The following is a 72,089-nucleotide window of genomic DNA, read 5'->3' on the forward strand; positions in this document are numbered from 1 at the left end:
AAGACTTTTTTATCCACCAGTAAAACAAAGCAGTTTCTCCATGTTCTTTCCATTAAGCATGCTTACACACACAGACACACACACATCCACACACACACACACACACACACAGACAAATATGTTTTCAATGGTTTTAGGATGTGATATTGTGAAAATATCTTCATCTCCTCATCTTGAACAACTTTGCCTCAAGAATCACTAATGTCAATCAAACCGTTCATAATCATAATAAAAAAATAAAATATATACAAATATCATAATAAAAAAAAAAACATCATAATAAAAAAGATTGCTTCTTAAAGCATTTGTTTATTTCCCAATACTGAAAGCGAATTAAAAGATCATGCGTAATCCTGCTGCTCCCTCTAGTGGACAACAGTGGTATTATAGCTTACATTTTACAGTTGAAGTGTTTGAATGAATGAATGGGAATTTGTTTTTTTACTTATATCTCAGGAACCAAAAGGCGAAAAATTCTGAAACTCAGAGCATAGATAGTGCTTGAGGAGCCCTGTTGAATGAGACCATCAAGGTGTTTTTGGGCGATTGGGGCTGGGAGTTATGACTGTTATAAGGCATATCTGTTCGGGCTATTATCTCTGGAATGCCCAGGGCAAATAACACCACATTTGAATCGAAGATAGCCAAGGACGGGCCCTTTCCAACGAGCTCTCACACAATGTTCGGGGTGGTCTGGGTCGGGAGTAATGGCCGTTCAAAATCGGGGGTCCCGCGGGCTGGCGATGCGCGGGGGGCGCGCTCCCGAGGCCCGCGACGACACGTTTCGATCAAGAGCCCGGAGAGGTCCTCACCATCAAAATTTGAGCGCGCAACGACTTTCCGTTTTCGAGTTATGAATGAATTTGTATTCGGGGGCGTGGCTTAAATGCCGTTATACTTTCGTTTCATTTCATTCATTTACTTTCGTCCATTTCCATATCTCAGTGTAACACAATTGTCAATAGTAATACTCAATAGATGAGTTTTGACAAAATGTGATTGTAAATGTTAAAATAATGATTTTATAAAGTCTAAATATGAATTTTATAACAATATTAGGGAGTAGTATGATGAAATGACAGCAGGGGGCAGTAAAATACCACTTATTGGCTTAATATGTCATTATATTCATATAAAATCACCTTTTGAAGAAGTTAAACTTTTTTTCTGATAATTATTGATCTAGAGAGTTCAGAGAATTGTGCTGCACTGGTTTTGAACATTATGATATGAACATTATATGATGATAGAAGACACCATTTACAGTAAATACAGGCAATTTACCATAGGAAATATATGGTTTTAAAGCGTTTTAACAGTTATAGCGCCAACTACGGTCCGATCTCCATAAAATTTTCCATGCTTCTTTAGCAGGTTATGACACATATGCTCATCAATTTTTGTGAAGTTCTGAGTTTTCGTTTAGGATTTATAGACTTTTGAGTGCATTTTGCCACGCCCATTTTCTTTATGACCCCAATATACCCATGCGAAAAATGCAAAAGTTCAACTTTTTTTTGATAATTATTGATCTAGAGAGTCCATAGAATTGTCCTAGACTCGTTTGGTTCTGATCGGGCGAAAAACCTAGGACTAGTTCGCAAAAGTAGGTTTTTAACATAATTACGAATATTTAATGAACGGTTTGATTGACAGCAATGGTTCTTGAGGCAAAGTTGTTCAACAAGAGGAGATCTATGAAATGGTATGCATTTTGTGACAATAAGTGTAACACCACATGATTACAGAGCCATAAAACTCGTTAGCGCCAACTAGTGGCCGATTTCTTTTAAAATTCTTACAGACCTCTAGGGCCATGAGTAGAACATGCCCACCGAGTTTCGTTCCGATCGGCCTCCGTTAACCTTGTCTAATAGGTGCTCAAACTTCATTGGCCGATGGCGGCCATGTTTTTTGAGATACGCCAATGTCCTCATAGACATACATGACACCTTGGACCAAGACACTGCATACCAATTTTCAAGTCAATCGGACTAACGGTCAGGTGGTTAAAGCCTGTTTTATGTTTTTTTCATATTATAGCGCCACCATGTGGCCAATCGCCGCGATTTTTTTACTGTTACCTCATATTGAGCTCATACATATGTGTACCGAGTTTGGTGAAGATACCTCATTTACTTCTGGAGTTATAGCCATTTTAGTAAAATAGGCCCCTCCCACAACGTACGTTTTGGCGCCCCTTAGCGTCCGTGAATCGAAATTTCGACTTTTTTTCGATAATTATTGATCTTCAGTCTCTAGAGAACATTTCTGCACTGGTTTGGTTCCGATCGGGCGAAAAACCAGGGACTAGTTCGCAAAAGTAGGTTTTTGACAAAATTCAAAATGGCGGAAAATCTATCATGGCGGAAATGAAATCGGAGATATACGTTTTGTTCGTCAGGCGTCCAGCTTTCCAATGATATAAGACACTGGAGTCTACGACATACGGTCTAGGAGTTCTGAGCAGTTTTGCGCTTTTGGTCGCTATAGCGCCACCTATGGGCCAATCGAGGTCATACTTTGATACGTTCTCCCCAAATTGAGGACTACCATTTGGCCAACTTTCAAGGTTCCAGCTCTTACGGTTTGGTCTGCACGATGCGTTTTAGGGGAAAATAATAATAATAATAAAAATCCTTACAATAACAATAGGGTTTCAGCACTTCGTGCTTGAACCCCTAAAAATCAGTACAATTACAATAGGGTTTCAGCACTTCGTGCTTGAACCCCTAATTAAAGCTGCAAGCAGCATTTATCGGGGTTCAAGCAGTTAAGGCCTTTAAGGCCTTAAAGCACAAAAGCATCAAAAGTTATTAAGTTTTATTTAGCAAGCATGTAACCACTGACATCATAGATGGAAAAGATCATGTTCTAGCATGATTTATCATGATATACCACATTCTAAAATGATTTGACATAGTTCATCATGATTTATCATGGTTTACCATGATTTACCCTGTTCTAGCATAGTTTACCATGATTTACCATGTTCTAGCATGATATACCACGTTCTAGAATTATTTACCAGGATTCTTACATGATCTACCTTGATACACCACATTCTACTATTATTTACTATGACTTACCATGTTTCTAGCGTGATTTACCATGATTTACCACATTACTAGCAATTATGTGAAGTGTCAGTGCAAATGAAGTGATAAACACTGACAAAATATGATTGTGTTATAATAGTTATTGTTATACAAGTGAATCCAAAAGCACATGTGAAAAGACTTCATTAACTCTTCCGAGTCGCCGATCACACCGGCGTGATCAAATCACATGACAGGTTTAAGACGTTGAATTATAAAAACAAAGTCACGTCGAGCGCTGCCGTCCACTTCTGTCGAAAGTGCTGGCTTGAAACTCTATTCTGCTTTTTGTTTTGTGTTGCTAGACCAAGTAAAAACGGAGATATGATCATTTAAACTTTATATAAAAAAAATATTGAAAATATTGACGCATTCGTAAAAGAACGCACGATGGGATGCGACAGGCGTCGCATTTATTCCAATAACTTCGTCGGTTTTTGTCATAAAACAAAACGGAGAAAAATGTGTGAATCTGCTGACTCTGCTCTTCATGCTGCACATTTTACGGAGTGGAGGAGGAGCCAACTGTGCAAAGAAGCGAAATTGAAAGGCGCCGACGGGATATTGACGGAATAGACAGAAAGACAGAGATGTTATTGCTAGTTTTTGGAAGAGTTTGAGTAGATTTTGAGAGTAGTTTAGGAGTAGTGTAGATAGTTTAGGTATTTTTTGTGGAAGGAAAATTTTTGGTTGAACAAGCCCTCGACTTGTTCTACCAACTGGACGATGTTGTTTACAGTTCATCGACGGAATCAGAAAGTGGCTATGATGAGATTGACGACTCGGCTTTTGTGGTTCACAACGAGGGGTGAGACAAACTTTTAGCTTATTGTATATTATATTATCTGTGTGTGTGTGTGTGTGTGTGTGTGTGTGTGTCTCTGTCTGTCTGTATGTCTGTCTGTGTGTGTGTGTGTGTGTGTGTGTCTGTCTGTCTGTCTGTCTGTCTGTCTGTCTGTCTGTGCGTGTGTGTTTCTGTGTGTGTCTGTCTGTCTGTGTGTGTGTGTGTGTGTGTGTGTGTGTGTGTGTGTGTGTGTGTGTGTGTGTGTGGTTGTGTGAACAAGAATTTCATTGCCAATGATTGCTTCACTGTAATTGTTGTACATATGTGCCAATGAGCATCTTGAACTTTGATGTACAATCTTTAATCTTTTTGCGTGTGTCTTGACATGTACAGAGATGATGAGCAGCCTGGGTCATCTACCACTTCGACAACAAGCAGACAGAGGCCTACAAAGCATCTCTTTCCTATCTGGGTGGAAGGAAGAGTCAAACCAGATCAAGATCTCCAGCAAAGTCAGGACAGCCACACCACAGCTCTGAGCCCTGGAAAACCGAGAGTGATCCTGATATTGATTTTGTATTCATTTTACCTTTTGTATGGTATATTTGCACTTTTTAGGAACACCTCTTACTCAAGCTCATGAAAGCCCTGTAATGTAGCTGTCTGTGTAATTGTACATTGTGTTTTGTAGAGTTTCTAAGCAAAAAAGAAAAGAAAAAAACCCTATTGCCACACCTGCTTTTTGCTGTATATAGTTTGATTTTATCTCAATTTTACCTTTTTTATGTTGTATTTGCACTATTTGGGAACCCTCATACTCTGGGAATGCAAGGCCTTAAATATAGCTCTCTGTATAATTGTGTGCATGAACTGTTTTAAAAAGTGGCAAAGCTAAAAAGAAAAAGAAAAAAGCCCATGGCTACACCTGCTTTTTTTTGTAAATCATATTTTTTTTGTATATAGCTTGATTATATCTGAATTGTACCTGTATATGTTGACATTTACAACTTGTGTTAACATTTTAAACCTTTTAAAATGCTTCATTGAGCATGTTTGTGTTTTTTGTAGTAAAAAACTATAATTTTTCTATTCGGATTTTGTGTTTTTTGTGTGATTTTGGGTCCAGTATGTTGATAAAGTACATCAAAGTGAAAAACTAATTGTCTGTTCATATAGGTGATGTTGTGCTGTGTAAAAAGTACTCAAAAACGGCCAAAATAGCCCAAGACTCCGAAGAGTTAATAAGTAGAATGGCCAGCAGAAGCCAGTAGAAGACCACTTATTGGCTCACTTTCACTTTAAACTTAATGATTTGCACCAGTTTTCTGCACTAAATCAAACCAGTTTTTCCATGTTAACTCAATAATGCATGCTTACACACACACACACACACACACACACACACACACACACACAAATATGTTTTTTGGATATGTTATTGAGAAAATATATTTATTTGTCTATAGGCATTTCTTTGTGATCTAATAATATAAAACTATGTTACCAGTATAGGGCTGTAACGATTCCTCGATTATAGTAAAGTACTCGATTTAAAAAAATCCTTGATTGCAATTTACCCCTCGAGTAATTGGCAAAATACCGAAAGTGGTGCATTCCACAGACGAGAATCCAACAACCGCAGAATTACAGTTTTCTAGGACAACGCGATATTTAAAACCATTTACAGTCATAATATAGCATAGTGCCATTGTGAAATCACAAAGGCTGTGATTCAGTTAAATAAATATATCCTCTGTTTTTTGTTTGTTTGTTTTTTTCACAGAGAAGACGCTTCAATTACATGAGTGCAGATTAGCCTAACGTTACATGTTAAAATTACCTCAGCTCCGTCCACAGTAAACGCTGCTCCAAGCAAACTCAGTCTCTGCAGTGCTGTTTGTTTAGGTTTCCAATAACGTGCAAATATGGGAACGCAAGTCGGACGCAGTTTGTGTTTCATAGTTGCACTGTTATCATTTGTGGAGCACATCTGGGTTTCTCAAACTGCTGTTCATCGCGATTTCAAAATAAAAGTTTAAACATTGCGATTTCAAAATATAAGTTATCTTGCTCTGAGTTTGCATGTTTTGATGTGCACATGTTCTCGTTCAAGAAATTACAGTGACTGTAGCATTTCTATCGTACAGAAGTGGCCAAATATTGAAGGTTAAGTTGACATTTGAATTAATTGTTTGGACAATATTAAACAAGGATTTGATAATGCCAGGCTTAGTGTAACAACAACCAGGCTGCTGGCACCCTCTGCAGGCATTTGTTATTTATGTACATAAGTTATGTTTATATTAGTTTATATAATTCATTTTACATGGGTATATTTTAACAGTGTTCTTCAATAAAACCAATATAATTACTTACTTTGATACTTTACTTGAACCAATTATTGTTGCTTGTTATTATATATTTGTATTTTAAGTCATTTTAAAGGCTGTTGTTAACTTGAATCTATTTTTTACCACAATTTTTTTTTATCCGATTACTTGAATAGAATACTCGATTACTAAAATAATCGAAAGCTACAGCCCTATCATAATAAAAAGATTGCTTTTTAAAGCATTTGTTTGTTTCCCAATACTGAAAGCTAATGAAAAGGTAATGTGCAATTCTGCTGCTCCCTCAAGTGGACAAAAGTGGTATTATAGCAATTGAAGTGTTTGAATGAATGAGTGAATGAATGGGAATTTGGTTTTTCAGTTATATCTCGGTAACCAGAACTCGAAAAATTCTGAAACTCAGAGCATAGATAGTGCTCGAGTAGCCCTCGACGGAGGCCCGCGACGACACGTTTCGATCAAGAGCCTGGAGAGGACCTTACCATCAAAATTTGAACGTGCAACAACTTTCCGTTTTCGAGTTATTAGTGAATTTGTATTCGGGGGCGTGGCTTAAATGCCGTTTTACTTTCGTTTCATTTCATTCATTTACTTTCGTCCATTTCCATATCTCAGTGTGACACAATTGTCAAGTAATACTCCAATAGATGAGTTTTGACAAAATATGATTGAAAATGTTAAAATAATGATTTTATAAAGTCTAAATATGAATTATATGACAATATTAGGGAGCAGTATGATGAAATGGCAGCAGGGGGCAGTAAAATACCACTTATTGGCTTAATGACATGTTATATCATTTTTACCTTTTTGACTGTTATAGAGGCAAATTTTGTCTGATCTGTCTGAAATGTTTCATGCTTATTAAGAGTCATGAACATTATTATATGAAAATTATTTCATTTTGATCAAATTATTTCCTATGGAATTTTTCATAGGAAAAGACCATTCACAGCCAATACAGGCAATTTACCATAGGAAATATATGGTTTTAAAGCGTTTTAACAGTTATAGCGCTACCTTTGGTCCGATCTTTATACAAATTTCCAGGCTCCTTTAGCATGTTATGACAAATATGTGCATCAATTATTGTGAAGTTCTGTGTTTTCGTTTAGGATTTATAGGCTTTTGAGTGCATTTTGCCACGCCCATTTTCTTTATAACCCTATATACCCATGCGAAAAATGCAAAAGTTCAACTTTTTTTTGATAATTATTTATCTAGAGAGTCCATAGAATTGTCTTAGACTCGTTTGGTTCCGATCGGGCGAAAAACCTAGGACTAGTTCGCAAAAGTAGGTTTTTGACATAATTACGAATATTTAATGAACGGTTTGATTGACAGCAATGGTTCTTGAGGCAAAGTTGTTCTCCATGAGAAGGTCTATCAAATGATATGCATATTGTGTGGATATTTGTAACACCACGTGATTACGGAGCTGTAAAACTCGTTAGCGCCAACTAGTGGCCGATTTCTTTCAAAATTCTTACAGACCTCTAGGACCATGAGTCGAACATGCCTACCGAGTTTTGTTCCGATCAGCCTCCGTTAACCTTGTCTAATAGGTGCTCAAATTTCATTGGCCGATGGCGGCCATGTTTTTTGAGATATGCCAATGTCCTCAAAGACATACATGGCACCTTGGACCAAGACACTGCATACCAATTTTCAAGTCAATCGGACTAACGGTCAGGTCGTCATAGCCCTTTTCATGTTTTTTTCATGTTATAGCGCCACCTAGTGTTCAATCGTCGCGATTTTTTTACTGTGACCCAAGATTGAACTCCTACACATGTGGACCGAGATTGGTGAAGATACCTCATTTACATCTTGAGTTATAGCCCTTTAAGTAAAATAGGCTCCTCCCACAACAATATTTTTGCGCCCCCTAGCGACCGTGAATCGAAATTTCAACTTTTTTTGATAATTATTGATAATCAGACTCCAGAGAACATTTCTGCACTGGTTTGGTTCCGATCGGACGAAAAACCTAGGACTAGTTCTCAAAAGTAGGTTTTTGACAAAATTCAAAATGGCGGAAAAATTTGCATACCGGAAATGAAATCGGAGATATACGTTTTGTTCTTCAGGGTTCCAGCTTTCCAATGATATAAGACACTTGAGTCTACGACATATGGTCTAGGAGTTATGAGCAGTTTCGCGCTTTTGGTCGCTATAGCGCCACCTATGGGCCAATCGAGGTCATAATTTGATAACCTCTCCTCGATTTTTATACTACCATTTGGCAAAGTTTCAAGGTTCCAGGTCTTACGGTTTGGGCTGCACGATGCGTTTTACGGCAGAAGAAAAATAATAAAAATCAGCACAATTACAATAGGGTTTCAGCACTTCGTGCTTGAACCCCTAATAATAAAAATCAGCACAATTACAATAGGGTTTCAGCATTTCATGCTTGAACCCCTAATAAGAAGAGACGTTTTGGACAGTTATAGCGCCACCTATTGTCCGATCTTCACGAAACTTGGCATGCTTCTTCACCATGTTCTGACACATCTGCTCATCGATTTTTGTGAAGTTTGGGGTTTTCCCTTAGGTTGTATAGGCTTTTGAGTGTTTTTTTGTCCCACCCCTTTCCTGAATGACCCTGTTACAGCCAGGCCAATGCAAAAGTTCAACTTTTTTTCGATAATTATTGATCTAGAGACTCCAGAGAACTGTGCTAGACTGGTCTGGTTCCGATTGGGCCAAAAACCTAGGACTAGTTTGCAAAAGTAGGTTTTTCACTAAATTGCCCATAGAAATTTTTTTTTGCTCGGATCGGGATTTGGAGATAGCCATTTTGTCCGTCTGGATCCAGGGATCACAGTGATGCTAAAATTGAGACTCTAGGACAAACTGTCTAGGAGTTATGAGCAATTTAGTAAATGTGGTCATTGTAGCGCCACCTATGGGCCAATCTGGGTCATACTTTGATAGGTTCTCCCCAAATTGAGGACTACCATTTGGCCAAGTTTCAAGGTTCCAGCTCTTACGGTTTGGGCTGCACGATGCGTTTTAGGGCGGAATAATAATAATAATAATAATAATAATAAAAATCAGCACAATTACAATAGGGTTTCAGCATTTCATGCTTGAACCCCTAATAATAAAAATCAGCACAATTACAATAGGGTTTCAGCACTTCGTGCTTGAACCCCTAATTAAAGCTGCAAGCAGCATTTATCGGGGTTCAAGCAGTTAAGGCCTTTAAGGCCTTTAAGCACAAAAGCATCAAAAGTTATTACGTTTTATTTATCAAGCATGTAACCACTGACATAATAGATGGAAAAGACCATTTACAGCCAATACAGGCAGTTTACCATGGGAAATATATGGTTTTAAAGCTTTTTAACAGTTATAGCGCCACCTATGGTCCGATCTCAATAAAATTGTTTACTGTGACCTCAAATTGAACCCATACACAAGTGTACTGAGTTTGGTGAAGATATCTCATTTACTTCTTGAGTTATAGCCATTTTAGTCAAATAGGCTCCTCCCACAACAATTTACCACATTCTAGTATTATTTACTATGATTCTAGCATGATTTACCATAGTTTATCATGATTTACCATGATATACTACATTCTAGTATGATTTACCATTGTTTACTGTGATTCTAGCATGGTTTACCATATTTTACCATGATTTATCATAGTTTACCATGATTTATCATGGCTTACCATGATTTACCCTGTTCTAGCATGATGTACCATGATTTACCATGTTCTAGCATGATGTACCTGGATTCTAGTATGATTTACCTTGACACACCACATTCTAGTATAATTTATTATGATTTACCATGTTTTTAGCGTGATTTACCATGATTTACCACATTGTTAGCAATTATGTGAAGTATCAGTACAAATAATGTGAGAAACTCTGACAAAATATGATTGTGCTACAATAGTAATTGTTATATAAGTGATTTTTTTGTGTCTTATTGTTATACAAGTGATTTTTAGTGTCTAATGAATGCAAAAGCATATGTGAGTAGACTTCATTAATAAGTAGAATGGCCAGCAGAGGGCAGTAGAAGACCACATATTGGCTCACTTTCACTTTAAACTTCTTGATTTTCACCATTTTTCTGCCCTAAAGCAAACCAGTTTTTCCATTTTAACTCCATAATGCATGTTTACACACACACACACACACACACACACACACACACACACACACACACACACACACACACACACACACACACTTACCATAGTTTATCATGATTTACCATGGCTGATACCAATACCAATATGACAAAATGACTATTTTAAACAGCAGGGGGCAGTAAAATACCACTTATTGGCTTAACATGCCATTAATTCATATCATTTTCACCTTTTTAACTGTTATAGAGGCAAATTTTGTCAGATCTGTCTGAAAATTTTCATGCATGTTCAGAGAGATATTTCACATGTTCTGACTTGTTTTTAAGAAGGTTTGAACATTCATTAAAGAGATATAGGCTTTTGGGGACACTTGGTAATGGCCACATATTGAAGTGACACTATTATAGCCATCCAAATGAAGAAGTCATACTTTTTCTGATAATTATTGATCTAGAGAGTCCAGAGAATTGCACTGCACTGGTTTTGAACATTATTATATGAACATTATGATTATAGATGGAAAAGACCATTCACAGGCAATACAGGCAATTTACCATAGGAAATATATGGTTTTAAAGCTTTTTAACAGTTATAGCGCCACCTTTGGTCCGATCTCCATAAAAATTTCCATGCTTCTTTAGCATGGTACGACACATATGCTCACCAATTATCGTGATGTTCTGAGTTTTTTTTTAGAATTTATAGGCTTTTGATTGCATTTTGCCACGTCCATTTTCTTTATGACACAATTATACCCATGCGAAAAATGCAAAAGTTCAACTTTTTTTGATAATTATTGATCTAGAGAGTCCAGAGAATTGTCCTAGACTCGTTTGGTTCCGATCGGGCAAAAAACCAGGGACTAGTTCGCAAAAGTAGGTTTTTAACATATTCGTGAATAATTAATAAACTGTTTGATTGACAGCAATGGTTCTAGAGGCAAAGTTGTTCAGCATAAGCAGATCTATCAAATGATATGCATTTTGTGATGATAAGTGTAACACCACGTGATTACAGAGCCATAAAACTCATTAGCGCCAACTAGTGGCCGATTTCTTTCAAAATTCTTACAGACCTCTAGGGCCATGAGCCGAACATGCCCATTGAGTTTCGTTCCGATCGGCCTCCGTTAACCTTGTCTAATAGGTGCTCAAACTTCATTGGCCGATGGCGGCCATGTTTTTTGAGATACGCCAATGTCCTCATACACATACATGGCACCTTGGACCAAGACACTGCATACCAATTTTCAAGTCAATCGGACTAACGGTCAGGTGGTTATAGCCTGTTTTATGTTTTTTTCATTTTATAGCGCCACCATGAGGCCAATCGTCGCGATTTTTTTACTGTGACCCCAGATTGAACTCATACACATGTGTACCAAGTTTGGTGAAGATACCTCATTTACATCGGGAGTTATAGCCATTTTAGTAAAATAGGCCCCTCCCACAACGTACGTTTTGGCGCCCCTTAGCGACCGTGAATCGAAATTTCCACTTTTTTTCGATAATTATTGATATTCAGACTCCAGAGAACATTTCTGCACTGGTTTGGTTCCAATCGGGCAAAAAACCAGGGACTAGTTCGCAAAAGTAGGTTTTTGACAAAATTCAAAATGGCGGAAAATCTATCATGGCGAAAATGAAATCGGAGATATACGTTTTGTTCGTCAGGCATCCAGCTTTCCAATGATATAAGACACTTGAGCCTACGACATACGGTCTAGGAGTTATGAACAGTTTCGCGCTTTTGGTTGCTAGAGCGCCACCTATGGGCCAATCGGGGTCATAATCTCTGAACCTTTCCTCGATTTTTGTACTACCATCTGTCAAAGTTTCAAAGTTCCAGCTCTTACGGTTTGGGCTGCACGATGCGTTTTACGGCGGAATAATAATAATAATTAAAGCTGCAAGCAGCATTTATCGGGGTTCAAGCAGTTAAGGCCTTTAAGCACAAAAGCATCAAAAGTGATTAAGTTTTATTTAGCAAGCATGTAACTACTGACATAATAGATGGAAAAGACCATTTACAGGAAATACCATAGGAAATATATGGTTTTAAAGGTTTTTAGCAGTTATAGCGCCACCTATCGTCCGATCTCCATAAAAATTGGCATGCTTGTTAATGATGTTATGTCACATATGCTCACCAATTTTTGTGAAGTTCTGAGTTTTCATTTAGGATTTATAGGCTTTTTAGTGTTTTTTGCCACGCCCCTTTTCTAAATGACCCTTTTACAGCCATCTACATGCAAAAGTTCAACTTTTTTTTTGATAATTATTGATCTAGAGTGTCCAAAGAATTGTCCTAGACTGGTCTGGTTTCGATTGGGCGAAAAACCTAGGACTAGTTCGCAAAAGTAGGTTTTTAACATAATTACAAATATTTAATAAACAGTTTAATTGACAGCAATAGTTCTTGAGGCAAAGTTGTTCAACTTGAGCAGGTCTATCAGATGATATGCATTTTGTGACGATAAGTGTAACACCACGTGATTACAGAGCCATAAAACTCGTTAGCGCCAACTAGTGGCCGATTTCTTTCAAAACTCTTACAGACCTCTAAGACCATGAGTCGAACATGCCCATCGAGTTTCGTTCCGATCAGCCTCCATTAACTTTGTCTAATAGGTGCTCAAATTTCATTGGTCGATGGCGGCCATGTTTTTCAAGATAAGCCAATGTCCTCATAGACATACATGCCACCTTGGACCAAGACACTGCATACCAATTTTCAAGTCAATCGGACTAACGGTCAGGTGGTCATAGCCCTTTTCATGTTTTTTTCATGTTATAGCGCCACCTAGTGATCAATCGTCACGATTTTTTTACTGTGACCCCAGATTGAACTCATACACATGTGCACCAAGTTTGGTGAAGATATCTCATTTCCTTTTCGAGTTATAGCCATTTTAGTAAAATAGGCTCCTCCCACAACATTAATTTATCACCCCCTAGCGACCAGGAATCGAAATTTCGACTTTTTTTCGATAATTATTGATATTCAAACTCCAGAGAACATTTCTGCACTGGTTTGGATCCGATCGGGCAAAAAACCAGGGACTAGTTCGCAAAAGTAGGTTTTTAACAAAATTCAAAATGGCGGAAAAATTTGCATATCAAAAATGAAATCGGAGATATACGTTTTGACCTTCAGGAGTCCAGCTTTCCAATGATATAAGACACTTGAGTCTACGACATACCGTCTAGGAGTTATGAGCAGTTTCGCGCTTTTGGTTGCTATAGCGCCACCTATGGGCCAATCGGGGTCATACTTTGATAGGTTCTCCCCAAATTGAGTACTACCATTTGGCCAAGTTTCAAGGTTCCAGCATTTACGGTTTGGGCTGCACGATGCGTTTTAGGGGAGAATAATAATAATAATTAAAGCTGCAAGCAGCATTTATCGGGGTTCAAGCAGTTAAAACCTTTTAGGCATTTAAGCACAAAAGCATCAAAAGTTATTAAGATTTATTTAGCAAGCATGTAACCACGGACATAATAGATGGAAAAGACCATTTACAGCCAATACAGGCAATTTGCCATGGGATATATATGGTTTTAAAGCTTTTTAACAGTTATAGCGCCACCTATGGTCCGATCTCCATAAAATGTTTACTGTGACCTCAAATTGAACCCATACACATGTGTACTGAGTTTGGTGAAGATATCTCATTTACTTCTTGAGTTATAGCCATTTGAGTAAAATAGGCTCCTCCCACAACGATTTGCCACATTCTAGAATTATTTAATATGATTCTAGCATGATTTACTATCATATACTATGTTCCAGAATGATTTATTAGGATTCTAGCATGATTTACCTTGATACACCTCATTTCAGTATTATTTACTATGATTTACAATGTTTCTAGCATGATTAACCACATTACTAGCAATTATGTCAAGTGTCAGTGCAAATGAGGTGATGAACACTGACAAAATATTATTGTGTTATAATAGTTAGTTATATGCGTGATTTTTAGTGTGTGTCCAAGTATGAATGCAAAAGCACATGTAAAATATTTCATTATTAAGTAGAATGGCCAGCAGAGGGCACTAGAAGACCACTTATTGGCTCACTTTCACTTTAAACCAGTTTTCTGCACTAAAGCAAACCAGTTTTTCCATGTTAACTCAATGCATGCTTACACACACACACACACACACACACACACACACACACACACACACACAGCATAGTTAACCATGATTTACCATGATATACCACGTTCTAGTATTTACCAGGAGATAAACGACAATCTAGTATTATTTACTTTGATTTACCATGTTTCTAGCCTGATTTATCACATTACTAGCAATTATTTGAAGTGTCAGTGCAAATAAAGTGATTAACACTGACAAAATATGATTGTGTTATAATAGTTATTGCTATATAAGTGATTTTTTTAGTGTGTATTCAAGTATGAATGCAAGCACATGTTGAAATATTTCATTAATAAGTAGAATGGCCAGCAGAGGGCAGTAGAAGACCACTTATTGGCTCGCTTTCACTTTAAACCAGTTTTCTGCACTAAAGCAAACCAGTTTATCCATGTTAACTCAATGCATGCTTACACACACACACACACACACACACACACACACACACACACACACACACACACACACACACACACACACACACAGCATAGTTAACCATGATTTACCATGATTTACCACATTACTAGCAATTATTTGAAGTGTCAGTGCAAATAAAGTGATTAACACTGACAAAATATGATTGTGTTATAATAGTTATTGCTATATAAGTGATTTTTAGTGTGTATTCAAGTATAAATGCAAGCACATGTGGAAAAATTTAATTAATAAGTAGAATGGCCAGCAGAGGGCAGTAGAAGACCACTTATTGGCTCACTTTCACTTTAAACCTCATGATTTTGACCAGTTTTCTGCACTAAAGCAAACCAGTGTTTCCATGTTAACTCAATAATGCATACTTGCTACATATGCTACACACAATAATGCTACACACACACACACACACACACACACACACACACACACACACACAAATGTTTCAGTGATATTGGTGTCACATTCACCTTCATCACATTCACCTTCTGTCTTCATCACATTCACCATCTGTCGTCATCACCTGCACCTGCTCCTCATCACCCTCCTCATCATCACCTGCTCCTCATCATCATAACCGTCACCTGTTGTCCTTGTCTTGATCTGTGTATTTAAGTTCCCCTCTCATCCATTATCATTGTCAGTTATTGTTTGTGCACTAGCACTCTGTTATGTTTGTTTTCATGTTGGAAAATAAAACCTTTGTTATATTTGTACCACACACACACACACACACACACACACACACACCATAATTTATCATGATTTACCATGGCTGATACCAATACCAATATGAGAAAATGACTATTTTAAACAGCAGGGGGCAGTAAAATACCACTTATTGGCTTAACATGCCATTAATTCATATCATTTTCACCTTTTTAACTGTTATAGAGGCAAATTTTGTCCGATCTGTCTGAAAATTTTCATGCTTGTTCAGGGTGATATTTCACACGTTCTGACTTGTTTTTAAGAAGGTCTGAGCATTGATTAAAGAGATATAGGCTTTCGGGGACACTTGGTAAAGGCCAGATTTTGAAGTGAACCTATTATAGCTATCCAAATGAAGTAGTTCAACTTTTTCTGACAATTATTGATCTAGTGAGTCCAGAGAATTGTATTGCACTAGTTTTGAACATTATGATATGAAAATTATATGATCAGAGATGGAAAAGACCATTTACAGCCAATACAGGCAGTTTACCATAGGAAATATATGATTTTAAAGCTTTTTAACAGTTATAGCGCCACCTATCGTCCGATCTCCATAGAATTTTTCATGCTTGTTAATGATGTTATGTCACATATGCTGACCAATTTTTGTGAAGTTCTGAGTTTTTATTTAGGATTTAGGCTTTTTAATGTATTTTGACACGCCCATTTTATAAATTACCCTATTACAGCCATCCAAATGCAAAAGTTCAACTTTTTTTTGATAATTATTGATCTAGAGAGTCCAGAGAATTGTCCTAGACTGGTCTGGTTCCGATCGGGCAAAAAACCTAGGACTAGTTCGCAAAAGTAGGTTTTTAACATATTAATGAATAATTAATGAACAGTTTGATTGACAGCAATGGTTCTTGAGGCAAAGTTGTTCAGGATGAGGAGATCTATCAAATGATATGCATATTGTGTGGATATTTGTAACACCACGTGATTACAGAGCCGTAAAACTCGTTAGCGCCAACTAGTGGCCGATTTCTTTCAAAATTCTTACAGACCTTTAGGGCCATGAGCCGAACATGCCCATTGAGTTTCGTTCCGATCGGCCTCCATTAACCTTGTCTAATAGGTGCTCAAACTTCGTTGGCCGATGGCGGCCATGTTTTTTGAGATACGCCAATGTCCTCATAGACATACATGGCACCTTGGACCAAGACACTGCATACCAATTTTCAAGTCAATCGGACTAACGGTCAGGTGGTTATAGCCTGTTTTATGTTTTTTTCATTTCATAGCGCCACCATGAGGCCAATCGTCGCGATTTTTTTACTGTGACCCCAGAGTAAGCTCATACACATGTGTACCAAGTTTGGTGAAGATACCTCATTTACATCGGGAGTTATAGCCATTTTAGTAAAATAGGCCCCTCCCACAACGTACGTTTTGGCGCCCCTTAGCGACCGTGAATCGAAATTTCCACTTTTTTTCGATAATTATTGATATTCAGTCTCCAGAGAACATTTCTGCACTAGTTTGGTTCCAATCGGGCAAAAAACCAGGGACTAGTTCGCAAAAGTAGATTTTTGACAAAATTCAAAATGGCGGAAAATCTATCATGGCGGAAATGAAATCGGAGATATACGTTTTGTTCGTCAGGCGTCCAGCTTTCCAATGATATAACACACTTGAGTCTACGACATACGGTCTAGGAGTTATGAGCAGTTTCGCGCTTTTGGTTGTTATAGCGCCACCTATGGGCCAATCGGGGTCATAATCTCTGAACCTTTCCTCGATTTTTGTACTACCATCTGTCAAAGTTTCAAAGTTCCAGCTCTTACGGTTTGGGCTGCACGATGCGTTTTACGGCGGAATAATAATAATAATAATTAAAGCTGCAAGCAGCATTTATCGGGGTTCAAGCAGTTAAGGCGTTTAAGGTTTTTAAGCACAAAAGCATCAAAAGTTATTAAGATTTATTTAGCAAGCATGTAACCACTGACATAATAGATGGAAAAGACCATTTACAGCCAATACAGGCAATTTGCCATGGGATATATATGGTTTTAAAGCTTTTTAACAGTTATAGCGCCACCTATGGTCCGATCTCCATAAAATTGTTTACTGTGACCTCAAATTGAACCCATACACATGTGTACTGAGTTTGGTGAAGATATCTCATTTACTTCTTGAGTTATAGCCATTTGAGTAAAATAGGCTCCTCCCACAACGATTTGCCACATTCTAGAATTATTTAATATGATTCTAGCATGATTTACTATCATATACCATGTTCCAGAATGATTTATTAGGATTCTAGCATGATTTACCTTGATACACCTCATTTCAGTATTATTTACTATGATTTACAATGTTTCTAGCATGATTAACCACATTACTAGCAATTATGTGAAGTGTCAGTGCAAATGAGGTGATGAACACTGACAAAATATTATTGTGTTATAATAGTTAGTTATATACGTGATTTTTAGTGTGTGTCCAAGTATGAATGCAAAAGCACATGTAAAATATTTCATTATTAAGTAGAATGGCCAGCAGAGGGCACTAGAAGACCACTTATTGGCTCACTTTCACTTTAAACCAGTTTTCTGCACTAAAGCAAACCAGTTTTTCCATGTTAACTCAATGCATGCTTACACACACACACACACACACACACACACACACACACACACACACACATACACACACAGCATAGTTAACCATGGTTTACCATGATATACCACGTTCTAGTATTATTTACCAGGAGATAAACGACAATCTAGTATTATTTACTTTGATTTACCATGTTTCTAGCCTGATTTATCACATTACTAGCAATTATTTGAAGTGTCAGTGCAAATAAAGTGATTAACACTGACAAAATATGATTGTGTTATAATAGTTATTGCTATATAAGTGATTTTTTTAGTGTGTATTCAAGTATGAATGCAAGCACATGTTGAAATATTTCATTAATAAGTAGAATGGCCAGCAGAGGGCAGTAGAAGACCACTTATTGGCTCACTTTCACTTTAAACCAGTTTTCTGCACTAAAGCAAACCAGTTTATCCATGTTAACTCAATGCATGCTTACACACACACACACACACACACACACACACACACACACACACACACACACACACACACACACACACACACACACACATAAATGTTTCAGTGATATTGGTGTCACATTCACCTTCATCACATTCACCTTCTGTCTTCATCACATTCACCATCTGTCGTCATCACCTGCACCTGCTCCTCATCACCCTCCTCATCATCACCTGCTCCTCATCATCATAACCGTCACCTGTTGTCCTTGTCTTGATCTGTGTATTTAAGTTCCCCTCTCATCCATTATCATTGTCGGTTATTTTTTGTGCACTAGCACTCTGTTATGTTTGTTTTCATGTTGGAAAATAAAACCTTTGTTATATTTGTACCACACACACACACACACACACACACACACACACACACACACACACACACACACACACACACACACACACACACACACACACACACACACCATCATTTATCATGATTTACCATGGCTGATACCAATACCAATATGAGAAAATGACTATTTTAAACAGCAGGGGGCAGTAAAATACCACTTATTGGCTTAACATGCCATTAATTCATATCATTTTCACCTTTTTAACTGTTATAGAGGCAAATTTTGTCCGATCTGTCTGAAAATTTTCATGCTTGTTCAGGGTGATATTTCACATGTTCTGACTTGTTTTTAAGAAGGTCTGAGCATTGATTAAAGAGATATAGGCTTTCGGGGACACTTGGTAAAGGCCAGATTTTGAAGTGAACCTATTATAGCTATCCAAATGAAGTAGTTCAACTTTTTCTGACAATTATTGATCTAGTGAGTCCAGAGAATTGTATTGCACTAGTTTTGAACATTATGATATGAAAATTATATGATCAGAGATGGAAAAGACCATTTACAGCCAATACAGGCAGTTTACCATAGGAAATATATGATTTTAAAGCTTTTTAACAGTTATAGCGCCACCTATCGTCCGATCTCCATAGAATTTTTCATGCTTGTTAATGATGTTATGTCACATATGCTGACCAATTTTTGTGAAGTTCTGAGTTTTTATTTAGGATTTATAGGCTTTTTAATGTATTTTGACACGCCCATTTTATAAATTACCCTATTACAGCCATCCAAATGCAAAAGTTCAACTTTTTTTTGATAATTATTGATCTAGAGAGTCCAGAGAATTGTCCTAGACTGGTCTGGTTCCGATCGGGCAAAAAACCTAGGACTAGTTCGCAAAAGTAGGTTTTTAACATATTAATGAATAATTAATGAACAGTTTGATTGACAGCAATGGTTCTTGAGGCAAAGTTGTTCAGGATGAGGAGATCTATCAAATGATATGCATATTGTGTGGATATTTGTAACACCACGTGATTACAGAGCCGTAAAACTCGTTAGCGCCAACTAGTGGCCGATTTCTTTCAAAATTCTTACAGACCTTTAGGGCCATGAGCCGAACATGCCCATTGAGTTTCGTTCCGATCGGCCTCCGTTAACCTTGTCTAATAGGTGTTAAAATTTCATTGGCCGATGGCGGCCATGTTTTTTGAGATACGCAAATGTCCTCATACACATACATGGCACCTTGGACCAAGACACTGCATACCAATTTTCAAGTCAATCGGACTAACGGTCAGGTGGTTATAGCCTGTTTTATGTTTTTTTCATTTTATAGCGCCACCATGAGGCCAATCGTCGCGATTTTTTTACTGTGACCCCAGAGTAAGCTCATACACATGTGTACCAAGTTTGGTGAAGATACCTCATTTACATCGGGAGTTACAGCCATTTTAGTAAAATAGGCCCCTCCCACAACGTACGTTTTGGCGCCCCTTAGTGACCGTGAATCGAAATTTCCACTTTTTTTCGATAATTATTGATATTCAGTCTCCAGAGAACATTTCTGCATTAGTTTGGTTCCAATCGGGCAAAAAACCAGGGACTAGTTCGCAAAAATAGATTTTTGACAAAATTCAAAATGGCGGAAAATCTATCATGGCGGAAATGAAATCGGAGATATACGTTTTGTTCGTCAGGCGTCCAGCTTTCCAATGATATAAGACACTTGAGTCTACGACATACGGTCTAGGAGTTATGAGCAGTTTCGCGCTTTTGGTTGTTATAGCGCCACCTATGGGCCAATCGGGGTCATAATCTCTGAACCTTTCCTCGATTTTTGTACTACCATCTGTCAAAGTTTCAAAGTTCCAGCTCTTACGGTTTGGGCTGCACGATGCGTTTTAGCGGAGAAGAATAATAATAATAATAATAAAAATCCTTACAATTACAATAGGGTTTCAGCACTTCGTGCTTGAACCCCTAATTAAAGCTGCAAGCAGCATTTATCGGGGTTCAAGCAGTTAAAACCTTTTAGGCATTTAAGCACAAAAGCATCAAAAGTTATTAAGATTTATTTAGCAAGCATGTAACCACGGACATAATAGATGGAAAAGACCATTTACAGCCAATACAGGCAATTTGCCATGGGATATATATGGTTTTAAAGCTTTTTAACAGTTATAGCGCCACCTATGGTCCGATCTCCATAAAATGTTTACTGTGACCTCAAATTGAACCCATACACATGTGTACTGAGTTTGGTGAAGATATCTCATTTACTTCTTGAGTTATAGCCATTTTAGTAAAATAGGCTCCTCCCACAACGATTTGCCACATTCTGTGATTGTAGCATGGTTTACCATAGTTTATCATGATTTATCATAGTTTACCATGATTTATCATAGTTTACCATGATTTACCCTGTTCTAGCATAGTTTACCATGATTTATCATGTTCTAGCATGATTTACCATAGTTTATCATGATTTATCATGGCTTACCATGATTTACCCTGTTGTAGCATAGTTTACCATGATTTACCATGTTCTAGCATGATGTACCATGATATACCATGTTCTAGAATGATGTACCAGGATTCTAGTATGATTTACCTTGATACACAACATTCTAGTATTATTTATTATGATTTACCATGTTTTTAGCGTGATTTACCATGATTTACCACATTGCTAGCAATTATGTGAAGTATCAGTACAAATGAAGTGATACACTCTGACAAAATATGATTGTGCTAAAATAGTAATTGTGATATAAGTTATTTTTTAGTGTCTTATTGTTATATAAGTGATTTTTAGTGTATAATGAATGCAAAAGCATATGTGAGTAGACTTCATTAATAAGTAGAATGGCCAGCAGAGGGCAGTAGAAAACCACTTATTGGCTCACTTTCACTTTAAACTTCATGATTTTCACCATTTTTCTGTACTAAAGCAAACCAGTTTTTCCATTTTAACTCCATAATGCATGTTTACACACACACACACACACACACACACACACACACACACACACACACACACAAAGACAAATGTTGTTTTTTCAATGCTATTGGGATATGTCATTATGAAAATATATTTCAATGGTCTATAAACATTTCACAAAGTCTTTGTAAGCTATTAATCAGATTATTCAGAATTTATTCAGAAACCTAAGACTACACACACACATTATGTTGTAGATACAGATATTTGAAATATATGATGTGATCAAACTGTCAATACTAATACTGATTTATCATAGTTTACCATGATTTACCCTGTTCTAGCATAGTTTACCATGATTTATCATGTTCTAGCATGATTTACCATGATATAGCACATTCTAACATGATTTACCATAGTTTATCATGATTTATCATGGCTTACCATGATTTACCATGATTTAGAGATGGATTTTGACTAAATGTAATTGTAAATGTTAAAATAGTGATTTTATAAAGTCTAAATATAAATTATAGAACAATATGACAAAATGACTATTTTAAACAGCAGGGGGCAGTAAAATACCACTTATTGGCTTAATATACCATTATATTCATATCATTTTCACCTTTTTAACTGTTATAGAGGCAAATTTTGTCCGATCTGTCTGAAAATTTCCATGCATGTTCAGAGTGATATTTCACATGTTCTGACTTGTTTTTAAGAAGGTTTGAATATTCATTAAAGAGATATAGGCTTTCGGGGACACTTGGTAAAGGCCACATTTTGAAGTGAACCTATTATAGCTATCCAAATGAAGTAGTTCAACTTTTTCTGACAACTATTGTTCTAGTGAGTCCAGAGAATGGTTATGCACTAGTTTTTAACATTATGATATGAAAATTATATGATCAGACATGGAAAAGACCATTTACAGCCAATACAGGCAGTTTACCATAGGAAATATATGGTTTTAAAGCCTTTTAACAGTTATAGCGCCAACTATTGTCCGATCTCCATAAAATTTTGCATGCTTGTTTGGAATGTTATGACACATATGCTCACCAATTTTTGTGAAGTTCTGAGTTTTCATTTAGGATTTATAGGCTTTTTAGTGTATTTTGCCACGCCCATTTTATAAATGACCCTATTACAGCCATACAAATACAAAAGTTCAACTTTTTTTTGATAATTATTGATCTAGAGAGTCCATAGAATTGTCCTAGACTGGTCTGGTTCTGATCGGGCGAAAAACCAGGGACTAGTTCGCAAAAGTAGGTTTTGAACATATTCATGAATATTTAATGAATGGTTTGATTGACAGCAATGGTTCTAGAGGCAAAGTTGTTCAGCATGAGCAGATCTATCAAATGATATGTATTTTGTGACAATATGTGTAACACCACGTGATTACAGAGCCATAAAACTCGTTAGCGCCAACTAGTGGCCGATTTCTTTCAAAATTCTTACAGACCTCTAGGGCCATGAGACGAACATGCCCATCGAGTTTCGTTCCGATCGGCCTCCGTTAACCTTGTCTAATCGGTGCTCAAACTTCATTGGTCGATGGCGGCCATGTTTTTTGAGATACGCCAATGTCCTCATAGACATACATGGCACCTTGGACCAAGACACTGCATACCAATTTTCAAGTAAATCGGACTAACGGTCAGGTGGTTATAGCCTGTTTTATGTTTTTTTCATTTTATAGCGCCACCATGTGGCCAATCGCCGCGATTTTTTTACCGTGACCTCAGATTGACCTCTTACACATGTGTACCAAGTTTGGTTAAAATACCTCTTTTACTTCTGGAGTTATAGCCATTTTAGTAAAATAGGCTCCTCCCACAACGTTAATTTTGCACCCCCTAGCGACCTTGAATCGAAATTTCAACTTTTTTTCGATAATTATTGAACTTCAGACTCCAGAGAACAATTCTGCACTGGTTTGGTTCCGATCGGAGGAAAAACCAGGGACTAGTTCGCAAAAGTAGATTTTCGACAAAATTCAAAATGGCGGAAAATCTATCATGGCGGAAATAAAATCGGAGATATACGTTTTGTTCGTCAGGCGTCCAGCTTTCCAATGATATAAGACACTTGAGTCTACGACAAACGGTCTAGGAGTTATGAGCAGTTTCGCGCTTTTGGTTGCTATAGCGCCACCTATGGGCCAATCGGGGTCATAATTTGATAACCTCTCCTCGATTTTTGTACTACCATATGGCAAAGTTTCAAAGCTCTAGCCCTTACGGTTTGGGCTGCACGATGCGTTTTACGGCGGAATAATAATAATAATAATAATTAAAGCTGCAAGCAGCATTTATCGGGGTTCAAGCAGTTAAGGCCTTTAAGGCATTTAAGCACAAAAGCATCAAAAGTTATTAAGATTTATTTAATAAGCATGTAACCACTGACATAATAGATGGAAAAGACCATTTACAGCCAATACAGGCAATTTACCATGGGATATATATGGTTTTAAAGCTTTTTAACAGTTATAGCGCCACCTATGGTCCGATCTCCATAGAATTGTTTACTGTGACCTCAAATTGAACCCATACACATGTGTACTGAGTTTGGTGAAGATATCTCATTTACTTCTTGATTTATAGCCATTTTAGTAAAATAGGCTCCTCCCACAACAATTTAGCATATTCTAGTATTATTTACTATGATTCTAGCATGATTTGCCATATTCTAGCATAATTTACCATGATATACTACATTCTAGTATGATTTACCATTGTTTACTGTGATTCTAGCATGGATTACCATAGTTTATCATGATTTATCATAGTTTATCATGATTTATCATAGTTTACCATGATTTACCCTGTTCTAGCATAGTTTACCATGATTTACCATGTTCTAGCATGATTTACCATGATATACCACATTCTAACATGATTTACCATAGTTTATTATGATTTATCATGGCTTACCATGATTTACCCTGTTCTAGCATAGTTTACCATGATTTACCATGTTCTAGCATGATGTACCATGATATACCATGTTCTAGATTTATGTACCAGGATTGTAGTATGATTTACCTTGATACACCACATTCTAGTATTATTTATTATGATTTACCATGTTTTTAGTGTGATTTTCCATGATTTACCACATTGCTAGCAATTATGTGAAGTATCAGTAAAAATGAAGTGATAAACTGACAAAATATGATTGTGCTACAATAGTAATTGTTATATAAGTGATTTTTTAGTGTTTTATTGTTATATAAGTGATTTTTAGTGTCTAATGAATGCAAAAGCATATGTGAGTAGACTTCATTAATAAGTAGAATGGCCAGCAGAGGGCAGTAGAAGACCACTTATTGGCTCACTTTCACTTTAAACTTCTTGATTTTCACCATTTTTCTGCACTAAAGCAAACCAGTTTTTCCATTTTAACTCCATAATGCATGTTTACACACACACACACACACACACACACACACACACACACACACACACACACACACACACACACACACACACACACACAAAGACAAATGCTGTTGTTGTTTTTTCAATGCTATTGGGATATGTCATTATGAAAATATATTTGAATGGTCTATAAACATTTCACAAAGTCTTTGTAAGCTATTAATCAGATGATTCAGAATTTATTCAGAAACCTAAGACTACACACACACATTATGTTGTAGATGCAGACATTTGAAATGTATGATGTGATCAAACTGTCAATACTAATACTTTAACAGATGGATTTTGACTAAATGTAATTGTAAATGTTAAAATAGTGATTTTATAAAGTCTAAATATAAATTATAGAACAATATGACAAAATGACTATTTTGAACAGCAGGGGGCAGTAAAATACCACTTATTGGCTTAACATGCCATTATAATCATATCATTTTCACCTTTTTAACTGTTATAGAGGCAAATTTTGTCTGATCTGTCTGAAAATTTTCATGCATGTTCAGAGTGATATTTCACATGTTCTGACTTGTTTTTAAGAAGGTCTGAGTCATTCATTAAAGAGATATAGGCTTTCGGGGACACTTGGTAAAGGCTACATTTTGAAGTGACCCTATTATAGCTATCCAAATGAAGTAGTTCAACTTTTTCTGACAATTATTGATCTAGTGAGTCCAGAGAATTGTATTGCACTAGTTTTGAACATTATGATATGAAAATTATATGATCAGAGATGGAAAAGACCATTTACAGCCAATACAGGCAACATACCATAGGAAATATATGGTTTTAAAGCTTTTTAACAGTTATAGCGCCACCTATCGTCCGATCTCGATAAAATTTTGCATGCTTGTTAATGATGTTATGACACATAGGCTGACCAATTTTTGTGAAGTTCTGAGTTTTCATTTAGGATTTATAGGCTTTTGAGTGTATTTTGCCACACCCATTTTTATAAATGACCCTATTACAGCCATAAAAATGCAAAAGTTCAACTTTTTTTTGATAATTATTGATCTAGAGAGTCCAGAGAATTGTCCTAGACTGGTCTGGTTCCGATCGGGCGAAAAACCTAGGACTAGTTCGCAAAAGTAGGTTTTAGACATATTCGTGAATATTTAATGAACGGTTTGATTGACAGCAATGGTTCTTGAGGCAAAGTTGTTCAGCATGAGCAGATCTATCAAATGATATGCATATTGTGTGGATGAGTGTAACACCACGTGATTAGAGAGCCATAAAACTCGTTAGCGCCAACTAGTGGCCGATTTCTTTCAAAATTCTTACAGACCTCTAGGGCCATGAGTCGAACATGCCCACCGAGTTTCGTTCCGATCGGCCTCCGTTAACCTTGTCTAATAGGTGCTCAACTTCATTGGCCAATGGCGGCCATGTTTTTTGAGATACACCAATGTCCTCATAGACATACATGGCACCTTGGACCAAGACACTGCATACCAATTTTCAAGTCAATCGGACTAACGGTCAGGTGGTTATAGCCTGTTTTATGTTTTTTTCATGTTATAGCGCCACCATGTGGCCAATCGCCGCGATTTTTTTACCGTGACCTCAGATTGACCTCTTACATATGTGTACCAAGTTTGGTGAAAATACCTCATTTACTTCTGGAGTTATAGCCATTTTAGTAAAATAGGCTCCGCCCACAACGTTAATTTAGCGCCCCCTAGCGACCCTGAATCGAAATTTCAACTTTTTTTCGATAATTATTGATCTTCAGTCTCCAGAGAACAATTCTGCACTGGTTTGGTTCCGATCGAGCAAAAAACCAGGGACTAGTTCGCAAAAGTAGGTTTTCGACAAAATTCAAAATGGCGGAAAATCTATCATGACGGAAATGAAATCGGAGATATACGTTTTGTTCGTCAGACGACCAGCTTTCCAATGATATAAGACACTTGTGTCTACGACATACGGTCCAGGAGTTATGACCACTTTCGCGCTTTTGGTTGTTATAGCGCCACCTATGGGCCAATCGAGGTCATAATTTGATAACCTCTCCTCGATTTTTGTACTACCATCTGGCAAAGTTTCAAAGCTCTAGCCCTTACGGTTTGGGCTGCACGATGCGTTTTACGGCGGAATAATAATAATAATAATAATAATAATAATAATTAAAGCTGCAAGCAGCATTTATCGGGGTTCAAGCAGTTAAGGCCTTTAAGGCATTTAAGCACAAAAGCATCAAAAGTTATTAAGATTTATTTAGCAAGCATGTAACCACTGACATAATAGATGGAAAAGACCATTTACAGCCAATACAGGCAATTTGCCATGGGATATATATGGTTTTAAAGCTTTTTAACAGTTATAGCGCCACCTATGGTCCGATCTCCATAAAATTGTTTACTGTGACCTCAAATTGAACCCATACACATGTGTACTGAGTTTGGTGAAGATATCTCATTTACTTCTTGAGTTATAGCCATTTGAGTAAAATAGGCTCCTCCCACAACGATTTGCCACATTCTAGAATTATTTAATATGATTCTAGCATGATTTACTATCATATACCATGTTCCAGAATGATTTATTAGGATTCTAGCATGATTTACCTTGATACACCTCATTTCAGTATTATTTACTATGATTTACAATGTTTCTAGCATGATTAACCACATTACTAGCAATTATGTCAAGTGTCAGTGCAAATGAGGTGATGAACACTGACAAAATATTATTGTGTTATAATAGTTAGTTATATACGTGATTTTTAGTGTGTGTCCAAGTATGAATGCAAAAGCACATGTAAAATATTTCATTATTAAGTAGAATGGCCAGCAGAGGGCACTAGAAGACCACTTATTGGCTCACTTTCACTTTAAACCAGTTTTCTGCACTAAAGCAAACCAGTTTTTCCATGTTAACTCAATGCATGCTTACACACACACACACACACACACACACACACACACACACACACACACACACACATACACACACAGCATAGTTAACCATGATTTACCATGATATACCACGTTCTAGTATTATTTACCAGGAGATAAACGACAATCTAGTATTATTTACTTTGATTTACCATGTTTCTAGCCTGATTTATCACATTACTAGCAATTATTTGAAGTGTCAGTGCAAATAAAGTGATTAACACTGACAAAATATGATTGTGTTATAATAGTTATTGCTATATAAGTGATTTTTTTAGTGTGTATTCAAGTATGAATGCAAGCACATGTTGAAATATTTCATTAATAAGTAGAATGGGCAGCAGAGGGCAGTAGAAGACCACTTATTGGCTCACTTTCACTTTAAACCAGTTTTCTGCACTAAAGCAAACCAGTTTATCCATGTTAACTCAATGCATGCTTACACACACACACACACACACACACACACACACACACACACACACACACACACACACACAGCATAGTTAACCATGATTTACCATGATTTACCACATTACTAGCAATTATTTGAAGTGTCAGTGCAAATAAAGTGATTAACACTGACAAAATATGATTGTGTTATAATAGTTATTGCTATATAAGTGATTTTTAGTGTGTATTCAAGTATAAATGCAAGCACATGTGGAAAAATTTAATTAATAAGTAGAATGGCCAGCAGAGGGCAGTAGAAGACCACTTATTGGCTCACTTTCACTTTAAACCTCATGATTTTGACCAGTTTTCTGCACTAAAGCAAACCAGTGTTTCCATGTTAACTCAATAATGCATACTTGCTACATATGCTACACACAATAATGCTACACACACACACACACACACACACACACACACACACACACACACACACACAATGTTTCAGTGATATTGGTGTCACATTCACCTTCATCACATTCACCTTCTGTCTTCATCACATTCACCATCTGTCGTCATCACCTGCACCTGCTCCTCATCACCCTCCTCATCATCACCTGCTCCTCATCATCATAACCGTCACCTGTTGTCCTTGTCTTGATCTGTGTATTTAAGTTCCCCTCTCATCCATTATCATTGTCGGTTATTGTTTGTGCACTAGCACTCTGTTATGTTTGTTTTCATGTTGGAAAATAAAACCTTTGTTATATTTGTACCACACACACACACACACACACACACACACACACACACACACACACACACACACACACACACACACACACACAACACACACACACCATCATTTATCATGATTTACCATGGCTGATACCAATACCAATATGAGAAAATGACTATTTTAAACAGCAGGGGGCAGTAAAATACCACTTATTGGCTTAACATGCCATTAATTCATATCATTTTCACCTTTTTAACTGTTATAGAGGCAAATTTTGTCCGATCTGTCTGAAAATGTTCATGCTTGTTCAGGGTGATATTTCACACGTTCTGACTTGTTTTTAAGAAGGTCTGAGCATTGATTAAAGAGATATAGGCTTTCGGGGACACTTGGTAAAGGCCAGATTTTGAAGTGAACCTATTATAGCTATCCAAATGAAGTAGTTCAACTTTTTCTGACAATTATTGATCTAGTGAGTCCAGAGAATTGTATTGCACTAGTTTTGAACATTATGATATGAAAATTATATGATCAGAGATGGAAAAGACCATTTACAGCCAATACAGGCAGTTTACCATAGGAAATATATGATTTTAAAGCTTTTTAACAGTTATAGCGCCAACTATCGTCCGATCTCCATAGAATTTTGCATGCTTGTTAATGATGTTATGACACATAGGCTGACCAATTTTTGTGAAGTTCTGAGTTTTTATTTAGGATTTATAGGCTTTTTAATGTATTTTGACACGCCCATTTTATAAATTACCCTATTACAGCCATCCAAATGCAAAAGTTCAACTTTTTTTTGATAATTATTGATCTAGAGAGTCCAGAGAATTGTCCTAGACTGGTCTGGTTCCGATCGGGCAAAAAACCTAGGACTAGTTCGCAAAAGTAGGTTTTTAACATATTAATGAATAATTAATGAACAGTTTGATTGACAGCAATGGTTCTTGAGGCAAAGTTGTTCAGGATGAGGAGATCTATCAAATGATATGCATATTGTGTGGATATTTGTAACACCACGTGATTACAGAGCCGTAAAACTCGTTAGCGCCAACTAGTGGCCGATTTCTTTCAAAATTCTTACAGACCTTTAGGGCCATGAGCCGAACATGCCCATTGAGTTTCGTTCCGATCGGCCTCCGTTAATAGGTGCTCAAACTTCGTTGGCCGATGGCGGCCATGTTTTTTGAGATACGCCAATGTCCTCATACACATACATGGCACCTTGGACCAAGACACTGCATACCAATTTTCAAGTCAATCGGACTAACGGTCAGGTGGTTATAGCCTGTTTTATGTTTTTTTCATTTTATAGCGCCACCATGAGGCCAATCGTCGCGATTTTTTTACTGTGACCCCAGAGTAAGCTCATACACATGTGTACCAAGTTTGGTGAAGATACCTCATTTACATCGGGAGTTATAGCCATTTTAGTAAAATAGGCCCCTCCCACAACGTACGTTTTGGCGCCCCTTAGCGACCGTGAATCGAAATTTCCACTTTTTTTCGATAATTATTGATATTCAGTCTCCAGAGAACATTTCTGCACTAGATTGGTTCCAATCGGGCAAAAAACCAGGGACTAGTTCGCAAAAGTAGATTTTTGACAAAATTCAAAATGGCGGAAAATCTATCATGGCGGAAATGAAATCGGAGATATACGTTTTGTTCGTCAGGCGTCCAGCTTTCCAATGATATAAGACACTTGAGTCTACGACATACGGTCTAGGAGTTATGAGCAGTTTCGCGCTTTTGGTTGTTATAGCGCCACCTATGGGCCAATCGGGGTCATAATCTCTGAACCTTTCCTCGATTTTTGTACTACCATCTGTCAAAGTTTCAAAGTTCCAGCTCTTACGGTTTGGGCTGCACGATGCGTTTTACGGCGGAATAATAATAATAATAATAATAATAATTAAAGCTGCAAGCAGCATTTATCGGGGTTCAAGCAGTTAAGGCCTTTAAGGCATTTAAGCACAAAAGCATCAAAAGTTATTAAGATTTATTTAGCAAGCATGTAACCACTGACATAATAGATGGAAAAGACCATTTACAGCCAATACAGGCAATTTGCCATGGGATATATATGGTTTTAAAGCTTTTTAACAGTTATAGCGCCACCTATGGTCCGATCTCCATAAAATTGTTTACTGTGACCTCAAATTGAACCCATACACATGTGTACTGAGTTTGGTGAAGATATCTCATTTACTTCTTGAGTTATAGCCATTTGAGTAAAATAGGCTCCTCCCACAACGATTTGCCACATTCTAGAATTATTTAATATGATTCTAGCATGATTTACTATCATATACCATGTTCCAGAATGATTTATTAGGATTCTAGCATGATTTACCTTGATACACCTCATTTCAGTATTATTTACTATGATTTACAATGTTTCTAGCATGATTAACCACATTACTAGCAATTATGTGAAGTGTCAATGCAAATGAGGTGATGAACACTGACAAAATATTATTGTGTTATAATAGTTAGTTATATACGTGATTTTTAGTGTGTGTCCAAGTATGAAAGCAAAAGCACATGTAAAATATTTCATTATTAAGTAGAATGGCCAGCAGAGGGCACTAGAAGACCACTTATTGGCTCACTTTCACTTTAAACCAGTTTTCTGCACTAAAGCAAACCAGTTTTTCCATGTTAACTCAATGCATGCTTACACACACACACACACACACACACACACACACACACACACACACACACACACACACACACACACACATACACACACAGCATAGTTAACCATGATTTACCATGATATACCACGTTCTAGTATTATTTACCAGGAGATAAACGACAATCTAGTATTATTTACTTTGATTTACCATGTTTCTAGCCTGATTTATCACATTACTAGCAATTATTTGAAGTGTCAGTGCAAATAAAGTGATTAACACTGACAAAATATGATTGTGTTATAATAGTTATTGCTATATAAGTGATTTTTTTAGTGTGTATTCAAGTATGAATGCAAGCACATGTTGAAATATTTCATTAATAAGTAGAATGGCCAGCAGAGGGCAGTAGAAGACCACTTATTGGCTCACTTTCACTTTAAACCAGTTTTCTGCACTAAAGCAAACCAGTTTATCCATGTTAACTCAATGCATGCTTACACACACACACACACACACACACACACACACACACACACACACACACACACACACACACACACACACACACACAGCATAGTTAACCATGATTTACCATGATTTACCACATTACTAGCAATTATTTGAAGTGTCAGTGCAAATAAAGTGATTAACACTGACAAAATATGATTGTGTTATAATAGTTATTGCTATATAAGTGATTTTTAGTGTGTATTCAAGTATAAATGCAAGCACATGTGGAAAAATTTAATTAATAAGTAGAATGGCCAGCAGAGGGCAGTAGAAGACCACTTATTGGCTCACTTTCACTTTAAACCTCATGATTTTGACCAGTTTTCTGCACTAAAGCAAACCAGTGTTTCCATGTTAACTCAATAATGCATACTTGCTACATATGCTACACACACGAATGCTACACACACACACACACACACACACACACACACACACACACACACAAATGTTTCAGTGATATTGGTGTCACATTCACCTTCATCACATTCACCTTCTGTCTTCATCACATTCACCATCTGTCGTCATCACCTGCACCTGCTCCTCATCACCCTCCTCATCATCACCTGCTCCTCATCATCATAACCGTCACCTGTTGTCCTTGTCTTGATCTGTGTATTTAAGTTCCCCTCTCATCCATTATCATTGTCGGTTATTGTTTGTGCACTAGCACTCTGTTATGTTTGTTTTCATGTTGGAAAATAAAACCTTTGTTATATTTGTACCACACACACACACACACACACACACACACACACACACACACACACACACACACACACACACACACACACACACACACACACCATCATTTATCATGATTTACCATGGCTGATACCAATACCAATATGAGAAAATGACTATTTTAAACAGCAGGGGGCAGTAAAATACCACTTATTGGCTTAACATGCCATTAATTCATATCATTTTCACCTTTTTAACTGTTATAGAGGCAAATTTTGTCCGATCTGTCTGAAAATTTTCATGCTAGTTCAGGGTAATATTTCACACGTTCTGACTTGTTTTTAAGAAGGTCTGAGCATTGATTAAAGAGATATAGGCTTTCGGGGACACTTGGTAAAGGCCAGATTTTGAAGTAAACCTATTATAGCTATCCAAATGAAGTAGTTCAACTTTTTCTGACAATTATTGATCTAGTGAGTCCAGAGAATTGTATTGCACTAGTTTTGAACATTATGATATGAAAATTATATGATCAGAGATGGAAAAGACCATTTACAGCCAATACAGGCAGTTTACCATAAATATATGATTTTAAAGCTTTTTAACAGTTATAGCGCCACCTATCGTCCGATCTCCATAGAATTTTTCATGCTTGTTAATGATGTTATGTCACATATGCTGACCAATTTTTGTGAAGTTCTGAGTTTTTATTTAGGATTTATAGGCTTTTTAATGTATTTTGACACGCCCATTTTATAAATTACCCTATTACAGCCATCCAAATGCAAAAGTTCAACTTTTTTTTGATAATTATTGATCTAGAGAGTCCAGAGAATTGTCCTAGACTGGTCTGGTTCCGATCGGGCAAAAAACCTAGGACTAGTTCGCAAAAGTAGGTTTTTAACATATTAATGAATAATTAATGAACAGTTTGATTGACAGCAATGGTTCTTGAGGCAAAGTTGTTCAGGATGAGGAGATCTATCAAATGATATGCATATTGTGTGGATATTTGTAACACCACGTGATTACAGAGCCGTAAAACTCGTTAGCGCCAACTAGTGGCCAATTTCTTTCAAAATTCTTACAGACCTTTAGGGCCATGAGCCGAACATGCCCATTGAGTTTCGTTCCGATCGGCCTCCGTTAACCTTGTCTAATAGGTGTTAAAATTTCATTGGCCAATGGCGGCCATGTTTTTTGAGATACGCAAATGTCCTCATACACATACATGGCACCTTGGACCAAGACACTGCATACCAATTTTCAAGTCAATCGGACTAACGGTCAGGTGGTTATAGCCTGTTTTATGTTTTTTTCATTTTATAGCGCCACCATGAGGCCAATCGTCGCGATTTTTTTACTGTGACCCCAGAGTAAGCTCATACACATGTGTACCAAGTTTGGTGAAGATACCTCATTTACATCGGGAGTTACAGCCATTTTAGTAAAATAGGCCCCTCCCACAACGTACGTTTTGGCGCCCCTTAGTGACCGTGAATCGAAATTTCCACTTTTTTTCGATAATTATTGATATTCAGTCTCCAGAGAACATTTCTGCATTAGTTTGGTTCCAATCGGGCAAAAAACCAGGGACTAGTTCGCAAAAATAGATTTTTGACAAAATTCAAAATGGCGGAAAATCTATCATGGCGGAAATGAAATCGGAGATATACGTTTTGTTCGTCAGGCGTCCAGCTTTCCAATGATATAAGACACTTGAGTCTACGACATACGGTCTAGGAGTTATGAGCAGTTTCGCGCTTTTGGTTGTTATAGCGCCACCTATGGGCCAATCGGGGTCATAATCTCTGAACCTTTCCTCGATTTTTGTACTACCATCTGTCAAAGTTTCAAAGTTCCAGCTCTTACGGTTTGGGCTGCACGATGCGTTTTAGCGGAGAAGAATAATAATAATAATAATAAAAATCCTTACAATTACAATAGGGTTTCAGCACTTCGTGCTTGAACCCCTAATAATAAAAATCAGCACAATTACAATAGGGTTTCAGCACTTCGTGCTTGAACCCCTAATAATAATAATAATAAAAATCAGCACAAATACAATAGGGTTTCAGCACTTCGTGCTTGAACCCCTAATAATTAAAGCTGCAAGCAGCATTTATCGGGGTTCAAGCAGTTAAGGCGTTTAAGGTTTTTAAGCACAAAAGCATCAAAAGTCATTAAGATTTATTTAGCAAGCATGTAACCACTGACATAATAGATTGGAAAAGACCATTTACAGCCAATACAGGCAATTTACCATGGGATATATATGGTTTTAAAGCTTTTTAACAGTTATAGCGCCACCTATGGTCCGATCTCCATAAAATTGTTTATTGTGACCTCAAATTGAACCCATACACATGTGTACTGAGTTTGGTGAAGATATCTCATTTACTTCTTGAGTTATAGCCATTTTAGTAAAATAGGCTCCTCCCACAAAAATTGACCACATTCTAGTATTATTTACTATGATTCTAGTTTACCATAGTTTATCATGATTTATCATAGCTTTCCATGATTTACCATGTTAATTGTCAATAGTAATTGTTATATAAGTGATTTTTAGTGTCTTATTGTTATATAAGTGATTTTTAGAGTCTAATGAATGCAAAAGCATATGTGAGTAGACTTCATTAATAAGTAGAATGACCAGCAGAGGGCAGTAGAAGACCACATATTGGCTCACTTTTACTTCAGACTTCTTGATTTTCACCATTTTTCTGCACTAAAGCAAAACAGTTTTTCCATTTTAACTCCATAATGCATGTTTACACACACACACACACACACACACACACACACACACACACACACACACACACACACACACACACAAAGACAAAGACAAATGTTGTTATTTTTTCAATGCTATTGGGATATGTCATTATATAAAATATTATTTGAATGGTCTATAAACATTTCACAAAGTCTTTGTAAGCTATTAATCAGATGATTCAGAATTTATTCAGAAACCTAAGACTACACACACACATTATGTTGTAGATACAGACGTTTGAAATATATGATGTGATCAAACTGTCAATACTAATACTTTAACAGATGGATTTTGACTAAATGTAATTGTAAATGTCAAAATAGTGATTTTATAAAGTCTAAATATAAATTATAGAACAATATGACAAAATGACTATTTTAAACAGCAGGGGGCAGTAAAATACCACTTATTGGCTTAATATACCATTATATTCATATCATTTTCACCTTTTTAACTGTTATAGAGGCAAATTTTGTCCGATCTGTCTGAAAATTTCCATGCATGTTCAGAGTGATATTTCACATGTTCTGACTTGTTTTTAAGAAGGTTTGAACATTCATTAAAGAGATATAGGCTTTCGGGGACACTTGGTAAAGGCCACATTTTGAAGTGAACCTATTATAGCTATCCAAATGAAGTAGTTCAACTTTTTCTGACAACTATTGTTCTAGTGAGTCCAGAGAATGGTTATGCACTAGTTTTTAACATTATGATATGAAAATTATATGATCAGACATGGAAAAGACCATTTACAGCCAATACAGGCAGTTTACCATAGGAAATATATGGTTTTAAAGTCTTTTAACAGTTATAGCGCCAACTATTGTCCGATCTCCATAAAATTTTGCAAGCTTGTTTGTGATGTTATGACACATATGCTCACCAATTTTTGTGAAGTTCTGAGTTTTCATTTAGGATTTATAGGCTTTTTAGTGTATTTTGCCACGCCCATTTTATAAATGACCCTATTACAGCCATACAAATACAAAAGTTAAACTTTTTTTTAATAATTATTGATCTAGAGAGTCCATAGAATTGTCCTAGACTGGTCTGGTTCCGATCGGGCGAAAAACCAGGGACTAGTTCGCAAAAGTAGGTTTTTAACATATTCATGAATATTTAATGAACGGTTTGATTGACAGCAATGGTTCTAGAGGCAAAGTTGTTCAGCATGAGCAGGTCTATCAAATGATATGCATTTTGTGACAATATGTGTAACACCACGTGATTACAGAGCCATAAAACTCGTTAGCGCCAACTAGTGGCCGATTTCTTTCAAAATTCTTACAGACCTCTAGGGCCATGAGTCGAACATGCCCACCGAGTTTCGTTCCGATCGGCCTCCGTTAACCTTGTCTAATAGGTGCTCAACTTCATTGGCCAATGGCGGCCATGTTTTTTGAGATACACCAATGTCCTCATAGACATACATGGCACCTTGGACCAAGACACTGCATACCAATTTTCAAGTCAATCGGACTAACGGTCAGGTGGTTATAGCCTGTTTTATGTTTTTTTCATTTTATAGCGCCACCATGTGGCCAATCACCGCGATTTTTTTACCGTGACCTCAGATTGACCTCTTACACATGTGTACCAAGTTTGGTTAAAATACCTCTTTTACTTCTGGAGTTATAGCCATTTTAGTAAAATAGGCTCCTCCCACAACGTTAATTTTGCACCCCCTAGCGACCGTGAATCGAAATTTCAACTTTTTTTCAATAATTATTGAACTTCAGACTCCAGAGAACAATTCTGCACTGGTTTGGTTCCGATCGGGCGAAAAACCAGGGACTAGTTCGCAAAAGTAGATTTTCGACAAAATTCAAAATGGCGGAAAATCTATCATGGCGGAAATAAAATCGGAGATATACGTTTTGTTCGTCAGGCGTCCAGCTTTCCAATGATATAAGACACTTGAGTCTACGACATACGGTCTAGGAGTTATGAGCAGTTTCGCGCTTTTGGTTGCTATAGCGCCACCTATGGGCCAATCGGGGTCATAATTTGATAACCTCTCCTCGATTTTTGTACTACCATATGGCAAAGTTTCAAAGCTCTAGCCCTTACGGTTTGGGCTGCACGATGCGTTTTACGGCGGAATAATAATAATAATAATAATAATTAAAGCTGCAAGCAGCATTTATCGGGGTTCAAGCATTTAAGGCCTTTAAGGCATTTAAGCATTCAAGACATTAAGATTTATTTAGAAAGCTTTTAACCACTGAAATAATAGATTGAAAAGTCCATTTACAGCCAATACAGGCAATTTACCATTGCTTTTTAACAGTTATAGCGCCAACTATCATCCGATCTACATACAATTTTGCATGCTTATTTAGAATGTTATGGCACATATGCTCACCAATTTTCGTGATGTTCTGAGTTTTTGTTTAGGATTTATAGGCTTTTGTTTGCATTTTGCCACGCCCATTTTCTTTATGACCCAATTATACCCATGCGAAAAATGCAAAAGTTCAACTTTTTTTGATAATTATTGATCTAAAGAGTCCAGAGAATTGTCCTAGACTCGTTTGGTTCCGATCGGGCAAAAAACCAGGGACTAGTTCGCAAAAGTAGGTTTTTAACATATTCGTGAATAATTAATAAACTGTTTGATTGACAGCAATGGTTCTAGAGGCAAAGTTGTTCAGCATGAGCAGGTCTATCAAATGATATGCATTTTGTGATGATAAGTGTAACACCACGTGATTACAGAGCCATAAAACTCGTTAGCGCCAACTAGTGGCCGATTTCTTTCAAAATTGTTACAGACCTCTAGGGCCATGAGTCGAACATGCCCACCGAGTTTTGTTCCGATCGGCCTCCGTTAACCTTGTCTAATAGGTGCTCAAACTTCATTGGCCGATGGCGGCCATGTTTTTTGAGATACACCAATGTCCTCATAGATATACATGACAGCTTGGACCAAGACACTGCATACCAATTTTCAAGTCAATCGGACTAACGGTCAGGTGGTTACAGCCTGATTTATGTTTTTTTCATGTTATAGCGCCACCATGTGGCCAATCGCCGCAATCTTTTTACTATGACCTCAGATTGACCTCTTACACAGGTGTACCGAGTTTGGTGAATATACCTCATTTACTTCTGGAGTTATAGCCATTTTAGTAAAATAGGCTCCGCCTTCTTCAAACTTTTTGGCGCCCCTTAGCGACCGTCAATCGAAATTTCAACTTTTTTTCGATAATTATTGATATTCTGACTCCAGAGAACATTTCTGCACTGGTTTGGTTCCGATCGGACACAAAACCAGGGACTAGTTCGCAAAAGTAGGTTTTGGACATAATTCAAAATGGCGGAAAATTTGCATACCGGAAATGAAATCCTTGAGGCCTTTTTTGTTCGGCTTGACCCAAGGATTCCAATGATATAAGACACTTGAGTCTGTGACAAACGGTTAATGAGATTTAAGCAAAAATATGATTTTTTTTTGTTTTTTGCACTGTAGCGCCACCTATGGGCCAATCGGGGTCATATTTTGATAACCTCTCCTCGATTTTTGTACTACCATCTGGCAAAGTTTCAAGTCTCTAGCACTTACGGTTTGGGCTGCACGATGCGTTTTACGGCAGAAGAAAAATAATAATAATAAAAATCAGTACAATTACAATAGGGTTTCAGCACTTCGTGCTTGAACCCCTAATTAAAGCTGCAAGCAGCATTTATCGGGGTTCAAGCAATTAAGGCCTTTAAGGCCTTAACACTAGAAGTCCCAGAGTTTTGTAACCCTCCTTTAGCCAAGTGGATGCTAACTGGTTAGTCTTTTGGCTATCATTAGCATCAATTCATGTGTAAATGTGGTCATTACCTGAGCAATCTGCAGGGGGGTTGGGGGTGTGTGTGTGAATGGTTGCTGGTGGCTTGTTTGTATGTGTGGGGGAGGGAGGGCTGCTAAAAGCAGAGAACTTGATTGACCATGTCTCACATTGGCATGTAGGGTCTTGCCCAGGTGTAAACAGGTATGAATTAGCACATCTAATTGCATGCAGCTTGCTCTCAAATGAGAGGTAATTCCTTTTGTGCTGAGATGGGTAAAATCTCACTGCACATAGCCTACTACTTCAGTGCCCTCAAGAATTCTCTGGTGTACGAACCTTCTCTCCAAGAAAAGAAAATGCAGACAAGACTCACCACTCGGCAGGCCTTGGAAATGATCCTGAGTGAAGTAAACCCTTGTGACTCAGATGGAGAAGACATAGAACTTCAGCCGGATTCGGACTCAGAGCTGTCTGATCTGTCTTCAGGTTAAGTTTCATTTCATATTATTTCCTATTTCATTTCAAACCAGTAAGTGGAAAACACCAAAAAAGCAGAGTGGAGTGACATAAATATTTACTCTGCCTTTTTTGTATTGTCCACTTTTTTGTTTGTACTACTTAGCAGACATTCACTGCCATCTGAAGTGCAAAACATTATTAGTTGTTTCTTTGCTTTAGTTGTATCTTTTTATTTAGGAAGATATTTCAGACATTATTCCGATACAGAGAAGGAGATACTGGAATTATTATTAGTATCTATGCATGCATTTGTGATATCATTTAACTTTTCCATTGCTCACAATTTGAATTTGTTCACACTGCAGATGAGGAGACTGCTCCTCAACCAAAAAAGAGAGCCCGTTTGGGGACTGACCTGACCGAGACAGCGAAAGATGGCACAGTGTGGCGTGAAGAACAGGTGAGGACGCGTCTCCCTTTCACCCCAATAAAAGTGTACGCTGCAGATGGAGAGCCAACGGCTAAGGCCAGGAAAAGTATCTCGAGTCGCCTTCAGAGCTTCCTGCGTTTCATAGCATTCAAGAATGGACTATTCAACATGCACAGGAAATGGAGCATGTTCATTGGTTCATGGCCCTCCCTGAACTAATGGCATTTATTGCAATTGTCATTTTGCGGGGGCTTATCAAGGTTCCATCACTACGTGACTGCTGGTCAGCAAACCTGGGAAACCCACATATCATTGGAACAATGCCGCGAAACCGCTTCCAAGACATCATGCGACACCTACGCTTTGATGACAGGTCCACCTGGAGTGATCGAGCAAAGACTGATAAGTTTGCTGCAATTTCCAGTGTGTGGGGATCATTTGTCACCAATTGCATCACGTCCTACAACCCTGGTCTACATATCACCGTTGATGAACAGCTTTTCCCGTCAAAGACTCGCTGCTGTTTCCTGCAGTATATTGCAACTAAACCTGACAAGTTTGGGATCAAGTTTTGGGTGGCTTGCGACCTAAAATCCAAGTACATTTGTAATGTCCTCCCATATCTTGGCAAGGACCCTAGTCGTCCCAGTGGAGAGAGACTGTCTGAAAATGTAGTGATGAGGCTGATGGAACCATTCCTAGACAAGGGCAGAAATGTTACCACGGACAATTTCTTCACATCGCTGTCAATTGCGCATAAACTTCTTAGCCGGAAAACCACCATCCTCGGCACAGTCAACAAGATTCGCCGGGAAATCCCTCAATCCGCTAGACACACAGATCGCAATGAATTCACCACTCAGGTATGTTGCAGGTCTTTTGTGGTTCTATGTTTATGTGTTTCTAATTTTTTGAATCAACACCGCCAAATGTGTCATTGCGTGTAAAAGTGCTATGAAAATAACAATTTATCTTATTTATTAGGTGTTTTCAACCACTGCTGCTACGCTGACGGCGTATGCGGCCAAACGGAAGAAGACCGTCTACATTCTTAGCAGCGTGCACAGCGTGATTCAGACTGATAATACCACCAAAAGGAAGCCAAACACTGTCACCCTTTACAACACCACGAAGTGCGGCGTGGATGTGATGGACCAGATGGTGCGGGAGTACACTGTCCGCACAGGGACACGGCGCTGGCCAGTTGCCGTGTTCTATAACATGATTGACATGGCAGCACTGAATGCACATGTGCTGTATCAAGCATGCCCCGGAAGGCAGGAAAGACGGGTGGACTTCCTGGTGGAGCTTGCAAGAGAGTTGGCTAACTCTCATATGTGTGCGAAGAAGGCAAGAAAAGAACAATTGCTTCGGACACAACCCTCCACACCTAGCCCTGGAAAAAGAGCCATGTGTCAGGTCAAACACCAATGCAAGAACAATCATGCCACTGTGCGATGTGTTCACTGCTACAGATACACATGTGGTAAATGCAGACGGGAGATACCATGGCAGTGCCAGGATTGTGAGTGATTGCTGGAATGTACTCACCCACTTTTTAATATTATTTGTAAATGTGTACAAATGGTTGGTTTCTTTTTTATTTTATTTTGTACTGTTTTTATCAATAAATCTCAGCAACAAAGGAAAAAATAAAACGTGTGTTGATTTCTCCCTAAGATGGCATAGTGAAACACAAGTTTCCTTGAAGTGGCTCAGCATGGCCCCACATCGTTTACATAACAAAAGCAACTGTTAACAGCTGATTAAGGATATTAGCCTAAAGCCTTCCAGTCCATCGGCTGTCCTGCGGGTTTTATAGGTAGAAAAGCCAAATGGCTGCTCTCTGGGACTTCTAGTGTTAAAGCACAAAAGCATCAAAAGCTATTAAGTTTTATTTAGCAAGCATCTAACCACTGACATAATAGATGGAAAAGACCATTTTCAGCCAATACAGGCAATGTACCATAGGAAATACAGGGTTTTCAAAGCTTTTTAACAGTTATAGCGCCACCTATCTTCCGATCTACATGAAATTTTGCATGCTTCTTTAGAATGTTATGGTACATATGCTCACCAATTTTCGTGAAGTTCTGAGTTTTCGTTTAGGATTTATAGGCTTTTGAGTGCATTTTGCCACGCCCATTTTCTTTATGACCCAATATACCCATGCGAAAAATGCAAAAGTTCAACTTTTTTTTGATAATTATTGATTTTGAGATTCCATAGAATTGTCCTAGACTCGTTTGGTTCCGATCGGGCGAAAAACCTAGGACTAGTTCGCAAAAGTAGGTTTTTAACATAATTACGAATATTTAATGAACGGTTTGATTGACAGCAATGGTTCTTGAGGCAAAGTTGTTCAGCATGAGCAGATCTATCAAATGATATGCATTTTGTGACAATAAGTGTAAAACCACGTGATTACAGAGTCATAAAACTCGTTAGCGCCAACTAGTGGCCGTTTTCTTTCAAAATTCTTACAGACCTCTAGGGCCATGAGTCGAACATGCCCACCGAGTTTCGTTCCGATCAGCTTCCGTTAACCTTGTCTAATAGGTGCTCAAACTTCATTGGCCGATGGCGGCCATGTTTTTTGAGATACACCAATGTCCTCATACACATACATGACACCTTGGACCAAGACACTGCATACCAATTTTCAAGTCAATTGGACTAATGGTCAGGTGGTTATAGCCAGTTTTATGTTTTTTTCATGTTATAGCGCCACCATGTGGCCAATCGCCGCAATTTTTTTACTCTGACCTCAGATTGACCTCATAAATAATTGTACCGAGTTTGGTGAAGATACCTCATTCACTTCTGGAGTTATGGCCGTTTTAGTGAAATAGGCTCCTCCCACAACATACAATTTGGCGCCCCTTAGCGACCGTGAATCGAAATTTCAACTTTTTTTCGATAATTATTGATATTCAGACTCCAGAGAACATTTCTGCACTGGTTTGGTTCCGATCGGTCGAAAAACCTAGGACTAGTTCGCAAAAGTAGGTTTTTGACAAAATTCAAAATGGCGGAAAAATTTGCATACCGGAAATAAAATCGGAGATATACGTTTTGTTTGCCATGAGGTCTTGATTACATTGATATAAGACACTTGAGTCTACAACATACAGTCTAGGAGTTATGAGCAGTTTCGCGCTTTTGGTCGCTGTAGCGCCACCTATGGGCCGATTTGGCTAAGTCCGTGTATCTGAGTAGCGAGCAATACTACTACCATTTGACCAAGTATCACATCTCTAGGCCTTACGGTTTTGGCTGCACGATGCGTTTTAGGGAAGAATAATAATAATAATAAAAATCAGGGCAATTACAATAGGGTTTCAGCACTTCGTGCTTGAACCCCTAATAATAATTAAAGCTGCAAGCAGCATTTATCGGGGTTCAAGCTATTAAGGCCTTTAAGGGTTTTTAAGCACAAAAGCATCAAAAGTTATCAGGTTTTATTTAGCAAGCATGTAACCACTGACATAATAGATGGAAAAGACCATTTACAGCCAATACAGGCAATGTACCATAGGAAATATATGGTTTTAAAGCTTTTTAACAGTTATAGCGCCACCTATAGTCCGATCTCCATAAAATTTGGCATGCTTGTTAATGATGTTATGTCACATATGCTCACCAATTTTTGTGAGGTTCTGAGTTTTCATTTAGGATTTATAGGCTTTTTAGTGTATTTTGCTACGCCCATTTTATAAATGACCCTATTACAGCCATCCAAATGCAAAAGTTCAACTTTTTTTTGATAGTTTTTGATCTAGAGAGTCCAGAGAATTGTCCTAGACTGGTCTGGTTCCAATCGTGCGAAAAACCTAGGACTAGTTCGCAAAAGTAGGTTTTTAACATGTTTGCGAATATTTAATGAACGGTTTGATTGACAGCAATGGTCCTTGAGGCAAAGTTGTTCAGGATGAGGAGATCTATCAAATGATATGCATATTGTGTGGATATTTGTAACACCACGTGATTACAGAGCTGTAAAACTCGTTAGCGCCAACTAGTGGCCGATTTCTTTCAAAATTGTTACAGACCTCTATGGCCTTGAGTCGAACATGCCCATCGAGTTTCGTTCCGATCGGCCTCCGTTAACCTTGTCTAATAGGTGCTCAAACTTCATTGGCCGATGGCGGCCATGTTTTTCGAGATACGCCAATGTCCTCATACACATACATGGCACCTTGGACCAAGACACTGCATGCCAATTTTCAAGTCAATCGGACTAATGGTCAGGTGGTTATAGCCTGTTTTATGTTTTTTTCATGTTATAGCGCCACCATGTGGCCAATTGCCGCGGTTTTTTTACTGTGACCTCAGATTGACCTCTTACACATGTGTACCAAGTTTGGTGAAGATACCTCATTTATTTCTGGAGTTATAGCCATTTTAGTAAAATAGCCCCCTCCCACAACGTACGTTTTGGCGCCCCTTACCGTCCGTGAGTCGAAATTTCAACTTTTTTTCGATAGTTTTTGATAAACAGACTCTAGAGAACATTTCTGCACTGGTTTGGTTCCGATCGGGCGAAAAACCTAGGACTAGTTTGCAAAAGTATGTTTTTGACAAAATTCAAAATGGCGGAAAATCTATCATGGCGGAAATGAAATCGGAGATATACGTTTTGTTCGTCAGGCGTCCAGCTTTCCAATGATATAACACACTTGAGTCTACGTCATACGGTCTAGTAGTTATGAGCAGTTTCGCGCTTTTGGTTGCTATAGCGCCACCTATGGGCCAATCGGGGTCATACTTTGATAGGTTCTCCCCAAATTGAGGACTACCATTTGGCCAAGTTTCAAGGTTCCAGCTCTTACGGTTTGGTCTGCACGATGCGTTTTAGGGGAAAATAATAATAATAATTAAAGCTGCAAGCAGCATTTATCGGGGTTCAAGCAGTTAAGGCCGTTAAGGACTTTAAGCACAAAAGCATCAAAAGTTATAAAGTTTTATTTAGCAAGCATGTAACCATTGACATCATAGATGGAAAAGACCATGTTCTAGCATCATTTACCATGATATACCACACTCTAGCATGATTTACCATAGTTTATCATGATTTACCATGGTTTACCATGATTTACCTTGTTCTAACATAGTTTACCATGAATTTATTTGTTTACCTTGATTTACCATGTTCTAGCATGATTTACCATGATATATCACGTTCTAGAATGATTTACCAGGATTCTAGCATGATTAACCTTGATACACCACATTCTAGTATGATTTACTATGATTTACAATGTTTCTAGCGTGATTTACCATGATTTACCACATTACTAGCAATTATGTGAAGTGTCAGTGCAAATGAAGTGATAAACACTGTCAAAATATGATTTTGTTATAATAGTTACTGTTATATTAGTGATTTGCACAAAGCACATGTGAAAAGACTTCATAAGTAGAATGGCCAGCAGAGGGCACTAGAAGACCACTTATTGGCTCAGTTTCACTTTAAATTTCATTATTTTTACCAGTTTTCTGCACTAAATCAAACCAGTTTTTCCATGTTAACTCAATAATGCATGCTTACACACACACACACACACACACACACACACACACACAAAGACAAATGTTGTTGTTTTTTCAATGCTATTGGGATATGTCATTATGAAAATATATGTCAATGGTCTATAAACATTTCACAAAGTCTTTGTAAGCTATTAATCAGATTATTCAGAATTTATTCAGAAACCTAAGACTACACACACACATTATGTTGCAGATACAGATATTTGAAATATATGATGTGATCAAACTGTCAATACTAATACTTTAACAGATGGATTTTGAGTAAATGTAATTGTAAATGTTAAAATAGGGAATGACTATTTTAAACAGCAGGGGGCAGTAAAATACACTTATTGGCTTAATATGCCATTATATCCATATCATTTTCACCTTTTTAACTGTTATAGAGGCAAATTTAGTCCGATCTGTCTGAAAATTTTCATGCATGTTCAGAGTGATATTTCACATGTTCTGACTTGTTTTTAAGAAGGTTTGAACATTCATTAAAGAGATATAGGTTTTCGGGGACACTTGGTAAAGGCCACATTTTGAAGTGAACCTATTATAGCTATCCAAATGAAGTAGTTCAACTTTTTCTGACAATTATTGTTCTAGTGAGTCCAGAGAATTGTATTGCACTAGTTTTTAACATTATGATATGAAAATTATATGATCAGAGATGGAAAAGACCATTTATAGCCAATACAGGCAGTTTACCATAGGAAATATATGGTTTTAAAGCCTTTTAACAGTTATAGCGCCAACTATTGTCCGATCTCCATAAAATTTTGCATGCTTATTAATGATGGTATGTCACATATGCTCACCAATTTTTGTGAAGTTCTGAGTTTTTGTTTTGGATTTATAGGCTTTTGATTGCATTTTGCCACGCCCATTTTATAAATGACCCTATTACAGCCATCCAAATGCAAAAGTTCAACTTTTTTTTGATAATTATTGATCTAGAGTGTCCAGAGAATTGTCCTAGACTGGTCTGGTTCCGATCGGGCGAAAAACCTAGGACTAGTTCGCAAAAGTAGGTTTTTAACATATTCATGAATATTTAATGAACTGTTTGATTGACAGCAATGGTTCTAGAGGCAAAGTTGTTCAGCATGAGCAGATCTATCATATGATATGCATTTTGTGACAATAAGTGTAACACCACGTGATTACAGAGCCATAAAACTCGTTAGCGCCAACTAGTGGCCGATTTCTTTCAAAATTCTTACAGACCTCTAGGGGCTTGAGCCGAACATGCCCACTGAGTTTCGTTCCGATCGGCCTCCGTTAACCTTGTCTAATAGGTGCTCAAACTTCATTGGCCGATAGCGGCCATGTTTTTTGAGATACACCAATGTCCTCATAGACATACATGGCACCTTGGACCAAGACACTGCATACCAATTTTCAAGTCAATCGGACTAAAGGTCAGGTGGTTATAGCCTGTTTTATGTTTTTTTCATATTATAGCGCCACCATGAGGCCAATCACCGCGATTTTTTTACTGTGACCTCAACTTGAGCTCATACATATGTGTACCGAGTTTGGTGAAAATATCTCATTTCGTTCACGAGTTATAGCCATTTTTGTCTAATTAGCTCCGCCTCCTGCGAGCGTTTTGGCGCCCCTTAGCAACCGTGGATCGAAATTTTTACTTTTTTTCGATAATTATTTATATTCAGACTCCTGTGAATATTTCTGCACTGGTTTGGTTCCGATCGGGCAAAAAACCAGGGACTAGTTCGCAAAAGTAGGTTTTGGACAAAATCCAAAATGGCGGAAAAATTTGCATACCGGAAATGAAATCCTTGAGGCCTTTTTTGTTCGGCTTGAGCCAATGATTCCAAAGATATAAGACACTTGAGTCTGTGACAAAGGGTTGATGAGATTTAAGCAAAAATATGCAATTTTTTTGTTTTTTGCACTGTAGCGCCACCTATTGGCCAATCTAGCTCATATTCTCTGAACCTCTCCTCGATTTTTGTACTACCTTCTGGCCAAGTTTCAAGTCTCTAGCACTTACGGTTTAGGCTGCACGATGCGTTTTACGGCGGAATAATAATAATAATTAAAGCTGCAAGCAGCATTTATCGGGGTTCAAGCAGTTAAGGCCTTTAAGGCATTTAGGCATTTAAGACATTAAGATTTATTTAGAAAGCTTTTAACCACTGAAATAATAGATGGAAAAGTCCATTTAGAGCCAATACAGGCAATTTACCATAGGAAATATGTGTTTTTTAAAGTTTTTAACAGTTATAGCGCCACCTATAGTCCGATCTCCATGACATTTCATGGCATGCTTGTTAATGTTGTTATGGCACACATGCTCGCCATTTTTCGCGAAGTTCTGAGTTTTCGTTTAGGATTTATAGGCTATTGAGTGCATTTTGACACTCCCATTTTGTTTATGACCTAATATACCCATGCGAAAAATGCAAAAGTTCAACTTTTTTTGATAATTATTGATCTAGAGAGTCCATAGAATTGTCGTAGACTCATTTGGTTCTGATCGGGCGAAAAACCTAGGACTAGTTTGCAAAAGTAGGTTTTCAACATAATTACAAATATTTAATGAACGGTTTGATTGACAGCAATCGTTCTTGAGGCAAAGTTGTTCAACAAGAGGAGATCTATCAAATGGTATGCATTTTGTGACAATAAGTGTAACACCACGTGATTACAGAGCCATAAAACTCGTTAGCGCCAACTAGTGGCCGATTTCTTTTAAAATTCTTACAGACCTCTAGAGCCATGAGTCGAACATGCCCACCGAGTTCTATTCCGATTGGCCTCCGTTAACCTTGTCTAATAGGTGCTCAAACTTCATTGGCCGATGGCGGCCATGTTTTTTGAGATACACCAATATCCTCATAGACATACATGACACCTTGGACCAAGACACTGCATAGCAATTTTCAAGTCAATCGGACTAACGGTCAGGTGGTTATAGCCTGTTTTAAGTTTTTTTCATATTATAGCGCCACCATGTGGCCAATCGCTACGATTTTTTTACTGTTACCTCATATTGAACCCATACACATGTGTACTGAGTTTGGTGAAGATATCTCATTTACTTCTTGAGTTATAGCCATTTGAGTAAAATAGGCTCCTCCCACAACAATTTGCCACATTCTAGTATTATTTAATATGATTCTAGCATGATTTACTATCATATACCATGTTCCAGAATGATTTATTAGGATTCTAGCATGATTTACCTTGATACACCTCATTTCAGTATTATTTACTATGATTTACAATGTTTCTAGCATGATTAACCACATTACTAGCAATTATGTGAAGTGTCAGTGCAAATGAGGTGATGAACACTGACAAAATATTATTGTGTTATAATAGTTAGTTATATACGTGATTTTTAGTGTGTGTCCAAGTATGAATGCAAAAGCACATGTAAAATATTTCATTATTAAGTAGAATGGCCAGCAGAGGGCAGTAGAAGACCACTTATTGGCTCACTTTCACTTTAAACCAGTTTTCTGCACTAAAGCAAACCAGTTTTTCCATGTTAACTCAATGCATGCTTACACACACACACACACACACACACACACACACACACACACACACACACAGCATAGTTAACCATGATTTACCTTGATTTACCACATTACTAGCAATTATTTGAAGTGTCAGTGCAAATAAAGTGATTAACACTGACAAAATATGATTGTGTTATAATAGTTATTGCTATATAAGTGATTTTTTAGTGTGTATTCAAGTATAAATGCAAGCACATGTGGAAATATTTAATTAATAAGTAGAATGGCCAGCAGAGGGCAGTAGAAGACCACTGATTGGCTCACTTTCACTTTAAACCTCATGATTTTGACCAGTTTTCTGCACTAAAGCAAACCAGTGTTTCCATGTTAACTCAATAATGCATACTTGCTACATATGCTACACACAATAATGCTACACACACACACACACACAAATGTTTCATTGATATTGGTGTCACATTCACCTTCATCACATTCACCTTCTGTCTTCATCACATTCACCATCTGTCGTCATCACCTGCACCTGCTCCTCATCACCCTCATCATCATCACCTGCTCCTCATCATCATAACCGTCACCTGTTGTCCTTGTCTTGATCTGTGTATTTAAGTTCCCCTCTCACCCATTATCATTGTCGGTTATTGTTTGTGCACTAGCACTCTGTTATGTTTGTTTTCATGTTGGAAAATAAAACCTTTGTTATATTTGTAACACACACACACACACACACACACACACACACACACACACACACACACACACACACACACACACACACACACACACATTTACCATAGTTTATCATGATTTACCATGGCTGATACCAATACCAATATGACAAAATGACTATTTTAAACAGCAGGGGGCAGTAAAATACCACTTATTGGCTTAACATGCCATTAATTCATATCATTTTCACCCTTTTAACTGTTATAGAGGCAAATTTTGTCAGATCTGTCTGAAAATTTTCATGCATGTTCAGAGAGATATTTCACATGTTCTGACTTGTTTTTAAGAAGGTTTGAACATTCAATAAAGAGATATAGGCTATTGGGGACACTTGGTAAAGGCCACATATTGAAGTGACACTATTATAGCCATCCAAATGAAGAAGTCATACTTTTTCTGATAATTATTGATCTAGAGAGTCCTGAGAATTGCACTGCACTGGTTTTGAACATTATTATATGAACATTATGATTATATATGGAAAAGACCATTCACAGGCAATACAGGCAATTTACCATAGGAAATATATGAAGCGTTTTAACAGTTATAGCGCCACCTTTGGTCCGATCTCCATAAAAATTTCCATGCTTCTTTAGCATGGTACGACACATATGCTCACCAATTATCGTGACGTTCTGAGTTTTTGTTTAGAATTTATAGGCTTTTGATTGCATTTTGCCACGTCCATTTTCTTTATGACCCAATTATACCCATGCGAAAAATGCAAAAGTTCAACTTTTTTTGATAATTATTGATCTAGAGAGTCCAGAGAATTGTCCTAGACTCGTTTGGTTCCGATCGGGCAAAAAACCAGGGACTAGTTCGCAAAAGTAGGTTTTTAACATATTCGTGAATAATTAATAAACTGTTTGATTGACAGCAATGGTTCTAGAGGCAAAGTTGTTCAGCATGAGCAGATCTATCAAATGATATGCATTTTGTGATGATAAGTGTAACACAACGTGATTACAGAGCCATAAAACTCGTTAGCGCCAACTAGTGGCCGATTTCTTTCAAAATTCTTACAGACCTCTAGGGCCATGAGCCGAACATGCCCATTGAGTTTCGTTCCGATCGGCCTCCGTTAACCTTGTCTAATAGGTGCTCAAACTTCGTTGGCCGATGGCGGCCATGTTTTTTGAGATACGCCAATGTCCTCATACACATACATGGCACCTTGGACCAAGACACTGCATACCAATTTTCAAGTCAATCGGACTAACGGTCAGGTAGTTATAGCCTGTTTTATGTTTTTTTCATTTTATAGCGCCACCATGAGGCCAATCGTCGCGATTTTTTTACTGTGACCCCAAAGTAAGCTCATACACATGTGTACCAAGTTTGGTGAAGATACCTCATTTACATCGGGAGTTATAGCCATTTTAGTAAAATAGGCCCCTCCCAAAACGTACGTTTTGGCGCCTCTTAGCGACCGTGAATCGAAATTTCCACTTTTTTTCGATAATTATTGATATTCAGACTCCAGAGAACATTTCTGCACTGGTTTGGTTCCAATCGGGCAAAAAACCAGGGACTAGTTCGCAAAAGTAGGTTTTTGACAAAATTCAAAATGGCGGAAAATCTATCATGGCGGAAATGAAATTGGAGATATACGTTTTGTTCGTCAGGCGTCCAGCTTTCCAATGATATAAGACACTTGAGTCTACGACATACGGTCTAGGAGTTATGAGCAGTTTCGCGCTTTTGGTTGTTATAGCGCCACCTATGGGCCAATCGGGGTCATAATCTCTGAACCTTTCCTCGATTTTTGTACTACCATCTGTCAAAGTTTCAAAGTTCCAGCTCTTACGGTTTGGGCTGCACGATGCGTTTTACGGCGGAATAATAATAATAATAATAATAATTAAAGCTGCAAGCAGCATTTATCGGGGTTCAAGCATTTAAGGCCTTTAAGGCATTTAAGCATTCAAGACATTAAGATTTATTTAGAAAGCTTTTAACCACTGAAATAATAGATTGAAAAGTCCATTTACAGCCAATACAGGCAATTTACCATTGCTTTTTAACAGTTATAGCGCCAACTATCATCCGATCTACATACAATTTTGCATGCTTATTTAGAATGTTATGGCACATATGCTCACCAATTTTCGTGATGTTCTGAGTTTTTGTTTAGGATTTATAGGCTTTTGTTTGCATTTTGCCACGCCCATTTTCTTTATGACCCAATTATACCCATGCGAAAAATGCAAAAGTTCAACTTTTTTTGATAATTATTGATCTAAAGAGTCCAGAGAATTGTCCTAGACTCGTTTGGTTCCGATCGGGCAAAAAACCAGGGACTAGTTCGCAAAAGTATGTTTTTAACATATTCGTGAATAATTAATAAACTGTTTGATTGACAGCAATGGTTCTAGAGGCAAAGTTGTTCAGCATGAGCAGGTCTATCAAATGATATGCATTTTGTGATGATAAGTGTAACACCACGTGATTACAGAGCCATAAAACTCGTTAGCGCCAACTAGTGGCCGATTTCTTTCAAAATTCTTACAGACCTCTAGGGCCATGAGTCGAACATGCCCACCGAGTTTTGTTCCGATCGGCCTCCGTTAACCTTGTCTAATAGGTGCTCAAACTTCATTGGCCGATGGCGGCCATGTTTTTTGAGATACACCAATGTCCTCATAGATATACATGACAGCTTGGACCAAGACACTGCATACCAATTTTCAAGTCAATCGGACTAACGGTCAGGTGGTTACAGCCTGATTTATGTTTTTTTCATGTTATAGCGCCACCATGTGGCCAATCGCCGCAATCTTTTTACTTTGACCTCAGATTGACCTCTTACACAGGTGTACCGAGTTTGGTGAATATACCTCATTTACTTCTGGAGTTATAGCCATTTTAGTAAAATAGGCTCCGCCTTCTTCAAACATTTTGGCGCCCCTTAGCGACCGTCAATCGAAATTTCAACTTTTTTTCGATAATTATTGATATTCTGACTCCAGAGAACATTTCTGCACTGGTTTGGTTCCGATCGGACACAAAACCAGGGACTAGTTCGCAAAAGTAGGTTTTGGACATAATTCAAAATGGCGGAAAATTTGCATACCGGAAATGAATTCCTTGAGGCCTTTTTTGTTCGGCTTGACCCAAGGATTCCAATGATATAAGACACTTGAGTCTGTGACAAACGGTTAATGAGATTTAAGCAAAAATATGATTTTTTTTTGTTTTTTGCACTGTAGCGCCACCTATGGGCCAATCGGGGTCATATTTTGATAACCTCTCCTCGATTTTTGTACTACCATCTGGCAAAGTTTCAAGTCTCTAGCACTTACGGTTTGGGCTGCACGATGCGTTTTACGGCAGAAGAAAAATAATAATAATTAAAGCTGCAAGCAGCATTTATCGGGGTTCAAGCAGTTAAGGCCTTTAAGGCCTTTAAGCACAAAAGCATCAAAAGTTATTAAGATTTATTTAGCAAGCATGTAACCACTGACATAATAGATGGAAAAGACCATTTACAGCCAATACAGGCAATTTACCATGTGATATGGTTTTAAAGCTTTTTAACAGTTATAGCGCCACCTATGGTCCGATCTCCATAGAATTGTTTACTGTGACCTCAAATTGAACCCATACACATGTGTACTGAGTTTGGTGAAGATATCTCATTTACTTCTTGAGTTATAGCCATTTTAGTAAAATAGGCTCCTCCCACAACAATTTAGCATATTCTAGTATTATTTACTATGATTCTAGCATGATTTGCCATATTCTAGCATAATTTACCATGATATACTACATTCTAGTATGATTTACCATTGTTTACTGTGATTCTAGCATGGATTACCATAGTTTATCATGATTTATCATAGTTTACCATGATTCATCATAGTTTACCATGATTTACCCTGTTCTAGCATAGTTTACCATGATTTACCATGTTCTAGCATGATTTACCATGATATACCACATTCTAACATGATTTACCATAGTTTATTATGATTTATCATGGCTTACCATGATTTACCCTGTTCTAGCATAGTTTACCATGATTTACCATGTTCTAGCATGATGTACCATGATATACCATGTTCTAGAATGATGTACCAGGATTGTAGTATGATTTACCTTGATACACCACATTCTAGAATTATTTATTATGATTTACCATGTTTTTAGTGTGATTTACCATGATTTACCACATTGCTAGCAATTATGTGAAGTATCAGTAAAAATGAAGTGATAAACTCTGACAAAATATGATTGTGCTACAATAGTAATTGTTATATAAGTGATTTTTTAGTGTTTTATTGTTATATAAGTGATTTTTAGTGTCTAATGAATGCAAAAGCATAAGTGAGTAGACTTCATTAATAAGTAGAATGGCCAGCAGAGGGCAGGAGAAGACCACATATTGGCTCACTTTCACTTTAAACTTCTTGATTTTCACCATTTTTCTGCACTAAAGCAAACCAGTTTTTCCATTTTAACTCCATAATGCATGTTTACACACACACACACACACACACGCACACACGCACACACACACACACACACACACACACACACACAAAGACAAATGTTGTTGTTGTTTTTTCAATGCTATTGGGATATGTCATTATGAAAATATATTTGAATGGTCTATAAACATTTCACAAAGTCTTTGCAAGCTATTAATCAGATGATTAACCTAAGACTACACACACACATTATGTTGTAGATGCAGACATTTGAAATGTATGATGTGATCAAACTGTCAATACTAATACTTTAACAGATGTATTTTGACTAAATGTAATTGTAAATGTTAAAATAGTGATTTTATAAAGTCTAAATATAAATTATAGAACAATATGACAAAATGACTATTTTGAACAGCAGGGGGCAGTAAAATACCACTTATTGGCTTAATATGCCATTATAATCATATCATTTTCACCTTTTTAACTGTTACAGAGGCAAATTTTGTCTGATCTGTCTGAAAATTTTCATGCATGTTCAGAGTGATATTTCACATGTTCTGACTTGTTTTTAAGAAGGTCTGAGTCATTCATTAAAGAGATATAGGCTTTCGGGGACACTTGGTAAAGGCTACATTTTGAAGTGAACCTATTATAGCTATCCAAATGAAGTAGTTCAACTTTTTCTGACAATTATTGATCTAGTGAGTCCAGAGAATTGTATTGCACTAGTTTTGAACATTATGATATGAAAATTATATGATCAGAGATGGAAAAGACCATTTACAGCCAATACAAGCAACATACCATAGGAAATATATGGTTTTAAAGCTTTTTAAAGGTTATAGCGCCACCTATCGTCCGATCTCCATAAAATTTTGCATGCTTGTTAATGATGTTATGACACATAGGCTGACCAATTTTTGTGAAGTTCTGAGTTTTCATTTAGGATTTATAGGCTTTTGAGTGTATTTTGCCACACCCATTTTATAAATGACCCTATTACAGCCATACAAATGCAAAAGTTCAACTTTTTTTTGATAATTATTGATCTAGAGAGTCCAGAGAATTGTCCTAGACTGGTCTGGTTCCGATCGGGCGAAAAACCTAGGACTAGTTCGCAAAAGTAGGTTTTAGACATATTCGTGAATATTTAATGAACGGTTTGATTGACAGCAATGGTTCTTGAGGCAAAGTTGTTCAGCATGAGCAGATCTATCAAATGATATGCATATTGTGTGGATGAGTGTAACACCACGTGATTACAGAGCCATAAAACTCGTTAGCGCCAACTAGTGGCCGATTTCTTTCAAAATTCTTACAGACCTCTAGGGCCATGAGACGAACATGCCCATCGAGTTTCGTTCCGATCGGCCTCCGTTAACCTTGTCTAATCGGTGCTCAAACTTCATTGGCCGATGGCGGCCATGTTTTTTGAGATACGCCAATGTCCTCATAGACATACATGGCACCTTGGACCAAGACACTGCATACCAATTTTCAAGTCAATCGGACTAACGGTCAGGTGGTTATAGCCTGTTTTATGTTTTTTTCATGTTATAGCGCCACCATGTGGCCAATCGCCGCGATTTTTTTACCGTGACCTCAGATTGACCTCTTACACATGTGTACCAAGTTTGGTTAAAATACCTCTTTTACTTCTGGAGTTATAGCCATTTTAGTAAAATAGGCTCCTCCCACAACGTTAATTTTGCACACCCTAGCGACCGTGAATCGAAATTTCAACTTTTTTTCGATAATTATTGATCATCAGACTCCAGTGAACAATTCTGCACTGGTTTGGTTCCGATCGGGCAAAAAACCAGGGACTAGTTCGCAAAAGTAGATTTTCGACAAAATTCAAAATGGCGGAAAATCTATCATGGCGGAAATAAAATCGGAGATATACGTTTTGTTCGTCAGGCGTCCAGCTTTCCAATGATATAAGACACTTGAGTCTAGGACTTACGGTCTAGGAGTTATGAGCAGTTTCGCGCTTTTGGTTGCTATAGCGCCACCTATGGGCCAATCGGGGTCATAATTTGATAACCTCTCCTCGATTTTTGTACTACCATATGGCAAAGTTTCAAAGCTCTAGCCCTTACGGTTTGGGCTGCACGATGCGTTTTACGGCGGAATAATAATAATAATAATAATAAAAATCAGCACAATTACAATAGGGTTTCAGCACTTCGTGCTTGAACCCCTAATAAAAATCAGTACAATTACAATAGGGTTTCAGCACTTCGTGCTTGAACCCCTAATAATAAAAATCAGCACAATTACAATAGGGTTTCAGCACTTCGTGCTTGAACCCCTAATAATAAAAATCAGCACAATTACAATAGGGTTTCAGCATTTCATGCTTGAACCCCTAATAAGAGGAGACGTTTTGGACAGTTATAGCGCCACCTATGGTCCGATCTTCACGAAACTTGGCATGCTTCTTCACCATGTTCTGACACATCTGCTCATCGATTTTTGTGAAGTTTGGGGTTTTCCCTTAGGTTGTATAGGCTTTTGAGTGTTTTTTGGTCCCACCCCTTTCCTAAATGACCCTGTTACAGCCAGGCCAATGCAAAAGTTCAACTTCTTTTCAATAATTATTGATCTAGAGAGTCCAGAGAACTGTGCTAGACTGGTCTGGTTCCGATTGGGCCAAAAACCTAGGACTAGTTTGCAAAAGTAGGTTTTGGACATAATTCAAAATGGCGGAAAATTTGCATACCGGAAATGAATTCCTTGAGGCCTTTTTTGTTCGGCTTGACCCAAGGATTCCAATGATATAAGACACTTGAGTCTGTGACAAACGGTTAATGAGATTTAAGCAAAAATATGATTTTTTTTTGTTTTTTGCACTGTAGCGCCACCTATGGGCCAATCGGGGTCATATTTTGATAACCTCTCCTCGATTTTTGTACTACCATCTGGCAAAGTTTCAAGTCTCTAGCACTTACGGTTTGGGCTGCACGATGCGTTTTACGGCAGAAGAAAAATAATAATAATAAAAATCAGTACAATTACAATAGGGTTTCAGCACTTCGTGCTTGAACCCCTAATAATAAAAATCAGCACAATTACAATAGGGTTTCAGCACTTCGTGCTTGAACCCCTAATAATAAAAATCAGCACAATTACAATAGGGTTTCAGCATTTCATGCTTGAACCCCTAATAAGAGGAGACGTTTTGGACAGTTATAGCGCCACCTATGGTCCGATCTTCACGAAACTTGGCATGCTTCTTCACCATGTTCTGACACATCTGCTCATCGATTTTTGTGAAGTTTGGGGTTTTCCCTTAGGTTGTATAGGCTTTTGAGTGTTTTTTGGTCCCACCCCTTTCCTAAATGACCCTGTTACAGCCAGGCCAATGCAAAAGTTCAACTTCTTTTCAATAATTATTGATCTAGAGAGTCCAGAGAACTGTGCTAGACTGGTCTGGTTCCGATTGGGCCAAAAACCTAGGACTAGTTTGCAAAAGTAGGTTTTGGACATAATTCAAAATGGCGGAAAATTTGCATACCGGAAATGAATTCCTTGAGGCCTTTTTTGTTCGGCTTGACCCAAGGATTCCAATGATATAAGACACTTGAGTCTGTGACAAACGGTTAATGAGATTTAAGCAAAAATATGATTTTTTTTTGTTTTTTGCACTGTAGCGCCACCTATGGGCCAATCGGGGTCATATTTTGATAACCTCTCCTCGATTTTTGTACTACCATCTGGCAAAGTTTCAAGTCTCTAGCACTTACGGTTTGGGCTGCACGATGCGTTTTACGGCAGAAGAAAAATAATAATAATAAAAATCAGTACAATTACAATAGGGTTTCAGCACTTCGTGCTTGAACCCCTAATAATAAAAATCAGCACAATTACAATAGGGTTTCAGCACTTCGTGCTTGAACCCCTAATAATAAAAATCAGCACAATTACAATAGGGTTTCAGCATTTCATGCTTGAACCCCTAATAAGAGGAGACGTTTTGGACAGTTATAGCGCCACCTATGGTCCGATCTTCACGAAACTTGGCATGCTTCTTCACCATGTTCTGACACATCTGCTCATCGATTTTTGTGAAGTTTGGGGTTTTCCCTTAGGTTGTATAGGCTTTTGAGTGTTTTTTGGTCCCACCCCTTTCCTAAATGACCCTGTTACAGCCAGGCCAATGCAAAAGTTCAACTTCTTTTCAATAATTATTGATCTAGAGAGTCCAGAGAACTGTGCTAGACTGGTCTGGTTCCGATTGGGCCAAAAACCTAGGACTAGTTTGCAAAAGTAGGTTTTGGACATAATTCAAAATGGCGGAAAATTTGCATACCGGAAATGAATTCCTTGAGGCCTTTTTTGTTCGGCTTGACCCAAGGATTCCAATGATATAAGACACTTGAGTCTGTGACAAACGGTTAATGAGATTTAAGCAAAAATATGATTTTTTTTTGTTTTTTGCACTGTAGCGCCACCTATGGGCCAATCGGGGTCATATTTTGATAACCTCTCCTCGATTTTTGTACTACCATCTGGCAAAGTTTCAAGTCTCTAGCACTTACGGTTTGGGCTGCACGATGCGTTTTACGGCAGAAGAAAAATAATAATAATAAAAATCAGTACAATTACAATAGGGTTTCAGCACTTCGTGCTTGAACCCCTAATAATAAAAATCAGCACAATTACAATAGGGTTTCAGCACTTCGTGCTTGAACCCCTAATAATAAAAATCAGCACAATTACAATAGGGTTTCAGCATTTCATGCTTGAACCCCTAATAAGAGGAGACGTTTTGGACAGTTATAGCGCCACCTATGGTCCGATCTTCACGAAACTTGGCATGCTTCTTCACCATGTTCTGACACATCTGCTCATCGATTTTTGTGAAGTTTGGGGTTTTCCCTTAGGTTGTATAGGCTTTTGAGTGTTTTTTGGTCCCACCCCTTTCCTAAATGACCCTGTTACAGCCAGGCCAATGCAAAAGTTCAACTTCTTTTCAATAATTATTGATCTAGAGAGTCCAGAGAACTGTGCTAGACTGGTCTGGTTCCGATTGGGCCAAAAACCTAGGACTAGTTTGCAAAAGTAGGTTTTGGACATAATTCAAAATGGCGGAAAATTTGCATACCGGAAATGAATTCCTTGAGGCCTTTTTTGTTCGGCTTGACCCAAGGATTCCAATGATATAAGACACTTGAGTCTGTGACAAACGGTTAATGAGATTTAAGCAAAAATATGATTTTTTTTTGTTTTTTGCACTGTAGCGCCACCTATGGGCCAATCGGGGTCATATTTTGATAACCTCTCCTCGATTTTTGTACTACCATCTGGCAAAGTTTCAAGTCTCTAGCACTTACGGTTTGGGCTGCACGATGCGTTTTACGGCAGAAGAAAAATAATAATAATAAAAATCAGTACAATTACAATAGGGTTTCAGCACTTCGTGCTTGAACCCCTAATAATAAAAATCAGCACAATTACAATAGGGTTTCAGCACTTCGTGCTTGAACCCCTAATAATAAAAATCAGCACAATTACAATAGGGTTTCAGCATTTCATGCTTGAACCCCTAATAAGAGGAGACGTTTTGGACAGTTATAGCGCCACCTATGGTCCGATCTTCACGAAACTTGGCATGCTTCTTCACCATGTTCTGACACATCTGCTCATCGATTTTTGTGAAGTTTGGGGTTTTCCCTTAGGTTGTATAGGCTTTTGAGTGTTTTTTGGTCCCACCCCTTTCCTAAATGACCCTGTTACAGCCAGGCCAATGCAAAAGTTCAACTTCTTTTCAATAATTATTGATCTAGAGAGTCCAGAGAACTGTGCTAGACTGGTCTGGTTCCGATTGGGCCAAAAACCTAGGACTAGTTTGCAAAAGTAAGTTTGGGGTTTTCCCTTAGGTTGTATAGGCTTTTGAGTGTTTTTTGGTCCCACCCCTTTCCTAAATGACCCTGTTACAGCCAGGCCAATGCAAAAGTTCAACTTCTTTTCAATAATTATTGATCTAGAGAGTCCAGAGAACTGTGCTAGACTGGTCTGGTTCCGATTGGGCCAAAAACCTAGGACTAGTTTGCAAAAGTAGGTTTTGGACATAATTCAAAATGGCGGAAAATTTGCATACCGGAAATGAATTCCTTGAGGCCTTTTTTGTTCGGCTTGACCCAAGGATTCCAATGATATAAGACACTTGAGTCTGTGACAAACGGTTAATGAGATTTAAGCAAAAATATGATTTTTTTTTGTTTTTTGCACTGTAGCGCCACCTATGGGCCAATCGGGGTCATATTTTGATAACCTCTCCTCGATTTTTGTACTACCATCTGGCAAAGTTTCAAGTCTCTAGCACTTACGGTTTGGGCTGCACGATGCGTTTTACGGCAGAAGAAAAATAATAATAATAAAAATCAGTACAATTACAATAGGGTTTCAGCACTTCGTGCTTGAACCCCTAATAATAAAAATCAGCACAATTACAATAGGGTTTCAGCATTTCATGCTTGAACCCCTAATAAGAGGAGACGTTTTGGACAGTTATAGCGCCACCTATGGTCCGATCTTCACGAAACTTGGCATGCTTCTTCACCATGTTCTGACACATCTGCTCATCGATTTTTGTGAAGTTTGGGGTTTTCCCTTAGGTTGTATAGGCTTTTGAGTGTTTTTTGGTCCCACCCCTTTCCTAAATGACCCTGTTACAGCCAGGCCAATGCAAAAGTTCAACTTCTTTTCAATAATTATTGATCTAGAGAGTCCAGAGAACTGTGCTAGACTGGTCTGGTTCCGATTGGGCCAAAAACCTAGGACTAGTTTGCAAAAGTAAGTTTGGGGTTTTCCCTTAGGTTGTATAGGCTTTTGAGTGTTTTTTGGTCCCACCCCTTTCCTAAATGACCCTGTTACAGCCAGGCCAATGCAAAAGTTCAACTTCTTTTCAATAATTATTGATCTAGAGAGTCCAGAGAACTGTGCTAGACTGGTCTGGTTCCGATTGGGCCAAAAACCTAGGACTAGTTTGCAAAAGTAGGTTTTGGACATAATTCAAAATGGCGGAAAATTTGCATACCGGAAATGAATTCCTTGAGGCCTTTTTTGTTCGGCTTGACCCAAGGATTCCAATGATATAAGACACTTGAGTCTGTGACAAACGGTTAATGAGATTTAAGCAAAAATATGATTTTTTTTTGTTTTTTGCACTGTAGCGCCACCTATGGGCCAATCGGGGTCATATTTTGATAACCTCTCCTCGATTTTTGTACTACCATCTGGCAAAGTTTCAAGTCTCTAGCACTTACGGTTTGGGCTGCACGATGCGTTTTACGGCAGAAGAAAAATAATAATAATAAAAATCAGTACAATTACAATAGGGTTTCAGCACTTCGTGCTTGAACCCCTAATAATAAAAATCAGCACAATTACAATAGGGTTTCAGCACTTCGTGCTTGAACCCCTAATAATAAAAATCAGCACAATTACAATAGGGTTTCAGCATTTCATGCTTGAACCCCTAATAAGAGGAGACGTTTTGGACAGTTATAGCGCCACCTATGGTCCGATCTTCACGAAACTTGGCATGCTTCTTCACCATGTTCTGACACATCTGCTCATCGATTTTTGTGAAGTTTGGGGTTTTCCCTTAGGTTGTATAGGCTTTTGAGTGTTTTTTGGTCCCACCCCTTTCCTAAATGACCCTGTTACAGCCAGGCCAATGCAAAAGTTCAACTTCTTTTCAATAATTATTGATCTAGAGAGTCCAGAGAACTGTGCTAGACTGGTCTGGTTCCGATTGGGCCAAAAACCTAGGACTAGTTTGCAAAAGTAGGTTTTGGACATAATTCAAAATGGCGGAAAATTTGCATACCGGAAATGAATTCCTTGAGGCCTTTTTTGTTCGGCTTGACCCAAGGATTCCAATGATATAAGACACTTGAGTCTGTGACAAACGGTTAATGAGATTTAAGCAAAAATATGATTTTTTTTTGTTTTTTGCACTGTAGCGCCACCTATGGGCCAATCGGGGTCATATTTTGATAACCTCTCCTCGATTTTTGTACTACCATCTGGCAAAGTTTCAAGTCTCTAGCACTTACGGTTTGGGCTGCACGATGCGTTTTACGGCAGAAGAAAAATAATAATAATAAAAATCAGTACAATTACAATAGGGTTTCAGCACTTCGTGCTTGAACCCCTAATAATAAAAATCAGCACAATTACAATAGGGTTTCAGCATTTCATGCTTGAACCCCTAATAAGAGGAGACGTTTTGGACAGTTATAGCGCCACCTATGGTCCGATCTTCACGAAACTTGGCATGCTTCTTCACCATGTTCTGACACATCTGCTCATCGATTTTTGTGAAGTTTGGGGTTTTCCCTTAGGTTGTATAGGCTTTTGAGTGTTTTTTGGTCCCACCCCTTTCCTAAATGACCCTGTTACAGCCAGGCCAATGCAAAAGTTCAACTTCTTTTCAATAATTATTGATCTAGAGAGTCCAGAGAACTGTGCTAGACTGGTCTGGTTCCGATTGGGCCAAAAACCTAGGACTAGTTTGCAAAAGTAGGTTTTGGACATAATTCAAAATGGCGGAAAATTTGCATACCGGAAATGAATTCCTTGAGGCCTTTTTTGTTCGGCTTGACCCAAGGATTCCAATGATATAAGACACTTGAGTCTGTGACAAACGGTTAATGAGATTTAAGCAAAAATATGATTTTTTTTTGTTTTTTGCACTGTAGCGCCACCTATGGGCCAATCGGGGTCATATTTTGATAACCTCTCCTCGATTTTTGTACTACCATCTGGCAAAGTTTCAAGTCTCTAGCACTTACGGTTTGGGCTGCACGATGCGTTTTACGGCAGAAGAAAAATAATAATAATAAAAATCAGTACAATTACAATAGGGTTTCAGCACTTCGTGCTTGAACCCCTAATAATAAAAATCAGTACAATTACAATAGGGTTTCAGCACTTCGTGCTTGAACCCCTAATAATAAAAATCAGCACAATTACAATAGGGTTTCAGCATTTCATGCTTGAACCCCTAATAAGAGGAGACGTTTTGGACAGTTATAGCGCCACCTATGGTCCGATCTTCACGAAACTTGGCATGCTTCTTCACCATGTTCTGACACATCTGCTCATCGATTTTTGTGAAGTTTGGGGTTTTCCCTTAGGTTGTATAGGCTTTTGAGTGTTTTTTGGTCCCACCCCTTTCCTAAATGACCCTGTTACAGCCAGGCCAATGCAAAAGTTCAACTTCTTTTCAATAATTATTGATCTAGAGAGTCCAGAGAACTGTGCTAGACTGGTCTGGTTCCGATTGGGCCAAAAACCTAGGACTAGTTTGCAAAAGTAGGTTTTTCACTAAATTGCCCATAGAATTTTTTTTTTGCTCGTAGAGCAATTTGGAGATAGCCATTTTGTCCGTCTGGATCCAGGGATCACAGTGATGCTAAAATTGAGACTCTAGGACAAACCGTCTAGGAGTTATGAGTAATTTAGTAAATGTGGTCATTGTAGCGCCACCTATGGGCCAATCTGGGTCATACTTTGATAGGTTCTCCCCAAATTGAGGACTACCATTTGGCCAAGTTTCAAGGTTCCAGCTCTTACGGTTTGGGCTGCACGATGCGTTTTAGGGCGGAATAATAATAATAATAATAATAATAAAAATCAGCACAATTACAATAGGGTTTCAGCATTTCATGCTTGAACCCCTAATAAGAGGAGACGTTTTGGACAGTTATAGCGCCACCTATGGTCCGATCTTCACGAAACTTCTTCACCATGTTCTGACACATCTGCTCATCGATTTTTGTGAAGTTTGGGGTTTTCCCTTAGGTTGTATAGGCTTTTGAGTGTTTTTTGTCCCACCCCTTTCCTGAATGACCCTGTTACAGCCAGGCCAATGCAAAAGTTCAACTTTTTTTCGATAATTATTGATCTAGAGACTCCAGAGAACTGTGCTAGACTGGTCTGGTTCCGATTGGGCCAAAAACCTAGGACTAGTTTGCAAAAGTAGGTTTTTCACTAAATTGCCCATAGAAATTTTTTTTTGCTCGGATCGGGATTTGGAGATAGCCATTTTGTCCGTCTGGATCCAGGGATCACAGTGATGCTAAAATTGAGACTCTAGGACAAACTGTCTAGGAGTTATGAGCAATTTAGTAAATGTGGTCATTGTAGCGCCACCTATGGGCCAATCTGGGTCATACTTTGATAGGTTCTCCCCAAATTGAGGACTACCATTTGGCCAAGTTTCAAGGTTCCAGCTCTTACGGTTTGGGCTGCACGATGCGTTTTAGGGCGGAATAATAATAATAATAATAATAATAATAATAAAAATCAGCACAATTACAATAGGGTTTCAGCATTTCATGCTTGAACCCCTAATAATAATAAAAATCAGCACAATTACAATAGGGTTTCAGCATTTCATGCTTGAACCCCTAATAAGAAGAGACGTTTTGGACAGTTATAGCGCCACCTATTGTCCGATCTTCACGAAACTTGGCATGCTTCTTCACCATGTTCTGACACATCTGCTCATCGATTTTTGTGAAGTTTGGGGTTTTCCCTTAGGTTGTATAGGCTTTTGAGTGTTTTTTTGTCCCACCCCTTTCCTAAACGACCCTGTTACAGCCAGGCCAATGCAAAAGTTCAACTTTTTTTTGATAATTATTGATCTAGAGACTCCAGAGAACTGTGCTAGACTGGTCTGGTTCCGATTGGGCCAAAAACCTAGGACTAGTTTGCAAAAGTAGGTTTTTCACTAAATTGCCCATAGAAATTTTTTTTTGCTCGGATCGGGATTTGGAGATAGCCATTTTGTCCGTCTGGATCCAGGGATCACAGTGATGCTAAAATTGAGACTCTAGGACAAACTGTCTAGGAGTTATGAGCAATTTAGTAAATGTGGTCATTGTAGCGCCACCTATGGGCCAATCTGGGTCATACTTTGATAGGTTCTCCCCAAATTGAGGACTACCATTTGGCCAAGTTTCAAGGTTCCAGCTCTTACGGTTTGGGCTGCACGATGCGTTTTAGGGCGGAATAATAATAATAATAATAATAATAATTAAAGCTGCAAGCAGCATTTATCGGGGTTCAAGCATTTAAGGCCTTTAAGCACATAAGCATTTAAGACATTAAGTTTTATTTAGAAAGCTTTTAACCACTGAAATAATAGATGGAAAAGTCCATTTACAGCCAATACAGGCAATTTACCATAGGAAATATATGGTTTTCAAACCTTTTTAACAGTTATAGCGCCACCTATGGTCCGATCAAAATGAAATTTGGCATGCTTGTTTAGAATATTATGGCACATATGCTCACCAATTTTCGTGAAGTTCTGAGTTTTCGTTTAGGATTTATAAGCTTTTGAGTGCATTTTGCCACGCCCATTTTCTTTATGACCCAATTATAGCCATACTAAAAATTCAAAAGTTCAACTTTTTTTCGATAATTATTGATCTAGAGAGTCCAGAGAATTGTCCTAGACTGGTCTGGTTCCGATCGGGCGAAAAACCAGGGACTAGTTCGCAAAAGTAGGTTTTTAACATATTCGCGAATAATTAATGAACGATTTGATTGACAGCTATGGTTCTTGAGGCAATGTTGTTCAGCATGAGCAGATCTATCAAATGATATGCATTTTGTGACAATAAGTGTAACACCACGTGATTACAGAGCCGTAAAACTCGTTAGCGCCAACTAGTGGCCGATTTCTTTCAAAATTCTTACAGACCTCTAGGGCTATGAGTTGAACATGCCCATCGAGTTTCGTTCCGATCGGCCTCCGTTAACCTTGTCTAATAGGTGCTCAAACTTCATTGGCCGATGGCGGCCATGTTTTTTGAGATACACCAATGTCCTCATAGACATACATGACACCTTGGGCCAAGACACTGCATACCAATTTTCAAGTCAATCGGACTAACGGTCAGGTGGTTAAAGCCTGTTTTATGTTTTTTTCAAGTTATAGCGCCACCATGTGGCCAATCGCCGCGATTTTTTTACTGTGACCTCAGATTGACCTCTTACACATGTGTACCGAGATTGGTGAAGATACCTCATTTACTTCTGGAGTTATAGCCATTTTAGTAAAATAGGCCCCTCCCACAACGTACGTTTTGGCGCCCCTTAGCGTCCGTGAATCGAAATTTCAACTTTTTTTCGATAATTATTGATATTCAGACTCCAGAGAACATTTCTGTACTGGTTTGGTTCCGATCGGGCGAAAAACCTAGGACTAGTTCGCAAAAGTAGGTTTTTGGCAAAATTCAAAATGGCGGAAAATCTATCATGGCGGAAATGAAATCGGAGATATACGTTTTGTTCGTCAGGCATCCAGCTTCCCAATGATATAAGACACTTGAGTCTACGACATACGGTCTAGGAGTTCTGAGCAGTTTCGCGCTTTTGGTTGCTGTAGCGCCACCTATGGGCCGATTTGGCTAAGTCCGTGTATCTGAGTAGCGAGCAATACTACTACCATTTGACCAAGTATCACGTCTCTAGGCCTTACGGTTTTGGCTGCACGATGCGTTTTAGGGAAGAATAATAATAATAATAAATATAGCTGCAAGCAGCAATTACCGGGGCCAAGCAGAATAAGACGACAAGACATGCCAACATGTCTGAAAGTGTCAGACCAACTGCGACAATGAGCAATTATAGACTTTAAAGAGGATTTTATGCAAAATGCCTGAAAAATCATAGAAACAATAATTAAAAATATGATTTTATGGATTATCACTTTCGACCAATAGGTGGCGCAGTTACAAAACTGATGTGATGTGGTCAGAGTGAAGTGACAATGACACATACAAAGTTTGGTGTCAATATGTCAAGGCATTGCAGAGATAAAGCCTGAATAGTGCTATTAGCATCATGCCTCAACTTTGCTGCTGCGCTATACGAAAACGGTTTCGTCTATCGACACGAAATCCATAACTTTTAGTCGGCACGGTCTGGAGATGATACGATTCGATTTTGGTGAAAATCGGACAAACGGTCTAGGAGGAGTTCGAAAAAGTAGGTTTTGACTGAACATCAAGATGGCGGACAGGAAGTTCGGCCAAATAAGGAAAACTTGGTATCTATGTTCTCGGCTTGACCCAAGGAATCTATTAAGACCAGTGGCATTTCAATAGACAGATTTATTCAAAAGTTATTAGCCTTTTTGGAAATTTTGTTATAACTTTTGACCACTAGGTGGCGCTGTTTCGAAATATTTTGAGTACCTTCAGGGGATGGTGCTGAAGGCACATTCTGAGTTTCGTAATATTACACCAATGCATTTGTTTAGTATAGCATTTTATTTCACAAAACTCTATTGAAATCAATGGGAATTTCATGTTTTGTTCTATTATAGCGCCACCAAGAGGCTCAGTCCCACTATTTTTTTTATGTGTCATCAGAGTGAGCCCATACATATATGTGTCGATTTTGGTGCAAAAATCTCAATTTGCTTCGGAGTTATAGACATTTATATGAAAAAACACGTAAAAAATGACTGACACATGACTTTGATTGAATATTACTACCCCTAAACATCAATATTTTCACATTTGGGAATTAGCATATAGTTAACAAGCTATGATTCCAAACTTCTGACGGTGGTTTCGTCTCAATCGGACAAACGGTTTCGAAGATATAGCCTAATGTTTTTTAAGCGCTAAATCACAATGCTACACAAACCGTTAGGCGAAACCTAACATGTTTGGTATCGTTGGACTCGGCAACGATTCAGGAGTCCAATGAGATGAGTTTCGTGAAAATAAGTCGATCACACCCAAAGTTATAAGCATTTGAAAAAAAAAATTCACCACTAGGTGGCGCTGTTTCGAAACTTCTCACACTCCTTCAGGACATCGTGCTGATGACCCATACCAAGTTTCGTAACAATCCGTTCATGCGTTGTTAAAATACAGCATTTTAGCACAAAATTCAAAATGGCCGACAGTCAAATTGGCCGATATGGCAAAATTGGATATCAGTCGACTCGGCATGACGCCCTGAATCTATCAAGACCAATTTTATGATTTTTGGACAAACTGTTCAGAAGTTATAAGCAAAAATAGCCATTTTTCATATCTCCGGACCTGTAGGTGGCGCTGTGCCGAAACGCAGCATGTAGCCTCAGGTCATGCTTGTGAGTACATGTACCAAGTTTGGTCTGAATACGATAAACCGCTGCGGAGATACAGCCTTACGACTGTTTTTGCAAGCGCTACGTAAAATTTGTTCGAGCGTTTATCAAAAACGGTTTGACGAATCAACAAGATTTTAATAACTTTTTGTCACCACTGCCTGAAGATGATCCGATTCAATTTTCGTGCAAATCGGACAAACCGTCTAGGACGAGTTCGAAAAAGTACCTTTTTAGGAAAATTCAAAATGGCGGCCATGTTTTTATGACGGAAAATGACGATATAGGGTGCAATCGAATCGGCATGAGCTCAGGAATCAGAGGAAAAAAGGATTTCGCTGATTGGCCTTACGGTTCAAAAGTTATTAGCAAAGTAAAAGTGAAACTTTGGACAGGTGGTGGCGCTAGAGGGAATGACTTAGACACACCAAAATTGGTGTACTTAATGTTGGGACTGTCCTCTATCAGAATGTCAAACCAAAACAACTTTCCCGCAATCGGTTCTATGGGCTGCCATAGACTCCAAGAGCGGAAGAAGAAGAAGAATAATAATAATAAGAACGCGAACGGATACAATAGGTGCCTCCGCACCTTCGGTGCTTGGCCCCTAAAAATCAGGGCAATTACAATAGGGTTTCAGCACTTCGTGCTTGAACCCCTAAAAATCAGCACAATTACAATAGGGTTTCAGCATTTCATGCTTGAACCCCTAATAAGAAGAGACGTTTTGGACAGTTATAGCGCCACCTATTGTCCGATCTTCACGAAACTTGGCATGCTTCTTCACCATGTTCTGACACATCTGCTCATCGATTTTTGTGAAGTTTGGGGTTTTCCCTTAGGTTGTATAGGCTTTTGAGTGTTTTTTTGTCCCACCCCTTTCCTAAACGACCCTGTTACAGCCAGGCCAATGCAAAAGTTCAACTTTTTTTTGATAATTATTGATCTAGAGACTCCAGAGAACTGTGCTAGACTGGTCTGGTTCCGATTGGGCCAAAAACCTAGGACTAGTTTGCAAAAGTAGGTTTTTCACTAAATTGCCCATAGAAATTTTTTTTTTGCTCGTAGAGCAATTTGGAGATAGCCATTTTGTCCGTCTGGATCCAGGGATCACAGTGATGCTAAAATTGAGACTCTAGGACAAACTGTCTAGGAGTTATGAGCAATTTAGTAAATGTGGTCATTATAGCGCCACCTATGGGCCAATCAGGGTCATATTTTGATAGGTTCTCCCCAAATTGAGGACTACCATTTGGCCAAGTTTCAAGGTTCCAGCTCTTACGGTTTGGGCTGCACGATGCGTTTTAGGGCGGAATAATAATAATAATAATAATAATTAAAGCTGCAAGCAGCATTTATCGGGGTTCAAGCAGTTAAGGCCTTTAAGGCCTTTAAGCACACAAGCATCAAAAGACATTACGTTTTATTTAGCAAGCATTTAACAACTGCCATCATAGATGAAAAAGTCAATTTACAGCCAATACAGGCAGTTTACCATAGGAAATATATGGTTTTAAAGCGTTTTTACAGTTATAGCACCTTTTTGCCTGAGTCTTCTTACAGTCTTGCCTGATCTCCACCACTTTTATTAGTAGTACTCAAAGTGTGCCCATATATATGTGTCAAATTTCTTGTAAATATGTAATTTTGATAAGGAGTTTAGACAATTATATTCAGTGGCGTAACGAGCCAACACCGGGCCCTTAAGTAGGATTATCAAGGCGGGCCCCTTGATGACGCAATTGATGACATTGATGACGCAATGTCCGCGAGTAGGCTACTATGAATAGGGCAGGATATGATCATACACAGCATATAAGAGATGAGATGACTAACAAAATCAGGAGGAGCCTACGGTCACCAAAAACAAAACAAAAAAAACACTGGTGACAGCGCACCATAACACATTGTTAGGCCTAGGTCCAAATATAGAAAAAAGATGCTCTCTTACATTATAGCGGGATTTTCCGGGCTTTCCTATGTGCAACTGCAAAGTTGTCGATTAGATCAGGATTGTGCGCATGGGCATTCTCAATTGACCCTTCGCAGGGAGTTTGATTGACAGGCGATCTGACTAATCATAATACGCCATTTTGTCCCACAAAGCAGTCAGGAGAGTTAGTAGATTAATATTGGAGGATTTAAATTTGAAAAACAAAGTGTGCTGACATCTTAGCACTTTAAAACAACATTCCTTTTATGTTCATTCATGTTTATTTTAATGCTATAAATTAACTAGAAGGAAGAGATGATTGGTTCACAAGCAGCTTTAACTGAGCCTCGAGTCTACAGCGATCTGTCAGACACATTAAAGAGTCACAAAACGGTATTTATTGTTTAAATGTCTCTAAAAAATTACTACATTTGAAAGGTGAAACTTTTGGCGCTTTTCCATTACCAGCTCAACTCAACTCGACTCGACTCGGCTCGGCCCGCTTTTCGCTCCATTTTCCATTGCAGATAGTACCTCCACAATAGTACCTGGTCGTAATAGCGACGCCGCAGGAAACTGCCGTGACATAATCTTCTACACGAGATACATCCGCTGCCACACACACAGGACAATGGAGGAAATCGAGTGTATGCTGTTTTTGGATTTTTTTGTTTTTGCTGTTTTTTATTCAGGATACTCCGTCTGGCGCGTGCAATGATGATGCAGTGAATAGTGACGATTCTCTCTGACCAATCAGCAGTCTGCCGTGTTTTCACGTCACATTTTAGTATCGCCTCGCTTAGAACTTTGCCGGAGGTGGTACGAAAAAAAGTACCTGGAAGCAGGTACAGGTACAACTTTTACACAGTGGAAAACCAAACAAAGCCGAGTCGAGTCGAGCCGAGCCGAGCCGAGCCGAGGCGAGCTGGTACTGTGTAGTGGAAAAGCACCATTTGTTTCATATCAAAAGTACTTGTCTGTTAGCGCGCAGTCTCCTCTCTGATCCGCAATGTATTTTTCACTGCGTGAGAACTTGGTGTGGTGTGAGAGTGGCGTCGCTT

This window comes from Squalius cephalus, assembly GCF_949319135.1.
Source record: "Squalius cephalus genome assembly, chromosome: 8".
In the NCBI taxonomy this organism is placed as follows: domain Eukaryota; kingdom Metazoa; phylum Chordata; class Actinopteri; order Cypriniformes; family Leuciscidae; genus Squalius; species Squalius cephalus.